General features: G+C 42.6%; 1 protein-coding gene across 5 annotated transcripts; it reads left to right on the top strand.

The window, feature by feature from the left end:
• Window positions 1-13082: 13082 nt before the first annotated feature.
• Window positions 13083-59544, top strand: riox2 (ribosomal oxygenase 2). 5 transcript variants are annotated; one of them, XM_086006609.1, is made up of 10 exons: window positions 13083-13334; window positions 17868-18307; window positions 18406-18525; window positions 19133-19261; window positions 21130-21233; window positions 21987-22089; window positions 23363-23528; window positions 31089-31177; window positions 46827-46931; window positions 58062-59544. In XM_086006609.1, the coding sequence occupies exons 2-10, from the start codon at window positions 17870-17872 to the stop codon at window positions 58218-58220; spliced, it is 1413 nt and encodes a 470-aa protein (XP_085862735.1). In that variant the 5' UTR covers window positions 13083-13334; window positions 17868-17869; the 3' UTR covers window positions 58221-59544. The 5 variants fall into 5 exon arrangements, with proteins under 5 accessions (XP_085862735.1, XP_085862732.1, XP_085862730.1 ...); XM_086006606.1 differs by having other exon boundaries at window positions 13084-13269; window positions 23360-23528; XM_086006604.1 differs by having other exon boundaries at window positions 13085-13334; window positions 23360-23528.
• Window positions 59545-59983: the final 439 nt, after the last annotated feature.

The following is a 59983-nucleotide window of genomic DNA, read 5'->3' as shown; positions in this document are numbered from 1 at the left end:
ATCATGGCTGAACTTCGACCTCATCTCCACTTTCCTGAACTATCCCCATATCCCTTGATTCCCTTAATACTCAAAAATCTATCGATCTCTGTCTTGAATATACTCAATGACTAAGCCTCCACAGCCCTCTGGGGTGGAGAATTCCAAAGATTCACCACCCTCTGAATGAAGAAATTTCTCCTCATCTCAGTCCTAAATGGCCGACCCCTTATTCTGAGACTCTGACCCCTGGTTCTAGACTCCCCAGCCAGGGGAAACATCCTGCATTTACCCTGTCAAGCCCTGTAAGAATTTTGTATGTTTCAATGAGATCACCTCACGTCTCATTCTTCTAAGCTCTAGAGAATATAGGCCAGTCTACTCAATCTCTCCTCGTAGGACAATCCCCCCCATCCCAGGAACCTTCGTTGCACTCCCTCTATAGCAAGTATATCTTTCCTTAGGTAAGGAGACCAAAACTGTACATAATACTCCAGGCGTGGTCTCACCAGGGCCCTATATAATTGCAGTAAGACATCTTTACTCTTATACTCAAATCCTCTTGTAATAAAGGCCAACATACCATTTGCTTTCCTAATTGCCTGCTGTACCTGCATGTTAACTTTCAGTGATTCGTGTACAAGGACACCCAGGTCCCTCTAAACACCAACCAACCACCCAATCTCTCACCATTTATAAAATACTCTGCTTTTCTATTTTTCCTACCAAAGTGGATAACTTCACATTATATATTTTGCCATGTTCTTGCCCACTCACCTAGCCTGTCTATATCCCCTAGAAGCCTCCTTGCATCCTCCTCACAACTTACATCCCACCCAGGTTTGTATCGTCAGCAAACTTGGATATATTATATTTGGTCCCCTCATCCAAATCATTGATGGAGATTGTGAACAGCTGAGGCCCAAGCACTGATCCTTGCGGTACCCTACTAGTTATAACCTGCCAACCCGAATATGACCCGTTTATTCCTATTCTCTGTTTTCTGTCCGCTAACCAATCCTCAATCCATGCTAGTATATTACCCCCAATCCCACAAGCCCTAATTTTGTTTAATAACCTGTTGTGTGGCACCTTATTGAATGCCTTCTGAAAATCCAAATACACCACATCCACTGGTTCCCCCTAGTTACAACCTCAAAAAAACTCCAACAGATTTGTCCTTTTCATAAATCTGTGTTGACTCTGCCCAATCCTATTATTATTTTCTAAGTGCCCTGTTACCACGTCCTTAATAATAGATTCTAGCATTTTCCCTACAACTGATGTCAGGCTAACTGGTCTGTAGTTCACTGTTTTCTCTCTCCCTCCTTTCTTAAATAGTGGGGTTACAATTTGCTACCTTCCACTCCACGGGAACCGTTCCAGAACCTATGGAATTTTGGAAAATGACAATGCATCCACTATCTCTATAGCCGCCTCTTTCAAAACCCTAGGATGTTAGGCCATCAGGTCCTGGGGATTTATCGGCTTTCAGTCCAATTAATTTCTCCAGTACTATTTTTTTTTACTAATACCAATTTCTTTCAGTTCCTCATTCTCGCTAGACCCTTGGTTCTCCACTATTTCTGGGAAGTTTTTTGCGTCTTCTTCCGTGAAGACAGACACAAAGTATTTGATTAATTTCTCTGCCATTTCTTTATTCCCATTATAATTTCTCCTGTCTCAGCCTGTAAGGGACCCACATTTACTTTGCTAATCTTTTCCTTTTTACATGCCTATAGAATCTTTTACAGTCTGTTTTTATGTCTCTCCCTACTTTAACATACTCTATTTTCCCTTTAGTTATCAATTTCTTGGTCCTCCTTTGCTGAATTCTAAAATCCTCCCAATCCTCAAGCTTACTACTCTTTTTGGCAACTTTATAAGCCTCTTCCTTTGATCTAATACTATCTTTAACTTCTCTTGTTAGCCACAGTTGGACCACTTTTCCTGTGGGGTTTTTGTGCCTTAAAGGAATGCATATTTGTTGTAAATTATGTATTCTTTAAATGCTAGCCATTGCTTGTTTACCGTCATACCTTTATAATGTAGTTTTCCAATCTACCTTAGCCAACTCGCCCCTCATACCTATGTAGTTTGCTTTGTTTAGATTTAACACCCTAGTTTTGGATTTAACTAAATCACTTTCAAACTCAATATAAAATTCTATCATTATTATGGTCACTCTTCCCTAAAGGCCACTTTACTACAAGGTTATTAATGAACCCTTTCTCATTGCACAATACTAGATCTAAAATAGCCTGTTCCCTCGTTGGTTCCTCAACATACTGATCTAGAAAACTATCTTGCATACATTACATGAATTCGTCCTCCACACTATTACTGCAAATTCGGTTTGCCCAGTCTATATGTAGATTAAAGTCCCCCATGATCACTGTTTGCAGACGACACAAAGCTGGGTGGGTGTGTGTGCTGTGAGGAGGATGCAGAGAAACTCCAGTATGATTTGGACAGGTTGGGTGATTGGGCAGATGCATGGCAAATGCAGTATAATGTGGATAAATGCGAGGTTATCCACTTCGGTGGCAAAAACAGGAAGACAGATTATTACCTGAAAGGCAATAGATTGGGAGAAGGGGAAGTGCAACGAGACCTGGGTGTCCTTGTGCACCAGTCGCTGAAGATAAGCATGCAGGTGCAGCAGGCGGTTAAGAAGGCAAATGGTATGTTGGCCTTCATAGCGAGAGGATTCGAGTACAGGAGCAAGTATGTCTTGCTGCAATTGTACGGGGCTTTGGTGAGACCATACCTTGAGTATTATGTGCAGTTTTGGTCACCTTATCTGAGGAAGGATGTTCTTGCCATGGAGCGAGTGCAGCAAAGATTCACCAGACTGATACCTGGGATGACAGGAATGACGTATGAGGAGAGATTGGGTCGATTAGGCTTATATTCGCTAGAGTTTAGAAGAATGAGGGGATCTCATCGAAACTTATAAAATTCTAACAGGACTAGACAGACTAGATGCAGGAAGGATGTTCCCGATGGCGGGGGAGTCCAGAACCAGGGGTCACAGTCTAAGGATAATGGGCAAGCCATTTAGGACTGAGATGAGGAATTTCTTCATCCAGAGAGTGGTGAACCTGTGGAATTCTCTACCACACAAGGCAGTTGAGGCCAATTCATTAAATATATTCAAGAAGGAGTTAGATATATTTCTTAAGGCTAAATGGATCAAGGGATATGGGGAGAAAGCAGGGACAGGGTAATGAATTTGGATGATCAGCCATGATCTCATTAAATGGTGGAGCAGGCTCGAGGGGCCGAATGGCCTACTCCTGCTCCTATCTTCTATGTTTCTATTACCCTTGTTACATGTGCCTCTAATTTCCTGATTTATACTCTGCCCTTCATTACAGCTACTGTTTGGGGGCCTATAAACAACTCCCACCAATGTTTTATGCCCCTTGCTGTTTCTTAGCTCCACCCAAACTGATTCTACTGCTTGATTTTTGGAGCTAAGATCCTTTCTCTCTACTGTCTTTATCCCATCCTTTATTATAGGAGCCGGAATAGGCCACTTGGCTCCTCGAGCCTGCTTCGCCATTCAATAAGATCATGGGCTCAAAGCCACTTCCCTGCCCGCTCCCCATAACCCTTCACGCTCTTTTCTTGCAAAAATCTGTCTATCTCCACCTTAAATGTATTTAATGACCCAGCCTCCACGGCTCTCTGGGGCAGAGAATTCCACAGATTTACGACCCTCTGAGAAGAAATTCCTCATCTCAGTTCTAAAAGGGCGACCCTTTAGTCTGAAACTATGCCCCCGAGTTCTAAATTTCCCCACGAGGGGAAACATCCTCTCTGCATCTACCTTGTCGAGCCCCCTCAGTATCTTATATGTTTCAATAAGATCACCTCTCATTCTTCTAAATTCCAATGAGTATAGGCCCAACCTTTCTTCATAAGATAACCCCCTCATCTCTGGAATTAACCTAGTGAATCATCTCTGAACTGCCTCCAATGCAAGTATATCCTTCCTTAAATAAGGAGACCAAAACTGTATGCCGTACTCAAGATGTGGTCTCACCAATACTCTGTACAGTTGTAGCAGGACTTCCCTGCTTTTATACTCCAACCCCCTTGCAATAATTTTGATTACTAACTGTACCTACATGCTAACTTTTTGTGTTTCATGCACAAGGACCCCCAGGTCCCTCTGTACTGTAGCATTTTGTAATCTTCATTTAAATAATAATTTGCTTTTTTATTTTTCCTGCCAAAGTGGATAACCTCGCACTTTCCCACATTATACTCCATCTGCCAAATGTTTGCCCACTCACTTAGCCTGGCTATATCTCTTTGCAGATTCTTTGAGTCCTCTGCAAAACCTGCTTTCCCACCCATCTTTGTATCATCTGCAGACTTGGCTACATTACACTCGGTCTCTTCATCCAAGTCATTAATATAGATTGTAAATAGTTGAGGCCCCAGCACCGATCCCTGTGGCACCCCACTAGTTACCGTTTGCCAACCGGAAAATGACCCATTTATCCCGACTCTCTGCTTTCTGTTAGCCAATTCTCTATCCATGCTAATATATTACCCCCAACTCCGTGAGCTCTTATCTTATGCAGTAACCTTTTATGTGGCACCTTATCGAATGCCTTCTGGAAATCCAAATACACCACATCCACTGGCTCACCTTTGTCCACCCTGCTTGTTACATCCTCAAAGAACTCCAGCAAATTTGTTAAACATGATTTCCCTTTCATAAAACCATGCTGACTCTGCTTGACTGCATTATGATTTTCCAAATGCCCTGCTAATGCTTCCTTAATGAAGGACTCCAGCATTTTCCCAACGACAGATGTTAGGCTAACTGGTCTATAGTTTCCTGCTTTCTGTCTCCCTGCTTTCTTAAATAGGGGTGTTACATTTGCGGTTTTGCAATCTGCTGGGACCTCTCCAGAGTCCAGGGAATTTTGGTATATTGCAACCAATGCATCCACTATCTCTGCAGCCACTTTGAAGACCCTGGGATGCAGGCCATCTGGTCCAGGGGACTTGTCATCTTTTAGTCCCATTATTTTACCAAGTAGTTTTTTCTTAGCGATAGTGATTGTCTTTAGTTTCCCCCTCCCTGTGGCCCCTTGATTATCCATTGTTGGGATGTTGTTAGTGTCTTCTACCATGAAGACAGATACAAAATATTTGTTCAGAATCTCTGCCATTTCCCCGTTCCCCATTATTAATTCCCCAGTCTCATCCTCTAAGGGACCAACGTTTACTTTAGCTACTCTTTTTATAAACCTGTAGATCCTCTTACTATCTGTTTTCATATTTCTTGCCAGTTTACTCATAATTCATCTCTCTCTTTTTTTAGTCATCCTTTGCTGGTTTTTAAAAAATTCCCAATCCTCTGGCCTCCCACCAATCTTGGCAACATTGTATGCCTTCGTTTTCAATTTGATACCATCTTTTACTTCCTTAGTTAGCCACGGATGATGCTCCCTTCTCTTAAAATCTTTCTCACTGGAATATAATTTTGTTGAGTTATGAAATATCTCTTTAAATGTTCACACTGCATTTCAACTGTCTTACCCTTTAATTTATTTTTCCAGTCCACTTTAGCCAGTTTTGCCCTCATGCCATTGTAATTGCCTTTGTTTAAGATCAGGACACTGGTTTGAGATACAACTTTCTCACCCTCCAACTGAATTTGAAATTGAACCATGCTATGATCACTCTTTCCTAGAGGATCCTTTACTATGAGATCATTTATTAATTCTGTCTCATTACCCAGTACCAGATCCAAGATAGCCTGCTCCCTGGTTGGTTCCATTACATTCTGTTCTAGGAAACCATCCTGGATACACTTTATGAACTCCTCCTGAAGGCTACCATGGCCAATTTGATTTGTCCAATCAATATGGAGATTAAAATAATTATTATTACCGTACCTTTTTTACAGGCCTCCATTATTTGTTGATTTGTACTCTGTCCAACAGTATTGCTACTGTAGACTACACCCACCAGAGACTTTTTCCCCATATTATTTTTTATCTCCACCCAAACGGATTCTACATCTTGATCTTCTGAGCCAATATCACTTCTCACCACTGCACTGATCCCATCCTTTACCAACAAAGCCACCCCACCTCCCTTTCCTTTCTGTCTATCCTTCCGAAATGTCAAATACCCTGGAATATTCAGTTCCCAGCCCTGGTCACCTTGCAACCACGTGTCTGTAATGGCGATCAGATCATACCTATTTGTGCCGTCAACTCATCTATCTTGTTACGAGTGTTGCGTGCATGCAGATATAGAGCTTTTAACTTTGTCTTTTTACCATTTCTCCTTGTTTTGGCCCCATTTTCTGTTGCACTCTTATTTTTAAACATTCTGACCCTTCCTGTCACACTCTGGTTATTATTTCTCCCATCTCGATCCTGCTCTATTGGTTTCTCATTTCTCATTGACTTTTTAAATTCCCGCTCACCTGGACCTTCCCCCCCCCCCCCAAACTATTTAGTTTAAAGCCCTCTCTACAGCCCTAGTTATTCGATTTCCCCAGCATGGTTCAAGTGAAGTCCGTCCAAACGGAACAGTTCCCTCTTATCCCAGTACCGGTGCCAGTGCCCCACAAATCGAAACCCATTTCTCCCACACCAGTCTTTGAGCCACTCGTTCATTTCTCTGATTTTATTTACCCTATGCAAATTCGCTCAGGGTGAAATATCAGGGCTACCCCACCTCCTTTTCCATTTTGCCTATCATAAAAGTTAAGTATCTGGAATATTTAGTCCCCAACCGTGACCACTTTGTAACCATGTCTCCGTTATGGCTATTAGCTCAAACCTGTTAATTTCTATCTGCGCTATTAATTAATCTATTTTGTTGCGAATGCTTCGCACATTCAGATAGTGCCTTTAGCTTTGACATTTCTATTTTTCCCTGATGTCATCTTAGTCACTGATGCCTTATTACCTTTGTTACACTCTCTGTCCCTTCCTGACCCACTCTGCTTATTTTTACTCAAAACTGTGCTCTAGAGCCTTGACATTTCTCTTGCTGCTTTTAACTTTACTCGTTCCTGAATGCTCCCACCCACCCCACCCCCCCTCATTAGTTTAAAGCCCTGTCTACTGCCCTAGTTATTCGGTTTGCCAGGACACTGGTCCCAGCCCGGTTTAAGTGGAGCCCGTCTCAACGGAACAGCTCCCTCTTTCCCCAGTACTGGTGCCAGTGCCCCATGAACTGAAACCCCTTCCTCCCACACCACTCTTTGAGCCACGCATTTAAACCTCTAATCTGTTTGTCCCTATGCCAATTTGCGCGTGGCTCAGGTAACAATTCAGAGATTATTACCTTTGAGGTTCTGCTTTTTAATTTGGATCCTAGCTCCTCATACTCCCTCAGCAGAACCTCATTCCTAGTTCTACCTATGTTGTTGGTTCCTACGTGGACCACGACAACTGGATCCTCCCCCTCCCACTCTAAGTTCTTCTCCAGCCGCGAGGAGATGTCTTTAACCCTGGCACTGGGCAGGCAACACAACCTTCGGAACTCTTGGTCGTGGCTGCAGAGAACAGTATCTATCCCCCTGACTATACTGTCCCCTACCACAACTACATTCCCTTTCACTCCCCCGACTTGAATGGCCTCCTGTACCATGGTGCCATGATCGGCTTGCTCATCCATCCTGCAGGTTTTTCCCTCATACACACAGGCAGCAAGAACCTCATACCTATTGGACGAGGGAAAAGGCTGACGCTCCTCTAGCACGGCACCTGGGGCCCCCTTACCTGCCTGAGTTGCAGTTACACCCTCCTGTCTCTGACCATTAACCAGACCTGTACCACTACCTAACCTAAGGGGTGTGACTGCCTCCTGGATCAAAGTGTCCAGGTAACTCTCCCCATTCCTAATGCCCCGCAATGTCTGCACCTCAGACTCCAGCTCAAAAACTCTTGAGCTGAAGTTCCTCAAGATGCAGGCACTTACTGCAAACGTGGTTATTCGGGATCACAATGTTCTCCACAAACTCCCACATGCTGCAGTTGCGGCACACCACCTGCACTACCATCCCTATATTGAAGGGATAATTACTAGGCCTAGCCCCTTTAGGGCTACCCCAGATCAGGCGTATTCCTCAGATGTTCACTTTCAATTAAAGTTTGAGGTAGCCGAATCCTAAAGACGCTTAATTGGGTCTAAAGGTCTGGACCATCTCTCCCTAAAGGAAAGGAACAACCTGAAAATGTTACCGTCCTCCAGATAGCACTTTTAATAAGTTTAGCTAGACTGTAATGTTCCGGATATTATGAGGGTCCGGAAAACTCCCCCAGAATTCTGCAACTCCTCACCAGAGAGTGTACGGAGATTGAGTTTGCGAGTTTGATACAGAAATATTATGAGATAATTCTAAAAATATATATTTATTAAAGAACCGACATGTAATTTACAGTTGGTGAGTCAATTGCAACATTAACAGTTCCAAAAAGAGAAAGCTTACAATTCTATTATCAGAGAACCTTACTCTCAAATCTTAACTTCGCTACAGTTTTACAGTTCTTAGTTTTCTACAGGATATCCACCAAAATCAAATACCTTTGATCCTTGAGGTACAAAGAGTTGGAGACTTACAGAGCTGCCTCTGAAGCTGAGAATCGCTTTGCCCCTTTAAAGCGAGTCTACTATCCCATTTGAGAGTTCAATATTTATACCCTTTTCCAATGGTATTTCCTTTTAAGGTTTTCTGCTGATGTAAGCTAATTATCTCGTCATTTTTCTGCTGACCCTTGCAATTCTTACAGTCACCTCAGCTGGTAGCATTACAGAATTATGTCTCTCCTCTAGGTGTTCTAAGTTTACCATAAAAACGGTGTAACGGCAGGTGCGTTTTACTTGATGTCATTTTTACGAAGACAGATGTTTGTTACTTTTATGTGCTTCTTTATGAGGTGTATAAATGAGAACACTTAACCAGGGTGAACCATTGTCTTGTTCCCAAAGGTTCAGACTGTCGGAGACTTTAACATTCTTTTTCAATAAGGTTATTGATTCAGTGTCCACAACTATCTTATCTCTATAGCCAGAATGCTTTCACAGCTTTTTCATAGTTAGGTTTCTAGATTTCCAGACCCAGTTTGTCATGTTTTAATAAGGTCAAAATTCTTTAATAGAATGGTGCATTTTTCTGAATAGGTTATATGCCTTATTCCTTCACAATATGACCTTGTTCTATTTAATTAAATTTGTAATTAAGTAACTTAGTTTACAGTGTAGTTTATTGACTACTTACTTGATCTAGATTAAGTTAAGGGTACTGCAATTAAATATCTACTTGTAACACAAAGCACTACAAGTGGTGTAGGCAAAAAGCAACAACTCCTTCTCCCTCCTCTCCGAATTCCCACTCTTTCCAAATTCCCAAATAAAACACGTTGTTCAAGTCCACTCCGTTTAATCTGGCGCGGTGCCTAAGTGTAAAATTTATGAATCAATCCTTAATTAAAAAAGTGCTGAAATTATACTGTAGGTTCATCAGAATGGAAAAAAGGATCTGAAGACATGTTAACATTTTGAATAGAGGTCTTAAAGTTGTGAAGTTTCTGAATTCTGAGAAAGTGCCCTCCCACAAAGTATAAACCTGCATTCTCTTAGAGGATTACTGATCTGTTGTGCATTTCCAGTATTTGCAAGTTTTTTTTTTACATCTACTGGTAAGATTTTTGTATACCTAATATTGGGATACCTTATTTTGGGGTAAGGTGGAGGGAGAAAGCAGAACATTTTTCATATAAATCAAACAGATTTTTGGTAAATGAGTTAACTTTTTGCTTAGTTTGTGGAATTGAAGAGCAATATCATCTAGAAATCCCTTACAAACCTGGGACAGTATCTTGCAAAGGAAAATGGTGTGCAACATCTTGATTACTGACAAATTTTGGAGCTCTTAATTAAAACAAATCACATTGCAGAATTTCATGATCCAGTCTGCAGCAACATACTCCATCCACCATGGTGCTGCTTTGAACTCTTTTGTTCAAAGGAGACGGAGGAAAATTTTCCAGGAAGATAGTCTTATAAACTTCCCAGTGCAGTGATGATGTAACATTGTCATACAAGAGACCTTTTTAAATGTGTTCCACAAATCCTTATGGTATCTTTTCAAAATTGTTTCATCTGACAGTTGCTGCCTTCTACAGTATATAGAATTACAACATGGAAATTGGCCATTTAGTCCTACCAGTTTGTGTTGGTATTTATCCTTCATATGAGCAGTACTCCTAATCACTTGTGCCTGCCATGTTGCCATATTTATTCCCTTTTCATTCAATCACCTATGTAATCTATTATTAAATGTCTCTGCTTCAGTCACTAATGCATTCCACAGCCTCACAATCAAGTGTAAAAATAGTTCTCCTGCTCCTAAATCTCTTACATTTACTCTTGTATCTATATCCACTTATTCTAGATCTCTCATTCTGTTTTAGCTACTTTGTCACATTATTTCATAATTTTAAACACCTCCATGAAATCATCCTTTAGAGTTATACAGCATAGAAAGAGGCCCTTCGGCCCATTGTGTCCGCGTCGGCCATCAAGCCCTGTCTATTCTAATCCCATTTTCCAGCACTTGGTCCGTAGCCTTGTATGCTATGGCATTTCAAGTGCTCATCTAAATGCTTCTTGAATGTTGTGAGGGTTCCTGCCTCTACCACCCTTTCAGGCAGTGAGTTCCAGATTCCAACCACCCTCTGGGTGAAAAAGTTTTTCCTCAAATCCCCTCTAAACCTCCTGCCCTTTACCTTGAAACTATGCCCCCTGTTTATTGACCCCTCTACTAAGGGGAAAAGTTCCTTTCTATCTACCCTATCTATGCCCCTCATAATTTTGTACACCTCAATCAGGTCCCCCCCTCAGCCTTCTATGCTCTAAGGAAAACAACCCCAGCCTGTCCAGTCTCTCTTCATAGCTGAAGCGCTCCAGCCCAGGTAACATCCTGGTGAATCTCCTCTGCACCCTCTCCAATGCAATCGCATCCTTCCTATAGTGTGGCAACCAGAACTGCACACAGTATTCCAGCTGTGGCCTAACTAGCGTTTTGTACAGCTCCATCATAACCTCCCTGCTCTTATATTCTATGCCTCGGCTAATGAAGCCAAGTATCCCATATGCCTTTTTAACCACCTTATCTACCTGTCCTGCCTTCAGGCATCTATGTACATGCACACCAAGGTCCCTCTGTCCTTCCTTGGGTCCTACCATTCATTGTGAATTCCCTTGCCTTGTTGGTCCTCCCAAAATGCATCACCTCACACTTTTCAGGGTTAAATTCCATCTTGTGATAGTTATGTTTTCTAAATATTAAAGGAAACATGTGCCTTAATTTGGTATTAATGGTGGTGGGAAACTCATACTGTAATCTTATCACTAAACTTTCAAAATTATTTTTTTTACAAAATGGAGTAACCCTGCCCAAGCTACTGTTTTGCAGGTGGATAAGAAACCTTTGCATCCGAGAGCTTATCCGAGGGTGAAGACTGCCAAGCAAGAGTGATACCAAATTTGTTGGGGAGTCAGAACAAAAAAGAAAAACTGCAAATAATGAAAATCTGAAATAAAAACAGCGCTGCAAATATGCAGCAACTCTGTCACTGCCTATAAAGAGAAAAGATTGGATAACGTTTTGGGTGCAGTCCCTTTATCAACTCACACCGGGTCTACATCTGAAATGTTGGCCAAAAATTCACTGCAATGGTGATAGTAGCCAGAAGGTCCCCACAGCCTACCACGCAGATTGGGTGACCGCTTTGCGGAACACCTCCGTTCAGTCTGTAAGGGTGACCCCGAGCTTCCGGTCGCCTGTCATTTCAATTCACCGCTCCATTCCCACTCGGACCTCACCGTCCTTGGCCTCTTGTACTGTTCCACGGAAGCTCAACGTAAACTCGAGGAACAGCACCTCATCTTCCGATTAGGCACTCTGCAGCCTTCCGGTCTCAATATCGAGTTCAACAATTTCAGATCATAACCTCGGCCCCTATTTCATTTTCACTTATATTTTTCCACTCCTTTCCTTCCCCCCCCCCCCCCCTTTCCTTTTGTTTCTCTCTCACACCTGGCAGCTATCTTTTGCCCTGCCAGTACACTTTACACCTAATCACAGCCTATTACCATCTCGTCTAGCTTCTAATCTCTTTTACTTCTTTTGGTTCTTTTATTCTTTTGTCCGATCGCAGCCCTGCCTTCGATCTAGTTCCTTTTCTCTCCAGTTTTGAAGAAGGGTCAAACCCGAAACGTCAACTCAAATTTCTCTCCACGGATGTTGCCTGACTTGCTGAGTTTTTCCAGCATTTTCTGTTATTTCGGATTTCCAACATCTGCAGTATTTTGCTATCCAACTATTTAATTGATTGTTGCTCTGTAGTAAACAGGTTGGCCTAGAAATTCGTCTCGGACGGTGGCGCAAAACGGGCGGTATCCGATCGGTTGCCCGTTATACGCAACGCCTGATGCTCAGTTCCATTGACTGTAATGTAACTGAATATCAGGCGCGGAGTATAACGGATGGCCGATCCGATACCACCTGTTTTGTGCCACCGCCCGAGACGAATTTCTAGGCTGTCGAGATTATTGAAACCCCTAGTTTTCTTTCTTGATGATTTTGTCGCTACAGATGCTTACCAACTGGTTGTATACGAGCATCATCTCTTTTTGTTGGGGAGGCGCGAGTGGCTTTTGGCTCCAAGAAACCTTTGGTTCTCACAAACCCTTCATTTATTCAGCTTTGCGCACAACATAACCTGTAAACTCAGTGCGTGCAATAAAAACAGAAAAGGTTGAAAAACACAGCAGCCAGGCAGCATCTGTGGAGAAACAGACATTTCAGGTCGATGACCTTTCATCAGAACTGGAAGATGTTCGAGATGAAGAGTTTTTCATTAAGTATTTGTTTCAGTGAGTGTATTTATGGTGCTGAGGTGGAAGGTTTGATGAGGACACTCGAGACATCACAGGCTCAGCAACCAATCAGCGGCTCTGGATCCTGGAGTTGAATTTATTCCCTTAATAATAAATTACATTTAAACACCAAACCGAAGTCTGGTCACCCTTACGTTTTAATTCTTGAAATGGCACCGCTTCCATTACTTTTTAACATCCTGGTGGCCGCTGTTTTATGGTATCAAATATTGAAAAAGACACTACGAACCGGATCTAATTACAGGCCGATTTTAGCACATTTCTGGCTGCGGCAGCGGGCGGAACTTATCTCCAGGGCTGGTTTCTGTCGGAAGATACAGAGGGTGACGCTGGCCTGTGAGTCCGTTTGGAAAATTGAAATCCGTTCGGCACGCGGCGGCCCGAGCGCGGAGCGTCTCCAGGTAACGGCGGCCCGAGCGCGGAGCGTCTCCGGGTAACGGCGGCCCGAGCGCGGAGCGTCTCCGGGTAACGGCGGCCCGAGCGCGGAGCGTCTCCAGGTAACGGCGGCCTGAGCGCACGGAGAATATTGCGCTTCCCCGGTCAGCAGCCGTCCAGGGAGAGTCTCGAGGATCCGGTCACCTTCGCAACTTCAACCCCCTACTGTGGTTGGAGCCGGACAGAGTGATGTGGTCTCCGCTCCCGCTGGAGTCCTCGCGCTGACCGACACCGCTACCGCCACTGACTCCTGTACATCTCTCAACAGCCCCAGCCCCAGCCCCCGCTGATCACCTGCCTCTCCCTCTCCTCCTTGTCCCTCTCACTCTAATCCCTTACTTCTCTCCTCTTTCAAACTCCATCCCACCTTTATTCCACAGTTCTTCCCCACCTTCCCCAAACTCACCTACTTCAGGAAGTCTAGTTCATCTGTTCACTTGACCCCCTTCCCTTCAAGTTCAAGAACTACCAAACTTGCTCTCCTTAGCTCCCTGCTTGCTGATATTAAGAGTCCAGGGAGTGAGTACACGCGACACTAAGCATGTTCAATTAGCGCGGAGTGACCACCAACATAAGCAACTAGATTGTTGCATTATATAGCCAAAACAGTAAAATATAAGTTACATGGGCCGAATGGCCGCCTTTTGTGCCGTAAACATCTTTGATTCTATGAAGTCCTGCTCAAGCTGCACAGTGCTCCGTGTCAGCCCAGACCTTGAGTACTGCATCTGTTTCTCGTCACTGAAACACAAGGGAGACATTCAAGCACTGAAGGCAGTGTAGAAGAGAGCCACAGGGCTGTTCTCTAGTCCAATATTGTCTAGTACAGGCACTAATTTTAGTAGAAAATGTTTTACATACACTAGATACAGGTAAATGTACTTGACATGTATATTTACTGAATGGTGGTAGATGTTTTTAAGTAACCCAGTAAGAAACAACGATGATCAAAAAAAGGTGAGAGTGACAGCCCTTGACATCAAGGCAGCATTTGATCGAGTGGCATCAAGGAGCCCCTGTAACATTGAAGTCAATGGGAATCGAGGAAAACACTCCACTGTTTGGAGTCGTACCTAGTACAAAAGAAGATGGTTGTGGTTATTGGAGGGCAATTATCTCAGCCCCAGGACATCGCTGCAGGAGTTCTTCAGGGCAGCGTCCTAGGTTCAACCATCTTCAGCTGCTTCATCAATGACCTTCACTCCATCATAAGATCAGAGTGGGGATGTTCGCTGATGATTGCACAGTGTTCAGTTCCATTCACAACTCCTCAAATAATGAAGCAGTCTGTGCCCACATGCAGCAAGATCTGGACAACATTCAGGGTTGGGCTGATAAGTGGCGAGTAACATTTGCGCTACACAAGTAGCCAGGCAATGACCAGCTCCAACAAGAGAGAGTCTGGCCAACTCCCCTTGACATTCAACGGCATTACCATCGCCAAATCCCCCAACATCAACATCCTGGTGGTTACCATTGATCAGAAACTTAACTGGACCAGCGACATAAATACTATGGCTCCAAGAGCAAGTCAGAGGCTGGGTATTGTGTGGCGAGTGACTAACCTGCTGACTCCCCAAAACCTTTCCACTTTCTACAAAGCACAAGTCAGGAGTGTGATGGAATACTCTCCGCTTGCCTGGATGAGAGCAGCTCCAACAACACTCGAAGCTCGACACCATCCAGTACAAAGCAGCCCGCTTGATTGGCACCCCATCCACCACCTTAAACATTCACTCCCTCCACCACCGGCACACCATGGCTGCAATGTGTACCATCTACAAGATGCACTGCAGCAACTCGCCAAGGCTTCATCAACAGCACCTCCCAAACCTGCAACCTCTACCACCTAGAAGGACAAGGGCAGCAGGCGCATGGGAACACCACCACCTCCAAGTTCCCCACTAGTCACACACCATCCTGACTTGGAAATCTATTACCGTTCCTTCATCGTCGCTGGGTCAAAATCCTAGAACTCCCTCCGTAACAGCACTGTGAGAGTACCTTCACCTCACGGACTGCAGCAGTTCAAGAAGGCGGCTCACCACCACCTTGTCAAGGGTAGTTAGGGGTGGGCAATAAATGCTGGCCTTGCCAGTGACGCCCACATCCCATAAATGAATAAAACACTCACACACTCTGTTTTTCCTCTTACCATTTTACCAACAAAGGCATATCTCTCTTACTGATCTCTCTGTTCCTTCCGATCGTTCTCTCCCTTTCTCCCTACCTGTGTCTCTTTCTTCCTCCTGATCGAGCACGTGCTCTCTCCTGATCTCTCTTTCCTCCCAGCTTGCTCCCTCTTCCCCTGATTCATTCTTCCCCAATCTCCTGCCTATATCTCTTTCGCCTTGATCATTCTCTCTCTCTCCCTGATCTTTCTTTCAGCCCCATATCTTTTTCATTCTCCCACTCTATTTCTCATGTTGAAGATAAAATTTGCTGCTCTGGTACAAGCCACTGGGCTGTTATTGGTGCTGCAGGGTTTTTTTATATCCCCTTTATAATTTTATTCTTTCTATGTGGCTATTGAGTACATTAAAAGTGACGTGGGTTAAGAGCATGCCTGCTGTGGGCACTTAATAATAGACAATAGTGTATTTTCCCTATCCAGCCCAAGAGCCCAAGGTTTCCCTACTTGGGGACTATGAATGGATCAGACATATACCATTGATAACAGCTGCCTTGGATATGGTCCAGAGAACTCAGGATTGTCAGTAGGAAGCAGACTGAAGTAACCTTTTCTATCAATATTATATATTGCTTAAACACATGGTAATTTGTCAGAATGCATTTTCTTTTTCTGGCTTTTCAGCTTTGGCCACACCTGGTTTAGAGTTTAAAACCCCTCCCTTCTTGATCTTGGAGTTAGTTTGGGCTGTGAAGCAGAAGACTTTTGTTATGCTAATATAAATGAGTGATACAAGTTTCCAAGGGAAAATAAAACAGTGCTTGTTTGATGACTGTTAATTGAATATGCCCCAGTGCTGAATTAATGGAATCTGGGATAACATTTGTATAAGGTTGGCCCGAGGTCACTATTCCAACCAGTGACTTGCTTGAGTTATTCTTGGAAACACACCACAATGTGACGGCGACAGCTGCATTAGGACTGATGCTGAGGCTTTTGCTACATCCAGTGGCGGACTGGGGTTCAGGCTTCGGAATTATGCTAATATACAATATTCATATGTTTTACACCACTTTGTTTATTCTCCCCCAACAATGTGCCCCAGCCCCAGTTTCAGAAAAGCACCAATGTGACACCTTCCCATTTCCCACAACAGCCATTTTGTGGCCTTGCCGAGCGAGATTGCCCCTAATTAGCATAAAATGATCAGTTTTGTGCAGTGGGCCCATGCTGTAGTAACTAGATTGAGACTGCCCAAACTTAATTAATGTAGGACCTTCACAGAACCTCACAGACAGATGAGACTTTAATTCCATCAATGTGGGCTAGATTTGAATCAGGTCCTAGAGCTGAAGGGCCAATGTCGAACACACAGGAACAACGTCTTTACCTGATGGTGCTTATATTGATAACCCTCTTTCTTATTCTGCTGGCAATGCTTGCATAATATCCACAATTTAAAATGTAGATTTATACTGGAAAAGTTTGAGGTATTATCCCATTGTAACATGAAACCTGCTTTTATTAAGTTGCATTCTCTATCTTTGATCAATATGGCAGTTTATGAATTTGGTAACAGTGGTGGAAAACTTCAGTTCCCAGAGGTTAAAAACCCTGAGAATGTGAACCTAATCACTGTTGGTTAAGTAAAAAGGAGAATGCAGATTAGGTGATTGCTTTGCTGAACACCACTGTTCTGTCTGCAAGAGTGACCTCCAGCTACTCGTGGCTTGCCACTTGTACTGCCCTTCCAATTCCAACCCTGACCTCCCTGTCAATGAACTTGTACAACGGAGATAAACGCAAGCTTCAAGAACAGTATCTCATCTTTCACCTAGGTGCCTTGCAACTGTCTGGCCTGAACATTGACTTTAGCTATATCCTATTTTCAAACCTGCTTTATTTTCATACTTGACTCACAGGAGTTCTAGCTATCCAATTTTCTTGCATCTCCGATCCCACTTCCTTAGCTATTTACCACACACGCTTTGTTTCTTTAAAGTCATGATGTTTCTGTCCATTAGTTGACTGAAATGATCTGTTGCATCATTCCACATAAGACCCCTCTCTGGTTTTGTGTTTTTTATGTATCCTCCTTTTTCTGATTGTATTAATATGCCTCTCTTCCTCTTAATTTTCAGTTCTGAATGAGATTCTGCACCCAAAATGTAAACTTGTCTGTTTTCTCCACAGATGCTGATTAGTCTGTGGTGTGTTTCCAGCATTTTCTGCTTTTTGTTACTTTTACATAAATTGATTGGCACCCAATGAGAGCTAAGAACACAAAAGTACTCAGTAAGACTTTCACAACATGGTTACTATTAACTTCAATATGTGTAGTAAGACATTTTTTTTCTTTCCCACAAAGAAATGCTGAAGAAGGTTGGCAGAAAACCAGAATCTGAGTCTGAGAGAGAGGACCCTGACGTCTGCAAGAGAGTCAGATTAGATCCAGATGTCACCAGCACAGTTCTCAACTTCAAAAGCCCAGCCAGCCTGTTTGAGAGTCTGATTTCTCCCATTGGAAGTAAAAAGTTCTTCAGTGAATATTGGGAGCAGAAGCCCCTGTTAATTCAGAAGAATGACCCTTCAGTAGCTGTTTACTACCAATCATTATTTAAGTTTGATGATTTAAAGGAAATCTGCAGGGATGATGTGTTCTACGGTAGAGACGTTAATTTTTGTCGATGTGTAAGTGGGAAGAAGAAGGTTTTAAATAAAGATGGGAAGGTTAACTACACGCAATTAAAGAAAGACTTTGAACAGAAGAAAGCTACAATACAATTTCACCAGCCACAGCGGTTTAAGGTATTGTTTGAGTGTTATCTGTTTTCATGTGTGATTTGTAGTATAAATATCTTTTTGATTTTCATTCTCAGTGCAAAGCACACATTTTTTTTTTAAAGGATGAATTGTGGAAGATCCAGGAAAAATTGGAATGTTTCTTTGGCTCATTAGTTGGATCTAATGTTTACATCACCCCTCAGGGTTCTCAGGGTCTACCACCCCATTATGATGATGTTGAGGTATGATTTAAAAACTTCCTTTGCTGCTCTCATTTCAGGATTTTGAGTAGATAAAAAGGCATGGTATGTTTTGTTTGATGAAAAAATCTTCTTTGATTATGCAGGTTTATATTACTGTATATGGCAAAAATTAGGATACTTGTGTTCTATAATTTTCTAATTTACCTGGTAAATGAGTTTTAAAAATCTGTACAATGCATTAACAGAGTATATGGTCATATGCTTTTATTTTGATTTTCTTGTATTTTGTTAGTAGATCATCATTTTGGTGACTGTTTGTTACTTCCTGCAACTAATATCAACCTATGCCAAGAACCTATGTTCATTTTATTCATGTATTCATACTGTAGGGTGAGCAAAGTATGTGTGTGTGTGTATAATATATACATTCGTTGTATACGTTTCTCTTTTTCCTTCTCACATATTTTACAATAAAATATTTATGCATGTGTAGTACAGCAACAATTCAGTTCTGAGCCTGGGAAAGAAAAATGAAAGAGAAATATTTCTACTCCTTTTCATGGATTGCTTATTTGAGTACAGTAGTCAGAACAATTACAAAAATCCAACTAGTTTAATTTCTTGTGATATTTCTTTGCATTGACAGGTGTTTATTCTGCAGCTGGAGGGAGAGAAGCACTGGCGACTCTACAAACCCACTAAACCTTTAGCCCGTGAATACAGCACAGAACCTGAAGACCGGATTGGAAGTCCAACCCATGAATTTACATTAAAAGTAAAGAATTAATAGTATCAGTGTGTACTCAATTGGATTTGCCAATTTTTCTATTTTCTTTTTATTTTTTTACTCACCTGTGACAAATGACTATGGAACACTTTTTTTTTTTCAATTTGTATTCTGTAACATTCTCTTATTTTCTGGTATGGCAGGGGCCAATAAGGTTACCTCTAAATAATTAGCTTTATTCTTGTGGCTTTGTTAACAGAAAACTGTAGCACTCATACATGGGTTTACTCAGTACTGCCCTGTGACACTGAACGTTCAAGAAGCATTTAATCTACAGCTGTAGCGTCCGTACAAAGCATTTTTACTTTGCTTAGATGCTGTGATTATAATGTAAACGCAGGCTGAATCAAGTGTCAGGGCCTGACCAGATACCAGAAGGATCCCTTTAGAAGGCAGCCTTGGTTGAGGGTTAGTTCAGGCTTTCATATTCGATTTATACTCTCAATTTAGTATCAGTGCAAAGCGGTTTCAGGTTCACACTGATGTTAAACTATTGGTGTGTGACTACATCTTACACTAAAACAGAATGTTTCAAACGCACCCAAATGTACGTTATGTGCCTGTCCAATTAACATTTTCAGTGGATCCTTCAGAAATATTGATTTAAAAAAAAAAAAAAAAAAAAATTGTTCTGAGCATGGGGGCGACACTGGCAAGGCAGTGTGTACTGCCTAGACCTAGTTATTCTGAGCCCATTGAAAGCCAACCATGTAGTGTGGGACTGGAGTCACATGTAGGCCAGACTGGTTAGGGGTGGCAGGCTCCTTTCCCTGAAGGACTTTAGTGAGCCATTGAGTTTTTACAACAATCTGTTAGCTTTCATGGTCATTTTCTAGTCTATAAATTGCCTGATATTTTGAGTTCAGTTTCACAACTTGCCATGGTGGGATGTGAACTCATGACCTCTGGGTTGCTAGTCCGGTACCATAACCACTGTTTATTTACATGCTTAGCTCTTGTAAAACTACACAAACCGCTACTTAATAATTATAATTTATTGTCTTACTTTCTCTGAAGCTGAGGTTGCAACATTTAATAGGGGAATGTAAAGCTAGGGGAAGTACTTTCTCTACCACAGTGTATGCAACCGTTAATGATTTGTGTGGCTTGGGGATCTTCCAGATCAGTTAGCAGATCACCTTGAACCACCAGCTCATTAAAATTAATTAAACTGCTTTGGAGTGTATGCCTCTTTAACTTATGGAGCAGTGTTCACAGTTGTCCTCCAATTAGACGTAAGACGGTGTTGTGGGTGGGGGAGGTAAGAGCACTGGATGTAGCATGCCTTTTGGAATAAATAACGCTGTCACTTAATGCTAGTGGAGAATGTTCAATTCTGCAGGATGTTCACCTTTCACTTTGACTATCTCAAATAAACAAGATATACAGTTGATTGACATTTCTACATTTAAAGTACGTGAATTTGAGTTTTAGTAACCATTTGAGTGAACTTTAAAATAGGAATAGGAAATCAGAAAAATTGTTCGATAATACAACATTGAAGAACTAGTCTTGACGTTCAATAGCTGATCAAGTTGTTATGCATGTGGCAACATTTTCCATATTTCTGTACTTGTGATGGAACAATCAAGTAGTTTTAATTATAACCGTGGGATGTTTTACTACATTAAAGGCGCTATATAGATGCAAATTGTTGTTAGAAATTTCATAGAACACAATAAATAGTGGGCGTGAAAAGAAAATAGAAAATAAACATCATTGCTATAACAAGAAATAAGCAATATAAACAATACTGCATGGGCAAAATATGGAAAAGTTACCCTACTGAATCCATTTACTTGCACAGCATGATTAAAATGCAATAAACTAATGCTGGAAATGTCCTTTTTTTCTAGCCAGGTGATCTGTTATATTTTCCCAGAGGAACAATCCACCAAGCAGATACCCCAGCTGGCGGCTCACATTCTACCCACATTACCATAAGCACCTACCAGAACAAGTAAGAGCATTTTATTCTGGCTTATGCTTTGTAGGGATTTTGCACATGAAATGAATAACTTTTCGTAGCAATTAATTCTTGCTCTGAATATCCTTATTCTCTGACCAGTTTGTACTTTAGCAGTTCAATGACTAACCAAAATGCAAACTGAAGTCCACAAACATTCTTACTCTCAGTCTGTTTATTAATGAGGTTGATATATGGGGTAAGATTGCAGATGGTGTGATTGTATTGTCACTATCCACCTAGCCATTCTGCATCAAATATGATGGGCATAAAAAAAAATGTTTGTTATCAATTCAAACTTCTAGGTGCAGTGGGCTTCACCTAGTCTTACTATTAAAAGTCCGACCAAAATAGTACCCATTTCTTGTAAATGCCTTAATTCACCTCATATTTATCCCAAAGTAATGATCTAAAGCGAAGACAGAGGAAATAAACAACTATTACGGATTTTTTTTAAAGGTAAGCGGGACACGATAAAATAATTGTACTTGTATAGGAAAGTGGATGGAAATAGCTTTTTTTCCCAAAAAATGCTACGAGAACCAGCAGTAGAAAGCGCAAAAATGACAGAAAATGAGGGTGAATATTTTAAGAAACTAAAAATACAAAAGAAATAATTTGAACTGTTTTCACTAGTGTTCTCTACAGAAGGTATTGTCAGTATTGGATCTCATTAGTGCAACAGGCAATATCACTTTTCTAGTACTGTATTTACTGTTTTTAAAAAAGGATGTTTTTTAATTGCAGTACCTGGGGAGATTATCTACTAGATGTGATTCCTTGGCTTGTATATGATACAATGAAAGAAGATATTGAACTCTCCAGAGGTCTACCTAGGCAATATCTTATGGTAAGGATCTTCTGCCGTGGTGTCTCACTCTCAGAACATCTTGCCTCTCCTGCTCCTCTTCCTCTTCCATTGTTATGCATAACAGGAATATGCCCATTGAGAGGGGCATTTCAGCTGCATAGTCCTTCTGAACATGGGGGTCCAAAACATTTCAGGTGCACTGAGACTGATAGCACTTTGATTAAGTATAGTGCAGATCTCAGTAAGAAAAATTCAAAAAGGAAATCGCGATTAAACATCCAGATATCTTAGTTACGCTGATATCAGGTGACTTCTGGCTCTGCTGTGTTTGAATATTGGGCATAAATCTACAGTGCGTTTGCGTAAATCCAGGAAACTCGTGTGAGCTGGTCATTTGCATGGAGCATGTAGCTATGTAAATGAGTGGCAGAGGGTTTTGGGAATGTATCTTGGAAGTGGCGCAAACGATCGAGGAAATTCGTGCGTAGCGATGTTTCAGCATAAGAGGCGTAAATCCGTTAACGCGCGAGATTCCTCAGGAAAAACTGATTCAATACTGCTCTAACGAACATAACAAAAACAGATTATCTGGTCATTATTATATTGTTGTTTGTGGGAGCTTGCTGTGCGCAAATTGGCTGCCACGTTTCCCACATTACAACAGTGACTCTACTTCAAAAAAAAAAAAAAGTACTTCATTGGCTGTAAAGCTCTTTGAGACGTTCGGTGGTCGTGAAAGGCGCTATATAAATCTAAGTCTTTCTTTTTCTTTGTGCTGAAACTGTCCAGGCCAATTGTAATTGTGATAACATTGAGCTGAATATTGTCAGTTTGGCCCAGTAGAAACATTCACACCTCTGCATTAGATGGTTCTGGGTTCAAGCTTCACTCCAAGACTTGAGCACGTAATCTAGGCTGATCTCGATTAGCTATTCTAGGCAGCTAGTACCTCAGTGCTGAGGTAGTACTGTGTTGTTGGAAGAGCTGCCTTTCAGAGGAGTTATTAAACTGAGGCCCCATCTGCCTGTTCAGGTAGATGTAAAAGATCCCACAGCAATATTTAAGGATGAGCAAGGAGTTCTCCCAGCGTCCTGCCAATATTCATCCCTCAAGCAATCTAACCGATTGACGACTCAATTATCTAATTTGCTGTTTGTGGGACTTTTTTAATGTGCTACCGCTCTTGTAATAATAATGTTTTCTCTTCTAAAGTTATGAATTGGCTGTTAAGTGCTTTGGGACGTCCTAAGGATGCGAAAGGAGCGAGATAAATTTAAGTTTGTTCTTTTCTTCTATATGTGTTTTATAGCAGATGAGTTCGTCAACTGATTCAGCAAGAAAACTGAGTGAATTCCTACGAGGGTTGGCAGATCAGGTAGAGAATGGAAAAGAAACTAGATCATCCGAAATGAAAAAAGATTTTATTTTAAACAGATTACCTCCATACGTGAGCAACACTTCAGATTGTTTAACACAAGGTGAGGTTGAGCTCCCATGTGTGAGTGGCTTTCTCTCTAAAACTGGATTCATTTATTTGTAAATGCTCGTGAACACCACAACAACTAAATCCAGCCTTTTTTTCCTCATTAAATTCGATGCGCTCTAAATGTACTTCAGAACTTTGAATATTGAGACAATAAATGTCATCAATCATGCCTATTGCACCATTGTAATAAAAGACAAACTTTATGACATACATTTTAATGTGAAAATATATACAGTTATTCACATTGGAATAGGAAACGTGTTAAGCTGTTCATAACGAAGGATTATTCTTAACAAACACTATCTGTAAATCTATAGACACTATGGCCCAGTAATTCCTCTCTGAACGCGTGAGTACGGTCGGGGTACTCACGTGTCTGGCCGGAGGAAATGCCCGTGTTCAGCATGCACAGCGCATGCGGGGAAAACCGGCATTTCCAGTCCTCTGAACGAAGGGGTTCAGAGGCACAGCGCGTGCGACTGCACAGGCAGCGCTTGCGCAGTGAACTTCGTCGATTTCATTCATGGATTCAGTGAGGGTAAGTCCTTACAAGTTACACTTGAAAAAAGCATGTGTAGAGTTGCTCCAAGGCTGCGGAGGAAGATATATTTTATTGTGGAGCTTCTGAAAGGCAATATTTTTGTTTGGGAAAGGGAGGAAAGTTATTTTAAGAAATGCTGAGGTAAGTTTTAAAGTTTAAATTTTTTTTTTAAAACGGGTTTTCAGTACGGTAGGTAGAAGGAGCAATTGTGGCTGTGTGAATTGAATGTGAGAATGAGTGTTCTAAAATGAGTAATGTAACATTTCCAACACTTTTAAGAAAGAAACTTTTCATCAGTAATAAGTAATTATGTATGTATGTCCGCATATATTCCTTTACGTATATGTATGTATGTTTTATATTCCTTTACTTATGTGTATGAATGTATGTTTTTAATTATGATTTTCCAGTAAGTTACTTTCTCTGAAAGTCATAATTAAATACATACATTCATACACATAAGTAAAGGAATATATACATACACGCAAAGGAATATATACAGACATACATACATAATTACTTAAAAGAATATATTACTGATGAAAAGTTTCTTTCTTAAAAATGTTGGAGTCATTTTCACATTTAATAAACACAGCAAATTCAATTCACATAGCCACAATTGATCCTTCTACCTACAGTACTGAAAACCCGTTTTAAAAAAACAAAAATAAACTTTAAAACTTACCTCAGCATTTCTTAAAATAACTTTCCTCCCTTTCCCAAACAAAAATATTGCCTTTCAGAAGCTCCACGATAAGAAATATCTTCCTCCGCAGCCTCTGGAGCAACTGTACGTATGCTTTTTTCATGTGTAAGTTGTAAGGATTTGACCTCACTGAAAGCATGAATGAAAGTGGCGAATTTTACTGCGCACGCGCTGCCTGTACAGTCGCACGCGTTCTGCCTCTGAACCCCTTCGTTCAGAGGACAGGAAATGCCGGTTTTCCCCGCATGCGCTGTGCATGCTGAACACCGGCATTTCCTCCGGCCAGACGCGTGAGTACCCCGACCGTACTCGCGCGTTTGGAAGGGAATTACTGGGCCAACATTTTACATGTCAATAAAATGAAAAATTTAACAATTGCACGATTTGCCCCCTCGCATCTGCGACTGAGGGTCCAAGGAGGTGCATTGCGCAAGAGGTCATCGTCGTACGTATCCTCACACTGTTCCCTTTCGGGAACTGTATGAAATGGTGGAAGGATTTCTGGCCACGTTAACACTCCTTCCGTGACCATAACCATCTTCATACCAGCCATTAGGGTGGTTAGTCCTATGGCGTGAGGGTTTTACGGGCTCCCACAACCCATCTGAGGGGGGGGGGGGCCACCCACACCCGCGGACGCAAGTATCCCACTGGATGTCCACCCAGAATTTATAGTTGGAGCTCCGACTCCACTTGCCGGGACTGTCTGGAGCGGGGTTCGAAACCCTACTCCTGGCCCAGCGGCGGGGATGCTTACCGCTACGCAAAAGGCCCACTCCGCGCAAAAGGTGACACCCATACGTTTCCTGCGCCTTTTCCCTCCCCGTGACTGGAGCCCTATGCTGCCACTTGAAAGACCAAGCTATCATCTGTCCTTTTTGCGGCGCCTTTGACTTCTCATTACCAATGATGAGCAGGCGCTGCGCCTCCACCTCGTTGAGGAGATTGCTGAGGTCATCATCAGTTCAATTGTGAGTTCTTTTAATGCCGTGAATTGTGCTCATTCCAGCCATTTCACGTTGCTAATCGGATTGGGCCTTTGGCATAGCGGTAGGATCCCTGCCGCTGGGCCAGACGGGGTAGGGCTTCGAACCCCGCTCCAGACAGTCCCGGCAAGTGGAGTCGGAGCTCCGGCTCTAAATTCTGGGTTGACATCCAGTGGGATATTTGCGTCCGTGTGTGTGGGTGGCCCCCCTCCTTGTATAGCTTGTGGGAGCCCGTAAAACCCTCCCGCCATAGGACTAACCACCCTAATGGCTGGTTCAAAGATGGTTACGGTCACGGAATGAGCGTTAATCACGGCCATAAATCCTTCCACCACTTCATACAGTTCCCCAAAGGGAACAGTGTGAAGACACGTATGACGACGACATTGCTAAATAAATAAATGGAATAAAAAAAAAATCTTTTAGGGCTTTTAAAAGTCTTTAAGTTGCTTTAATTCTGTTTAAAACTACTTCAGATTCTTCAAAATAATGTAAACGTTTTTAAAAGTTTATAAAAGTTACCAAAAGCTTCATAAAAATACCAAAAACCTATTTAAAATGCTGCTTTGCATGTAAAAATGCTTAGCAGCTTGTGAGAAGCATTGGGGGCGTGTCCTATTAAACTGAGACATCAAGGGGCGTGTCTCAGTTGCACAGCGCGCTACAGGCTTCGCGCTGGCTGCACTCCTGGGCGGCGTGATGTCAGACGCTGCCCGGGAGTCAACATTTTAAAACAGCAATTCCAGGCATCCCTGAAGCTCAACGGCCGGCGCGTCGCGTAAGTGCAGATCGGGGGCTTGCATGCGCGGCAAGCCCCCGACCCGAATTTCTGGGCCTATAGTTCCATTCCTGTATTAAACTCATAAAAAATGATGCTTTTAACAAATCTGTGCTGACTGTCCTTAATTAACCCATGCATTTCAAAATATTCAGTAATTTTATTTTGATTACGGAATTTGCTCACAACTCCAGTTTGTGTTTAAACCAATTGGTCTGTAATTAATTGGACTTATCCATCTCTCCCTTTTGGAACAAAGGTATTACATTGGCTGCTCTCTAGTCCAGTGTTGTCCTATACATTAGCCACTAGCCATATGTGGCTAATTGGGAAACCAGATGTGGCTATTTGAATTTTAGATTAGTAAATAAAAAAAATGAGTAATAGACACCATCTATTTACATTTACACCTCTTCTAGACCCATCTTTTGTTTCCATTACCATCTCCTTTTGCTGTGTACAATCATACCTTTTGCCATTTAATCTCTCCTGCCTTCCATCCTATCACAGACCTTCCCTTTTGTTCTTTCCTCTCCTCCCCCCTTTCCCTGTGTCTGCACTTGCTTAAAATCTGTTGCATTTCTAACTTTTTCCAGTTCCGACGTAAGGTCATCGACCTGAAACGTTAAAACCTCTGTTTCTCTCTCTACAGATGCTGCCTGACCTGCTGAGTATTTCCAGCATTTTCTGTTTTTATTTCAGATTTCCAGCATCTGCAGAATTTTGCTTTTGTAATAGACACCATCGTTGGGCATGTGATCTCTAATAGTTAACCTTTTTGTGCATTTGTTGGTAAAATGGTAAGACAAAAAGCAGAGTGTGCAATTGTTTTTTGATCATTGTGTTTACTTTCTTTGTTACTGCTGATTGGTTATCTGCTAAAATGGTGTGTAACACGGGTGAAAACATCAGACTTCAGCACCATGGAAACACATTGGCCCAGAAATTCGGGTCAGGGGCTTCCCACGGGTGCAAGCCCCCGACCTGCACTTACCTTGCGCGCCGGCAGTTGAGCTGTAGGGCCCTGTGGAATTCCGATCCGGGGCCTGGCCCAGCTGCCGGCGCGCAGTGCTTGTGTATCCCAGGGGCGCAGTTAGTACGATGCATCCCCTGGGATCACGTGGGCCATGGGCAGCCAATCGGAGCAGGGAAATGCCCATTCATAAGTCTTGACAGGAAGAGCTGTCAAGACTTATAAATACTACGGCCCCAAAATAGCAGTAAACCTTCAAATAAATTTTTTTTTTAAATCACATTTTTAAAATAAACTATAAATTACATTAAATAACTATTTTAAACAATTATTTAAATTTTTGAAAAAAATAATTTTATATTCTAATGGGGCTAAAAATAAACTTACCTTACTTTAAAGTATTTAAAAATAATAAACCTGTGGAAAAATGTTTTAATTTTAATTAATTGACCACTTACCTTGTAAAAAGCAGGCCTTACGCCTGCTTTTTAAATTTCTAAATTCTAAAGACTTACCCTCACGGAGAAACCTGTAAAAAAGAAAAAGAAAAAAAAACACGTAAGTTCAAAGCGCACGCGCAGACTCCCCTGCGCACGCGTTCGACCTCTGAACCCCTTCGTTCAGAGGAACGGAAGTGCCGGTTTCCCGCGCATGCGCAGTGCATGCACGAAACCGGCACTTCCATCGGGCTTACGGGTGAGTACCCAGCGCGTACTCACCCGTGGAGACCCAAATTTCTGGGCCATTATATGGAGAGGGGAGCTGTGATTGTGGCAGCTCGATCAATCGGAATAACCACTCCAGGGCAGCCTGAAGAAAGCACATCCAACCAATAATGAACAGCTTCAACAGGGCTTGTCATGGCAAAGAGAATGCAGCATCCAACCAGGTTCTAGATGAGGAGCAGGGGCAGGTCTGGTGGGTAATATTATGCGAGACAATGTTCTCCGCAATCGCTGAAGTCAAAGTACTGTTCGCAACGACGTTTTTCTCGGTCAAAAACCTAGAAGCGGCAATACGATGTGCTGTGCGATAAATTCATGCCAGAATTCCAAACTTTGGTGAAACAGAAAGACTGCAAACTTTTGCACTGAATGGTAATAGATGTTAAGTAAATATACACATTAAGTACATTTACCTGTATTGTGTGTAAGGCTAAAATGGTATCACCGTGGCCACACCTGTGGCTAGTCAGCGATTTCTATCGGACATCACTGCTCTAGTCCAACGGTATAATTTCTCATTTTACTGCGGATTGAGAAATTGTGGGCTGAACCTCTGCTATCTTTTCTAATTTCTTTAAACAGTCTAGGACCAATACTGTCAGTGCCCAGTAACTTACTCACTTTTAATTCTGTTTTTTTTCAGAAGCAATTCCATTTCTACAATTTTTAACAATTGTTCCATGTCCTTCTCCAATACACCTCACTTCCATCATCATTTGTAAAAACTGATGCAAAATATTAATTTAATATCTCTGCCATGCTTTTAATCCTCCATAGTTAGACTCTCTTTATCTCTGAATGGTCCTATCCTCTCTAAATATTATTTTATATACCCAGCCTCTGACTTGCTCTAGTAGCCACGGCATTTATATGGCTGGTCCAGTTGAATTTCTGCTCCATAGTGACCCCCCAGGATGTTGATGGTGGGGGATTCAGCGATGATAATGCCATTGAATATCAATGGGAGGTGGTTAGGTTCACTCTTGTTGGAGATGGTCTTTACCTGGCATTTGTGTGGTGTGAATATTACTTGCCACTTAACAGCCCAAGCCTGGATGGGTTCAGGTCTTGCTACATGCAGGTATGGGCGGCTTCAAAATCTGAGGAATTGTGAATGGAGCTGAACTCACCAACGAACAGCCCCACCTCTGTCCTTATGATGGAGGGAAGACATTAATGAAGCAGCTGAAAATGATTAGGCCTAGGATGCTGCCCTGAGGAACTCCTGCAAAGATGTCCTTGGGTGAGATGATTGGCTTCCAACAACCACAGCCATTTTCCTTTGTGCCAGTTATGACTCTAGCCACTGGAGAGTTTTCCCCCTGATACCATTGACTTAATTTTTACTAGGGCTTCTTGGTGCCACATTTGGTCAAATGATGGCTTGATCATACTTTATCATATGCCTCCCTTTAAAATTTGAGTTTTGTTTTAATCTCTATTTATCCATGGAACTCAGATCTTGAAGCCCACCTTTTCACCACAAGGTATTTGATAAAATTCCTCACAAAAGGCTATTGCTTAAGCTCAAACCTGTAAGAAATCAGGGTAAATCTTGGGTATGGATAAGAAATTGGCTGAAGGTTTGAAAACTATGGTTATGTTGGGGTGGGGTGGAGTTCTGAGTGGGGTACCCTATGGATTGTTGTTGGGACCACTATTGTTTCTATTTTAGGTCAGTAACTTGTACTCCAAAAGCCAAAGCAAATCATTAAAATTTGCAGTGTTGCTAAACTAATAGAGGCAGTGGAATCAGAGGAGGGAGCTCAGAAATTACAGAATGAGCAGGTCAAATTATGTAAGTGAGCAGAACTTCAATACAGACAAGTATAAAGTACCACACATGGCAAGGAAAAATGGGAAAATAATGGTGTTGAAATAGCTACGGATGAATTTGGAAAAGACCTAGAAGTCATAGTAGAATTTATGCTCAGCATGTCTTATCAATGCATAGCAGCAACCAGCAAAGCCTATAGAATGTTGGACTACATATCTAAAACTGTAGAATTTAAGTCAGATATTATCAACCTGCATAGTGTTCTGGTCAGAGCACATCTTGGATACTGTGTCCAGTTCTGGTCACCAAGACACAGGAGCCAGGCATTGGAGCCAGTACAGAGAAAAGCGATGAGGCTGATCCCTAGTGTTAGAGGTCAGAGTTATAGGAGATACTGGAGGAATGTGGGTTTTTCAAGCCTTGAAAGGTTATCTTAGAGGTATATGAAATAGTAAACAATATGGAAAAGGTAAATTCAGAAAATTACTTTAAATCTCAAAAGTAGGACAAGGTTCAAATTCATAAAAGGGAAATTTAGAACTGATGCCAGCAAATTCTTCAGAGTCGTGAATGCAAAAGCCCTGGGATCATGCAAGAGACAATTGGATGCTGTAACGAGGAGGCTTTAGATGAATGAATAAATGGCCTTCCTCATCCTTAATTATCTTATAGTTTTGAGAAAAACAATTAAACCTACTGTCATAAAATAAAATTCCAACCTGTAATTATAGAGTTTCAGTGTGGTGCTTGCCTACATTTTTGAGTTCATTAAGCTTCCTCTTCCAATGGAACAAACTCCAGTTGTGTTGCCCTGTCCTGAAACATAAAAGCAGAAACTGTAAAATTAAGTATATCTTGAAAGCTGTAAAGAACATGGTGTTCAAATTGTTAAATTATACTTTTGTGCTGTAATAAAATATATGATGTGCAAAATATTTCAACTCGTTATCAGATTTTTATATCTCATGCTGCTTCAGTGACCTTGACTGTGCCATCAGTTTGCTGATTCTTTGAGTTCAGATATTTACCGTATGTGCATGCTAACTGGTTTTACTTTCTTCTCCAGCTGGAAAACTGCCCAAACTCGATGATCAGATCAAATTAAGATTTAAAGACCATACCATGATTTTGGTAGAACATGATCAAGAAAGGACGGTTAGTATAGACAATAACCAAGAAATCTAATTGTTTAAGCAGTCTGCTTTTTAGATTGAGTTTGAATACTGACAAATTATTCCAGATCTCCAGGTGTACATTCTAGTACAAAGAGGAAATACCAGTAGGACTCTTAATATTACCCAGAAGCCAGTGAAGTTAGTTGGCTAATATTTTATCTTTGCAAATGAATTTTATAAAGTGCAACATGTTCTATTCCAGTAGAGGTGAAAAACTGTTGCTTATTTATAACTAATATAAAATGAATGTAGAGGATACAATAATGTGCTTTGGTGGATATTGATTATGGGATTTGTTATGCCTGTTTAAAAATACCTCACTTATTTGTGTGTCATATAATTCTGTTATAAACTCATTCAGTATCTGCTCTTGTCATAGACTGAATTAAAGCTAATGGCCCAGAAATTCGGGTCGGGGGATTCCCGCGGGTGTAAGCCTCCGACCTGCACTTGCCTTGCGCGCCGGCCGTTGAGCTGTGGGCCCCCGTGGAATTCCGATCCTGGGCCTGCTCCAACTGCCGGCGCGCAGTGCTTGCGTATCCCAGGGGCACAGTTAGTTCGATGCGTCCCCTGGGATCACGTGGGCCATGGAGAGCCAATCGGAGCAGGGAATGCTTCATTCATAAGTTTGACAAGAAGAGCTGCCAAAACTTATAAATACTACGGGCCCCAAAACATCACTAAAGCTTCAAATAATTTTTTTTTTTAAATTACATTTTTTTAAAGAAACTATATATTACATGAAATAACTTTAAACAATAATTTAAATTTTTGAAAAAAATAATGTTATTTTCTAACGGGGCTAAAAATAAACTTACCTTGCTTTAACGTATTTAAAAATAATAAACCTGTGGAAAAAATGTTTTAATTTTAATTAATTCACCACTTACCTTGTAAAAAGCAGGCCTTGCGCCTGCTTTTTATATGTGTAACTTCTGGAGACTTACCCTCCCGGGAAAACCTGCAAAAAAAACTTAAGTTCGATGCGCGCGCGCAGCCTCTCCTGCGCACGTGTTCGAACACTGAACCCTTTCGTTCAGGGGAACGGAAGTGCCGGTTTCCCACGCATGTGCAGTGCATGCAGGAAACCGGCACTTCCATTGGGCCTACGGGTGAGTACCCCGTGCGTACTCACCCGTGGAGACCCGAAGTTCTGGGCCATTGTTTTGTGAGCGTTATCAAATGGTATCTTAAATTAAAAATGGTTTTCTGTGGAGTTTTAATTTAAAAAATGCCTAGACAAAACTATTTGGATGTATTTCTATAATAACTTAAAAATGTATGCTCACAGCTTGATTAATTTATTAGTTTTTTTTTATTCATTCCTGAAATCGTCGCTGGCAATGCCAGCATTTATTGCCCATCCCTAATTGCCCTTGAGAAGGTGGTGGTGAGCCGCCTTCTTGAACCTTGCAGTCCTTGTGGTGAAGCTACTCCCACAGTGCTGTTAGGGAGGGAGTTCCAGTATTTTGACCCAGCAACGATGAAGGAACAGCAATATATTTCCAAGTCATGATGGTGTGTAACTTGGAGGTGAACTTGCAGTTGGTGGTGTTCTCAATCACCTGCTGCCCTTGTCCTTCTAGGTGGTAGAGGTCGCGGGTTTGGGTGGTTCTGTTGAAGAAGCCTTGGCGAGTTTCTGCAGTGCATCTTGTAAATGGTACACACTGCAGCCACGGTGCGCCGGCAGTGCAGGGAGTGAATGTTTAAGGTGGTGGATGGGGTGCCAATCAAGCGGGCTGCTTTGTCCTGGATGGTGTTGAGCTTCTTGAGTGTTGTTGGAGCTGCACTCACCCAGGCAAGTGGAGAGTATTCCTTCACTCCTGACTTGTGCCTTGTAGATGGTGGAAAGGCTTTGGGGAGTCAGAGAGTGAGACACTCGCCGCACAATACCCGGCCTCTGACCTGCTCTTGTTAGCCACAGTATTTATGTGGCTGGTCCAGTTAAGTTTCTGGTCAATGGTGACCTCCAGGATTTTGATGGTGGGGGACTCGGCGATGGTAATGCCATTGAATGTCAAGGGGAGGTGGTTAGACTCTCGCTTGTTGGAGATAGTCATTGCCTGGCACTTGTGTGGCGCGAATGTTACTTGCCACTTATCGACCCAAGCCTGAATGTCATCCAGATCTTGTGCATTCGTTCATGGACTGCTTCATTATCTAAGGTGATGCGAATGGAACTGAACCCTGTGCAGTCATAAGCGAACATCCCCACTTCTGACCTTATGATGGAGGGAAGGTCATTGATGAAGCAGCTGAAGATGGTTGGGCCTGGGACACTGCCCTGAGGAACTTCTGCAGTGATGTCCTGAGGCTGAGATGTTTGACCTCCAACAACCACAACCAACTTCCTTTATGCTAGGTATGACTCCAGCCAGTGGAGAGTTTTCCCCCTGATACCCATTGACTTCAATTTTACTAGGGCTCCTTGATGCCACACTCAGTCAAATGCTGCCTTGATGTCAAGGGCAATCACTCTCGCCTCGACTCTGGAAGTCAGCTCTTTTGTCAATGTTTGGACCAAGGCTGTAATGAGGTCTGGAGCCAAGTGGTCCTGGCGGAACCCAAACTGAGCATCGGTGAGTAGGTTATTGGTGAGTAAGTGCCGCTTGATAGCACTGTTGACGACACCTTCCATCACTTTGCTGATGATTGAGAGTAGACTGATAGGGTGGCAATTGGCCGGATTGGATTTTTAAAAATTCTTCATGGGATGTGGGCATTGCTGGCAAGGCCAGCATTTATTGCCCGTCCCTAATTGCCCTTGAGAAGGTGGTGGTGAGCCGCCTTCTCGACCCGCTGCAGTTTGTGTGGTGAAGGTATTCCCACAGTACTGTTAGGGAGGCAGTTCCAGGATTTTGACGCAGCGACGATGAAGGAACGGTGATCTATTTCCAAGTCATGGTGGTGTGTAACTTGGAGGGGAACTTGCAGGTGATGGTGTTCTCAATCACCTGCTGCCCTTGTCCTTCTAGGTGATAGAGGTCGTGGGTTTGGGAGTGCTGCCGAAGAAGCCTTGCCGAGTTGCTGCAGTGCATCTTGTAGATGGTACACACTGCAGCCACGGTGCGCCGGTGGTGGAGGGAGTGAATGTTAACGTGTTGGATGAGGTGCCAATCAAGCGGGCTGCTTTGTCCTGGGTGGCGTCGAGCTTCTTGAATGTTGTGGGAGCTGCACTCGCCCAGGCAAGTGGAGAGTGTTCCATCGCACTCCTGACTTGTGCCTTGTAGATGGTGGAGTCCTAGTCTGGCAGCTATGTCCTTCAGGGCTCGGTCAGTAGTGGTGCTACCGAGCCACTCTTGGTGATGGACATTGAAGTCCCCCACCCAGAGTACATTCTGTGCCCTTGCTACCCTCAGTGCTTCTTCCAAGTGCTGCTCAACATGGAGGAGTAGTGATTTATCAGCTGAGGGAGGGCGGTGGGTGGTAATCAGCAGGAGTCTTCCTTGCCCATGCTTGACCTGAAACCATGAAGCGTCATAGGGTTTGGAGTTGATGTTGAGGACTCCCAGAGCCACTCCCTCCTGACTGTGTACCACGGTGCCACCATCTCTGGTGGGTCTGTCCTGCTGGTTGGACAGGACATACCATGGGACGGTGATGGGGGAATCTGCGACATTGGCTGAAATAATGGTGTAATAATGTTCTATGCCATGGAGTGCTTGAACACTTCTGAATCAAATCATAATGATGTGGTCATCGGGAAAATGTTTCAGTTACTGTATTTGTAAAAATAGTGAGAATTATGGTCCCTTCATTATCAGCAGCCAAATACCTCTGTTGTTAAATGTGAGGTTGAATCAGGAGATGAGGGAATCAAGGGATCTGGGGATCTGGCAGGAAGGTGGAGTTGAGGTAGAAGATCAGTCATGATCTTATTGAATGGCAGAGCAGGCTCGAGGGGCTGAAAGGCCTACTCCGGTTCCTATTTCTTATGTTCTTATGGATAGTGAGTTAGTAGCAGATAAATGGAAATTGGCAGGGATACTTAACAAGTACTTTGCTTCAATGTTTACAAAATAGAAAGATAGTGGGGATTGGCTAAGAGCGAGATGAGAAATATAATAAATAAAATATAATAACCTAAGAAGGACAAAGTGACACAACTTAATAAGGTTTAAGATAAAGATTGAGAAGGACTTAAGTAAGACTAAGACCAAAGTAATAAATTGGGGGAAAAAAGCTGATTTTAATGGGATGAGAATGGAACTAGGGAAAATAAACTTGAAAATTTTACCGACAAGAAATAGAACAGCAGTGGGAAACATTTAAAACGGTGATCAAGAGAGCCCAGGAGAAATATATCCCACTAAAAAGCAAGAACTAACTAGCCAGTAATGACACACCATGGATGAATAAGGGAAAATTTTAAACTAAAAAAAAAAGGCATACACCAAGTACATAGACAACAAAGGAGAGGATGACAAAGGGGAATACGAAAAGGTTAGGAAGGGAGTCAATAAAACAGTTAGGAAGGCAAAGAGAAACTGCGAAATTAAATTATCAAGGAATATAAAAATAAATAGTATTCTACAGACACCTAAATAGCAAAAGAAAAGTCAGGATAGGGATAGGGCCACTAAGGGATGCACATCATAATCTCACAGGTAATGACAGCAAAATGGCGGAAATATTAAATGATTACTTTGCCTCGGTATTTACCAGGGAGAATAACATGGTGAACATGACATTAGAAAAGAGATCAAAAAATATATAAAGACATTTAAGATAGAAAGGGGATAATTGATAAACTAATCAAACTTAAGAGAGGATAAACCCCTCATCCGGATGGATTACATCTGCGCATATTAAAAGAAGTTGGGGAAGAGATAGCAGAGGCACTATTACAGATATATAAAAATTAACTAGTAAAAGGAATAGTGCCAGAGGACTGGTGGACAGTGATTCCTATATTAAAAAAGGGAGATGGAATAGGTCCAGGGAACTATAGACCAATTAGTGGTAGGAAAATAATGGAATACTTACTCAAAAATGTGGTGTATGTGCCTTTAAGAGCCCCCTGTGTACTGCAATGCCGGTAATGGCCACTCGGGCTATATAAGCCTGTATAGTGTCTTGTATCTGTTAGTTCACCTCCAGACTTTGTTCAGTAAACACCTGTGAACCCAACTCCTGCATTCCGTGTCTCCATTAACACACGGATACAACAGTGGTGACGAATTGGAAACATACTTATCTGTAATTCAGCAGCACCTCAAGGAGACCGATTCCTCAGACGAAAGTCGAAGAAAAACAAGAAAAAAAAACTGTGGTTTCACCAGCTAGCCGAGCTGGTGGCAGGTACTGCAATAATCCTTCCTGGGCGGCGGGCTGGGGCTCGATCGGCTGGCTCTGCAGCAGGGCTGAGCAGCGAGTCGGAAGGCGGAGGCAAACAGAAACAGAGGGGGGGAGCACTCGGGAGACGACCGGCGCCGCAAAGCAGGTCCGCGTTCGGACCAAGCAGAGGGAGGGAAAAGTCCCAGAGAGTCCGGCGGGAACGAGTCTCCACCTATTGAGAAAAAAAAACCTATGTAAATAAAAACCGCGGAGAACACCGTTGTCAGCAGCGCGGGAAGCGCCATTTTTTCTTCTGCAGGGAAGAAAGGAAAGCGCGGGAGACGCCATTTTTTTTCAGGATGCCTAAGGCTGGCAATATTAATGCTTTCGATAGCGATATAGAGGATTGGACCACATGTGGAAAGAGTGGAGGTATATTGCACAGCAAATGAAATAGAAGATGATAAAAAGGCATCAGTACTTCTAAATCTAATGGGCGCAAGGACATACGGGCTGTTACGAAACTTAATCACTCCAGCCAAACCGATGGACAAGAATTTTAAGGAGATTGTTGATACCCTACAGGAGCACTTAAACCCAACACCGCTGCTGATAACGGAATGATTCAAATTCTTCAAGAGGAATCAGCACAAGAATGAAAGTAATGCTGATTACCTCACCGAATTAAGGAAGCTGTCAAAGCACTGCCAATTCGGGGCAGGACTGGCAGATTCTCTTCGCGACAAATTCGTCTGCGGTCTCCTAAGTGAAGGAACACAGAAAAGGCTACTTTCTGAGAAAGATTTGACACTGGACAAGGCTTTCAGTATGGCTGTATCATACGAAGCAGCCGCAAGAGGAGCTGCAGAGATACAGCAAAAGCCACAGGACTTCGGCACCCATGAAATGACACAGGGTTTCGAGAGATGTTATCGCAGCAGCAGATCCACCCATGACCAGAGGGACTGCTGGTTCAAGGACAAAGCATGCAGGCAATGTGGAAAGATTGGACACATTGCACGTGTATGCCGATCTGGACACAAAAAATCCACGGACAGGAAAAAAATCAATAAGGAAAAGTACAGAAAGGTACAAATGATGACGGACAGTAGCTCCGAAGACCAGAAGAGCGATAGCGACTCCGGAAACAAGAGATTAAGCTCTCTCAAATTACATAATGTAATTGCCAAAGAAGATTACCAGACCATTTGGGTTACCCTCACGATAGCGGGGTCCCCAGTTAAAATGGAGCTAGATACAGGATCAGCTCTGACCGTCATAAGTCGACGGGATTACGAGCGGCTATTTCCGCATATACCTTTGAAAGACACATCCATTATCTTGAAAACATATACGGGGCAGAAAGTATACCCCAAAGGGAAAATAAAGGTGCCTGTTGTATACAATGGCAAGGAAATACAGAAGTTGCATTTATACGTTCTGCAAGATGGTGGTCCACCGCTGTTGGGACGTGAATGGATCAGGAAGATACGTTTAGACTGGCACTCCATTCAGGCACTAACGGTGACCAGTAAGAAAAAAAATGATGATGACGTCATACCTGAACGATTAAAAGACATCTTGGCCAACGCCAAAGAAGTGTTTCAACAGGAACTAGGAACCTTGAAAGGCGTCACCGCCTCAATAAAAGTGGAAGATGCGGCAATTCCCAAGTTTTTTAAGGCAAGGCCGGTGCCATACGCAATTCGTGCAGCAGTCGAGGCAGAGCTGGAGAATTTGGAAAAGGCAGGTGTATTATCCAAGATAGATTGGAGCGAGTGGGCAACACCCATCGTCCCGGTCATGAAGAAAACGTTGAAAAATAACTGAGGAACAGAAAAAAAATTCAGTATCCTCTTCCGAGGATAGAAGATATTTTCGCCTCACTATCCGGAGGGACACGTTTCACCAAAATTGACTTGGCACACGCATATCTACAGATGGAGGTTGAAGAGGCCTCTAAAAAGTATCTCACGATAAATACACACAAAGGCCTGTACCAGTACAATCGACTGGTTTTCGGAGTAGCATCAGCTCCAGCTATCTGGCAAAGAGCTATGGAGCAAGTCCTCCAAGGGATTCCGGGGACTCAATGCTACCTAGACGACATCCTTGTAACAGGAGAAAACGACAACGAGCACCGTGCCAATTTGGAGCAGGTGCTCACTAGGCTGAGAGAACGGGGCCTACGAGCAAATCGCCCCAAGTGCGAATTTTTCCAGAAACAAATATATTGTGGCCACATAATTAACGAGGAAGGGTTGCATAAGTCACCTGAAAAAATTGAAGCGGTCATAAAAGCCCCAGCACCTGAAAACGTCTCACAATTAAGGTCGTTCCTGGGATTGATAAATTACTATCATAAATTTTTACAGAACTTGTCAACTCTTCTGCACCCTCTTAACGAACTGCTACAAACGGGAGTAATTTGGAAATGGAGCGAAGACTGTAAACGTGCCTTCCATAAATGCAAAGGCTTGATCACGTCCAAGGAAGTTTTGGCTCATTACAACCCATCACTGCCAATCAGACTGGCGTGCGATGCATCCCCTTACGGTGTAGGAGCGGTATTATCGCATAGATTCCCCGATGGCTCGGAGCGGCCGATAGCTTTTGCGTCACGCTCATTGAACTCAGCTGAGCGTAACTATGTCCAGATCGACAGGGAAGCACTCAGCCTGGTATGGGGAGTGAAAAAATTCAACCATTACCTACACGGACAAAAATTTACCTTGTTGACTGACCATCAACCCCTCGTCTCCATATTCAACCCTAAAAAGGGTGTTCCCATTATGACAGCGCAAAGGCTACAGAGGTGGTCCCTTTTTCTAGGGGCACACCAATATGACATAGAATACAAAGGATCAAAACAGCATGGGAATGCTGACGGTTTATCGCGCCTACCGTTGCCAACGGTAGAAGAGGCACCTACAGTGGACCCAGTGGAGATGTTCCACTCAACCATAGTAGAATGTCTACCAGTAACAAATTCTGCCATTGAAAAGGAAACGAGAAATGACCCGACTCTCTCTCGAGTCTACGATTTAACGGTGAAGGGATGGCCAGCACATGGCGAACCACTGTTGCCAGCATTCTCGCAAAGAAGAGAACAGCTGTCAGTGTGCCGAGGAACCTTGATGTGTGGATCCAGAGTGGTGATTCCACCCAAACTCCAGGATAAAGTGCTAAAGGAGCTTCACGAGGGGCATCTGGGTGGAGTGAAAATGAAGAACCTAGCCAGAGCGTTTGTGTGGTGGCCAGGTATCGATGGAGACATCGAAGAACTGACCAAGAGCTGCCTAGGATGCCAGAAGGTCCAAAACGCCCCACCACAAGCCCCTCTACATCCATGGGAGTGGCCCTCATCTCCATGGCAAAGGGTACACATCGACTTTGCTGGTCCATTTATGGACTCAATGTTCTTAATCGCGGTTGATGCACACTCCAAGTGGCCGGAGGTAATAAAGATGTCCTCCACCACCACGGAAAAAACCATCACAGTATTAAGGACCATATTTGCCAGGAATGGGCTGCCTGAACAGATCTGTTCTGATAATGGACCGCAATTTGTGTCCGAAGAATTCAGGAAGTTCTTAAAAAAACAATGGGGTTAAGCACTACACGTCCGCCCCATACCATCCCGCCACCAATGGATTGGCTGAAAGGTTTGTCCAGACCTTCAAGAAGGCCATAAAGGCCATGGGTAATGAAGACATAAATCTTCAGCATAAGGTAGATAACTTCTTGTTTGCATACAGGAATGCAACACATGTGGTTACAAACCAAACTCCCGCCATGATGTTCTTCAATAGAAGCCTAAGATGCCGGCTGGATTTGATCAAGCCAAACATCAGAAGGGACGTGGAGAACCGGCAATTTCAAGGCATGAATGAAAGGCCAACTAGAACCTTCCAGATAGGTCAACAAGTTTTGGCCCGGGACTACCGTACCGAGAAATGGCAGCCTGGAACTATTTGCACACAACTAGGACCGCTGATGTATACTGTGGACATTGGAGAAAGCATAATAAGGCGCCATGCTGACCAGATCATAGTCATCTGAAAAGGGACAACCTACAACACAACTCTATACGCCTAATGATGAAGCAGAGATACCCATAGTATCTACCTCCGATCCGGTGATACTGGAACCAGATGAACCCGACACTGGCATTCAAGCCGAATCGACCTTGCCAAAAGAACCTACTACACCACCAAAAACTACTACACCACCGAGGCGTTATCCGGACCGAGTCAGGAAGCCTCCAGAGAGACTGACTTATAATTGATTAACTACAGCAAATGTGTAGATTATTGTTCTTGTAACATGTTAATTAATGATTACTTAAAATGTTATGTACTGGTTGTCTAAAAGGGGAAGAATTGTGGTGTATGTGCCTTTAAGAGCCCCCTGTGTACTGTAATGCCGGTAATGGCCACTCGGGCTATATAAGCCTGTATAGTGTCTTGTATCTGTTAGTTCACCTCCAGACTTTGTTCAGTAAACACCTGTGAACCCAACTCCTGCATTCCGTGTCTCCATTAACACACGGATACAACAAAAAATGTAATAGAAAAACATCTAGAAACTGAAAATATAATGAAGAGTACTCAGCACGGATTCCAAAAGGGAAGGTTATGCTTGACCAACCTTATTGAATTCTTTGAAGAAGTAATAGATGGGTAGATCAGAGTAATGCAGTAGATGTAATATATTTGGATTTCCAAAAGGCCTTTGATATGGTACTGTGTAGTAGACTCATGACTAAGGTAAGAACATGTGGATTCAGGAGACAAGTAGCAGAATGGATAGCAAGCTGGCTACAAAACAAAAAACAGAGATTAGGGGTTAAAGGTAGTTACAGGAAACTTTGATTTATCCGGAGGTTATATGTCCGGAATACTCGATCTAACGGCAAAAATCAGGAGCCGTTTTCTATAAGATTTTTTTAGTTCTCGTTGCTTTTTTCCCCCCCCAGTCAGGCACTGCAAGGTCTGTAGCTATAGCAACAGCTTCAGCTAGAGACGCTTGCAGCTGCAGCCGACTGTTTAGAAGCTGTTGCTAAGCAACAGTATTTGTTGTCGGCTACGGAGATGAAAACCTCCGTATGCTTCTACATTAACTTTGTATGTCCGGCAGTTTTGATAGATCGGCAACAGCTCGGTCCCGTCGGTGCCGGATATCACAAAGTTTCCTGTACTCAGACTGGCAAAAGATGGGAAGTGGTGTTCCACATGAATTGGTGCTGGGACCACTGTTGTTCACCATTTACATAAACAATTTGGACCCTGGAATCGGAAGTACAATGTCAAAATTTGTGGATGACACCAAATTGGAGGCTATAGTTAATGCAGAGTAGGACTGTGACAAAATACAGGAAGACATAAATAAACTTGCAGAATGGGCTTGTAATTGTCAAATGAACTTCAATATAGATGTGTGATGTGGTACATTTTGGTAGAAAGAATAAGGAGGCTACATACTCTTTGGAATATAAGGCTGGAATTTTGCCGGCGCACAGAGGGCGGGCTTGGAGGCGAGTCCGCTATCAAAATAGCAAAGATTGATAGCGGATAGGAAACCCGCTGTCAACCTGCCTCCACGCGAGTCTCCCAGGTGTCGGGTTTGTCAGTGGGGAACTGACCCGACACCAAGCGACGGGGGAGACATTTGAGCTCATTAAATGGCTTGTTAAGAGTCAATTTAATGCTATTTTGAGGCTTCCTTCCAATTTTACGTGCTCTCCCACGGGTTAACCGCTGCTCGGGGAACACGCCAGCTCACCCTGGCATGAGTTGAGTCTGCTCTGATGTATCTGATAAGCTGACAGCTGCAGAAGTGGTGTAAAGGATGCCAGTTGCAGATGGTCAGTTTCAGAGCGCAGAAACTGTTGGTTAATGCATTTGTAAGACATATAGGGCTAAAAATTCAGTTTGGGGCGCCAAGCTCGCCTGGGCGCTGGAATTACCGCTGCGTGTGGAGCCACTTGCGCCATCCGGATATTCAGTTTCTGCGCCCCAAATGGAAGCGGGCCGCTGAACGAGGCTTCCCGTGCCCCGCTTGGGGCGCTGAAACTGAATATCGGCGCGCTAAGGGCCGCAGCGCCACACGCTGCGGCACGGCACGCTGCGGTACTGCAGGCCTTCCTCCCACTGTTAAGGGGGAGATGCCTGCAACAGCGCGATCCCCGCTCGCGAGTGCCGGCAAATGAGCCCGGCACCAAGGAGAAGTGCCGGGCTCTCGGGGAAACAGCCGGCAATGCCGCAGGGGGTTGGTGTAGGAGGCCGGGGACGGAGGTGCGGGCAGGTGGGCGCTGAAAAAGCGGCCGGCCGCACCTCCACCTTAACTAGCGCCACTACCGCCACAGGTAGGCCCCTGTGTACCGGTCGCTATTTGCAGCCGGCGCTGAGGAGGCGGGCGCGACCAAATATGGCCATCGGGGCGATAGCGGGGCGCTGCGCACACCGATGACGTCATCGGTGGCGGCGCAACGCTACAGGCTAACGCCGCCATTAGCGCCCCGCTAAATATCGCGGTAGGTGTGGCCAGTGGCGCAAAAGCCTCTGAGTGCCCTCTTTGGGCGCAACCTGATGGCGCAGGCCACTGAATTTCTAGGCCATAGAGATTTCTTTAGCTTGTCAGTGTTTAGAGGCAACTGTATGTCCAGTGCCACCTCATTGGAACAACCTCTCTCACCATTGACTGATCGCTTCTATCATCCCACCTGCCGCTACCATCTATTGCAGCAACATCAGTGCCCTCAAAAAAAAAAAAAAAAAAAAAAAAAAAAAAAAAAAAAAAAAAATCAGACCTTGGTCCTCTGAATCCTTCCACGATCAGCCCCAACACCAGGCACACCAACATCACCAGCCTTCTCCGCCATCACCTGATGCTGCACAGGACACAGGGCATCAGCCCCTGAAAACCTTGCTGCCTGGGAGGCCAGCAATGGCATCACCATGGCCAGATTAACTTCACTTGACGCTGTAAAACCTGGCTGCCACATGATGCGCCAGATTGACACCATCCCACACCAGCACCATAAAGCATCCCTTTAATGTCCAAGCCATTCCATGCACACTCATCACTGTAGCGCGGGGGTGTTGGGTTGGTGGGGCGGGGGGGTGGAAAAGTTATGTCTCAACATTCACTGGAACTCAGTAAGACACTTCTCAAGGTGCGCACAGATCTGTCCAATAAGCGGCTGTGTTGAAAATATAGATTTACAGTAATTGTATGACAACACATTACCAGAAACTTCACATGGACATTGGTTAAACCTCTCAAGTGCCTACTCTTGTGTGTTGTTAGTTGGTATGCTTGCAGTAGGATGAGGGTGAGTGGGAGGGGTGGCTAGTGAGATGGGGAAGTAATAATGTAGATAAGATAGGGTTGGGTGGAGGTGCAAAGTAAGTTGGTGTAAGTAAGGATGTGCAGGAGAAGGGTATGGAAGGCAGAGTGATGGGGATGTGCTGAGTGGCGCAGCAGGGTGAGTTTGAGTGTGGCTTTGCAGTAACATTTCATGATCCATTGAGATCATTGAAAGGTTGGGGCCACTGCAGCCAGGGACCCCTGACGACATCCCTGCTTTTGCGCTCCTGTGCAATGTGCAACCAGGTTGCGTTGTTGTCCTAAGGAGGTCTCTTCCGCCCTTGGAAGGGAAGAGAACCTCCCTGCGTGCTGTGACTCCCTCCATAACCATATGAAGGGAGTCATTGGAGAGCCTGGATGCAAGCGTCCACCTTTGTGCGGTGCGTGTCAGTTTTTGCAGCACCTCAATGCTGTAGAACACTGACAGAACTGTCAAACTCAATGTGGCCGTGGTCCCTTTAAAGAGACCGGCTGATGACGCGTCATCAAATGGCGTCAACAGACCCGCTTCCTGTTAATTGGCTGGGAAGCCGCAGGGCGGGCTTAACAAGGCCAATCAAGGGAAAATTCCTTTGACAGAGCAGCTGCAGCTGGGAGCAGGACCGGAACCCGGAAACCAGCTCTCCCGCCACCATCCCGACACCGCTGAGAAAATCCAGCCTTAAGTGTCTAAATGGAGTAGAGGAAAAGGGGGATACACAAATCACTAAAAATGGCGATGCAGGTTGACAAGACCGTAACAAAAAGCAAACAAAGCACTGGGGTTTATTTCTGGAGGGATAGAATTGAAAACGGAGAAGTTATGTTAAACTTGTATAGAACCTTGGTTAGAACACACTTGAATACTGTGAACAGTTCTGGTCTCCATATTATGAAAAGGATATAGAGGCACTGGAGAAGGTACAAAAATGATTTTCTAGAATGATACCAGAACTGAGAGGTTATACCGATCAGGAAAGATTGAACAGGCTGGGGCTCTTTTTTCTAGATAAGAGAAGTCTAAGGGGTGACCTGTTAGAAATCTTTAAGCTTATGAAAAGGTTTGATAGGGCAGAGAAGATGGTTTCACTGGTGGGCGAGACCAGAATTAGGGTCCATAAATATCAGATAGTAACTAATAAATCCAATAGGGAATTCAGGAGAATCCTCTTTACCCAGAGAATGGTTAGAATGTGGAACTCGCTACCATAAGGAGTAGTTGAGGCGAATAGCGTAAATGCATTTAAGGGGAAGCTAGATGAACACATGAGGGGGAAAGGAATAGAAGGATATGGTGATTGGGTTAGATGAGGAAGGGCTGTAGGAGGCTCGTGTGGAGCATGGACCCGATGGGCTGAATTGCCTGTTTCTGTGCTGTAAATACAATGAAACTATGCTACGTAATACATTGGAGAATCCTGAAGGAAATGGGATAAAATATAGCGGAGGCCCTCAAAATTATATTTCAGGGTTCTATTGAGAATGGCTGTGTACTGGAGGACTGGAGAGTAGCTAATACTCATTTTTAAAAAGGGAGACAGGTATCTTGTGTAATTACAGACTAGTTAACATCTGTGGTAGAGAAGCTTTCAAATATTTAATTAAAGACAAAATTACTAAACATCTGGATGAAGGAAAAAAAATTAGAAGCATCTAACATGGATTTCAGAATGGAAGATAATACGTGACAAGCCCGAATGAATACTATGAGAAGGTGACGGGTATGTTGGATGGGGAAATGCAATGGATATGGTGTATATGGACTTTCAGAAAGCATTTTACAAAGTATCTCACAAAAGAGATGTTTATGAGGTATGAAATTAGGAGCAGGGTAGCAAATTGGATTTCAAAACTCAGAAGGAAGGAAACAGAGGAGGAGTTAACGCCAGTTTCTCAGTGGATGGAAGTGGGTAGCGGTGTCCCACGTGGTTCTGAGACCGCATCTGTTCACTGTATAGCAATGATTTGGATATAGGCCTAGAGGGAATTGCATCTAAATTTGAAGATGATACTAAAATAGGATTTATAGTAATTAATTATGAGGAACAAAGGAAGCTACGAAAGGATATTGACAAAATGATGGAATGGGCAATAAAGATGCCAGATGGAAGTCACTGTCGGTAAACATGAGGTGGTACATTTTTGTCAAAAATGAAAGTAATAATTATACTTTGAATGGGGGAAAGTTGAGTGATGTGAAGGAGCAGAGTGATTTGGAGGTTCAACTTCATAGACATTAAAAACTGCACCCAAAGAAGCTATTGGAATACTGAGATTTTATGACAAGATGTATAGAATATAAAAATCGAGATGTAATAGTGAATCTACTTTAAACCTTAGTAAGATCACAGTTTGAGTACTGAGTGCAAATATGAAGAACGGCTTTAAAATTTGGGACTGTTTTTACTGGAAGAGGTGACTAAGCAGTGATTTGATAGAGGTGTTTTAAAAGGGTTAGAACAGAGTACTGTAGATGGAAAGAATCTGTTTCCAGTGATTGAGGCGTCTAGAACAAGGAGACATAGAGGTTAGATTAAATGTAAGATATTTAGGACAGAGAGCCGGAGAAACTTTTTTACATAATGGGTTGTATAATGTACAGTACTACCAGAATTAGTAATTGAAGCAAAGGCCATGTCAACATTTAATAATAAGTTCGATAGATGATAGAAGGAAAGGGGGATGAAGGGATAGGGGAACAGGGTAGGCACATGGGATGAGGACTACTGCTAATGTGGAGGATAAAAACCAACACTGACTGAAATAAAAGCAGAAAATGCTGGAAATACTCAGCAGGTCAGGCAGCATCTGTGAAGAGAGAAACAGAGTTAACGTTTCAGGTTGATAACCTTTTGTCAGAACTGGTGAAAGGTCATCGACCAGAAACGTTAACGCTGTTTTTCTGTTTTTATTTCAGATTTCCAGCATCCGCAGTATTTTGCTTTTGTACCAACACTGACTGGTTTCTTTATAATTCTATGGTTCCTGTAACGTTTTTTCAGGATGAATCTCGAGAAATGATGGTGTATGTATATCATTCTCTGAAAAACAGCAGAGAAAACCACATGATGGGGGCTGAGGACAATGAAGAAGAAGAAAGTTTTCAGGTAAGAATACTTTTATTTTCTTGACAGTTCTATTAATGTGGTAATATTTACTTGCATTTCAACTTAGGAAGGAGGAAAGGCCAGGATAATTTTAAAATATTCAATCCAACAACAGAAATATAAGAACAGGAATAGGCAATTTAGCCCCTCGAGCCTGTTCTGCCATTCAATGAGATCATGGCTGATCTCTGACCTAACTCCATATACCCACCTTTGACCCATATCCCTTAATACCTTTGGTTAACAGAAATCTATTAATCTCAGATTTAACATTAACAATTGACCCAGCATCAACTGCCGTTTGCGGAAGAGAGTTCCAAACTTCTACCACCCTTTGCGTGTAGAAATATTTCCTAATTTCACTCCTGAAAATCCTGGCTCTAATTTTTAAGCTATGGCCCCTAGTCCTAGATTCCTCAACCAGTAGAAATAGTTTCTTTCTATCTACCCTATCAGTTCCCCTTAATATCTTGAAAACTTCAATCAAATCACTGCTTAATCTTCTAAATTCCAGGGAATACAACCCTGGTTTGTGTATTCTCTTGTAATTTAACCCTTGGAGTCCAGGTATCATTCTAGTAAATCTACGCTGCACTCCCTCCAAGGATAATATATCCTTCCTAAGGTGTGGTTCCCAGAACTGAACACAGTACTCCAGGTGTGGTCTAACCAGGGTTTTGTACAGCTGCAGCATAATTTCTACCCCTTTGTATTCTAATCCTCTAGATATAAAGGCCAGCATTCTATTAGCCTTTTTGATTATTTTTTGAACCTTTCCATGGTATTTTAATGATCTATGTACATGGACCCCTAAGTCTCTATGGACCTCCACTGCTTCTAACTTTTCACCATTTAGAAAGTACTCTGATCTATCCTTTTTAGGTCAAAAGTGGATGACCTCACACATGCCTATATTGAAATCCATTTGCCACAGTTTTGTCCATTCACTTAATCTATTAATATCTCTTTGTAATGTTATGCTCCCATCTACACTGCCTACAATGCTGCCTATCTTTGTTTATCGGCAGACTTGCATATGTGGCTCTCAATCCCATCATCTAAGTCGTTAATAAATACAGTGAATAGTTGAGGCCAATGTTCCCTGAGCGCTGAGCTGGCTTTTCATTATAAAAACCGCGCATGTGCAGTATTTTGAATGGCCCACGCAGCCCCTTAAAGGGTCCACACAGGGCCAAATAAAATTATAGGGAACATTGGTTGAGGCCCCAGCACAGATCCCTGTGGAACGCCACTAGTCACATCTTGCCATTTAGACCTGCCCATTATCCTGACTCTCTGTCTCCTGCCGCTCAGCCAATCTCCTAACCAGGTTGATTTTCCCTCAATTCCATGAGTTTCAATTTTAGCTAACAGTCTGTCATGAGGGATTTTATCGAATGCCTTCTAGAAGTCCATATAAATAACATCTATAGATATTCCCCTGTCCACTACTTTAGTCACCTCTTCAAAAAATTAATTCAGGTTCGTCAGGCATGATCTACCCTTTATAAATCTATGCTAGCTCTCGATGATCAGTGAAAATTTTCAAGGTTTTCAGTCATTCCATTCTTGATTTATAGACGCCTAGTCATTTCTTGACAACAGATGTTAGGGCTATAATTCCCTGATTGCTCCCTCTCGTCTTTCTTAAATAGCGGAGTGACATGTGCAATTTTTCAATCTAAAGAACGGTTTACATAGCAACATAGAAGATAGGAGCAGGAGTAGGCCATTCGGCCCCTCGAGCCTGCTCCGCCATTCAATGAGATCATGGCTGATCACCCAATTTCAATACCCTGTCCCTGCCTTCTCCCCATATCCCTTGATCCCTTTAGCCTTAAGAAATATATCCAACTCCTTCTTGAATATATTTAATGAATTGACCTCCACTGCCTTCTGTGCTAGAGAATTCCACAGGCTCACCACTCTCTGGGTGAAGAAATTCCTCCTCATCTCTGTCCTAAATGGCTTACCCCTTATCCTTAGGCTGTGACCACTGGTTCTGGACTCCCCGGCCATCGGGAACATCCAGTCTGTCCAGTCCTGTTAGAATTTTATAAGTTTCAATGAGATCCCCTCTCATTCTTCTAAACTCCAGCAAGTATAAGCCCAATCGACCCAATCTCTCCTCATACGTCATTCCTGCCATCCCAGGTATCAGTCTGGTGAATCTTCGCTGCACTCCCTCCATGGCAAGAACATCCTTCCTCAGATAAGGTGACCAAAACTGCACACAATAGTCGAGGTGTGGTCTTACCGAGGCCCTGTACAACTGCAGCAAGACATCCTTGTTCTTGCACTCGATCCCTCTCGCTATGAAGGCCAACATACCATTTGCCTTCTTAACTGCCTGCTGCACCTGCATGCTTGCCTTCAGTGACTGGTGCACAAGGACACCCAGGTCTCGTTGCACTTCCCCTTCTCCCAATCTATTGCCGTTCAGATAATAATCTGCCTTCCTGTTTTTGCCACCAAAGTGGATAACCTCGCATTTATCCACATTATACTGCATCTGCCATGCTTCTGCCCAATCACCCAACCTGTCCAAATCATCCTGGAGTTTCTCGGCATCCTCCTCACAGCACACACGCCCACCCAGCTTTGTGTCGTCTGCAAACTTGGAGATATTACATCTAGTTCCCTCGTCTAGATCATCATTTATATATATTGTGAATAGCTGGGGTCCTAGGACTGATCCCTGCGGTACTCCACTAGTCACTGCCTGCCACTTGGAAAAAGAGCCGTTTATTCCAACTCTTGGCTAAAGAACTGGTTGGCAGACAGGAAGCAAAGTCAGTACCTTGCCCCCAATCCCATGTGCCTTAACTTTAAACGCTAATCTCTTATGCGGGACCTTATCGAAAACCTTCTGAAAGTCCAAATACACCACATCCACTGGTTCTCCCTTATCTATTCTACCAGTTACATCCTCAAAAAATTCCAGTAGATTAGTCAAACACGATTTACCTTTTGTAAATCTATGTTGACTTTGTCCGATCCTGTCACTGTTTTCCAAGTGCTCTGCTATTACATCTTTTATAATGGACTCTAGCATTTTCCCCACTACCGATGTCAGGCTTACAATTCCCCGTTTTCTCTCTACCACCTTTTTTGAATAGTGGGGTAACATTAGCTACCCTCCAATCCATGGGAACTGTTCCAGAGTCTATAGAATTTTGGAAGATGACCAGCAATGCATCTACTATTTCTAGGGCCACTTCCTTAAGTACCCTAGGATGTAGATTATCAAGCCCTGGGGATTTATCGGCCTTCAATCCCGTCAATTTCCCTAACACCATTTCCCTACAAATACTGATTTCTTTCAGTTCCTCCCTCTCATTAGACCCTATGTTCTATGGGAGGTTATTTGTGTCCTCCTTTGTGAAGACAGAACCAAAGTATGTATTTAATTGTTCTGCCATTTCTTTGTTCCCCATTATAAATTCCCCTGATTCTGACTGCAAGGGACCTACGCTTGACTTCACCAATCTTTTTCTCTTCACATATATCTATAGAAGCTTTTACAGTCAGTTTTTATGTTCCCTGAAAGCTTACTCTCATACTCTTTTCCCCCTCTTAATTAATCCCTTTGTCCTCTTTTGCTGAATCCTAAACTGCTCCCAGTCCTCAGGTTTACTGCTTTTTCTGGATAATTTATATGTCTTCTCCTTGGGTCTTATGCTATCCCTAATTTCCCTTGTTAGCCACGGTTGAGTCACCTTTTTTGTTTTATTTTTATGCTAAACAGGGATGAACAAATTCTGTAGTTCATCCATGCGATCTTTGAATGTTTGCCATTGCCTCTCCACAGTTAACCCTTTGAGTAACATTCCCCAATCAATCCTACCCAACTCGCGCCTCATACCATCGTAGTTTCCTTTATCTAAATTCAGGACCCTAGTCTCTGAGTCAACTACTTCACTCTCCATCTTAATGAAGAATTCTATCATATGATCGCTCCGACCCAAGGGGCCTCGCACAACAAGATTGCTAATGAATCCTTTCTCATTACATAATACCCAGTCTAAGATGGCCTGATCTCTGGTTGGTTTCTCGACATATTGGTCCAGGAAACCATCTCGTATACACTCCAGGAATTCCTCCTCCACAGTATTGTTACTAATTTGGTTAGCCCAACCTATATGTAGATTAAAGTCACCCATGATAACTGCTGTCCTTATTGCATGCGTCTCTAATTTCCCGTTTAATGCCATCCCCAACCTCCGCACTACTGTTTGGAGGTCTGTATACCACTCCCACTAATGTTTTCTGCCCCTTGGTATTTCCCAGTTCTACCCATACAGATTCCACATCATCGGAGCTAATATCCTTCCTTTCAATTGTGTTAATCCCCTCTTTAACCAGCAATGCTACCCCACCTCCTTTTCTTTTTTGCCTATCTTTCCTGAATATTGAATACCCCTGGATGTTGAGTTCCCAGCCTTGGTCACCCTGGAGCCATGTTTCCGTAATCCCAATCACATCATATCCGTTTACCTCTATTTCCGCAGCTAATTCATCCACCTTATTACGAATGCTCCTCTGAATCATTGCTCATTATTAAATCTAATATGGCCCGCCCCCTTGTTGGTTCTAGGACCTATTGATGCAGAAAACTATCCTGAACCCACTCAAGAAATTCTTTCTGACATGAGCTTATTTACTTATACCAATCTATATGGAAGTTAAAATCCCCCATTAACACCATTTTCTCTTACTACATGCTTGTCTAATCTCTGCATTAATACATTCTGCCACTTCACAGCTGTTACCAGGGGGCCTATACACAACTCCCACTACAGTCTTAAATCCTTTTCTATTTCTTAATTCTACCCATAAAGTCTCCACTGCCTGCTTACCTCTCGTTATATCATAGAAGCCATTTCACCCTTAATCACAAATGCTACTCCTCTCCCTCTAACAGATTCCCTATCCTTCTTGTAGACCTTATAACCTGGTATATTAAGTTCCCAGTTCTGACTGTCTTGCAGCCATGTCTCAACAATGGCTACCATGTCGTACCTTCTAAATTCAATTTGCGTCTGCAATTATTCAGTTTGTTCCTTATACTCTATTTGTGTAAAAAACACTTATTTGGGCCAGTAGCCCTAACCTGTCTTTTTGCTCTAATGTTTTTCTCATACATTTGTAGGGGAAAATGCTAAAGCTATTAGTTTTTTTTATTGATTCAAAATTTAAAAAAAAGTTACGATGAGAGTTATTCTTTAAAGTAAAAGAATGCTTCTTGTGGTTTAACGGTTAAGTGCCCAGCCCATTATGGTACAAAGTCATACAACCCATAATGAACATAGGAATAGGAGCAGGCTATTCAGTCTCTTGAGCCTGTTCAACCATTGTATTAGATGATGGTTGATCCACACCACCACTCCATTTACTCGCCATTGCGCCAGATCCCTAGATACCCTTACTTAACAAAAATCTGTCGATCTCAGTCTTGAAAATTTCAGTTGTCCCAGCATTCGCAGCCTTTTGGGGAGTGTGTTCTAGATTTCCACTACCTTATGTGTGGAAAAAGTGCTCCCAGATGTCACTCTTGAATGGGTTTACTCTACTTTTAAGATTGTGCATTCTTGTTCTGGATTCCCCCACCAGAGGAAATAGTTTCTCTGTATCTACCCGATCGAACACCTTTATCATTTTAAACACCTCGATTAGATCACTTCTCAACCGTCTAAACTCAAGGGAATACAAGCCAAGTTTAAGCAACTTGTATTCATAGTTTTACCATTTCAGCCCTGATATCATTTGTGCTGTATACCCTCTAATATATCCTATCTGTGGTGCACTGTCTAAAACTGAATGCAGGACTCCAGATGGGGTCTGACCAAAGCTGTGCACAACTGAAGCATAACTTCCTTCCCTTTGCATTCCAGCCCCCTTTAAGATGAAGGCCAACATTCCGTTAGCCTTTCTGATTACTTTTTGTACCTGTCTACTAGATTTCAGTGGTTTGTGTACCTGGTTGCTAATCTCAGCCAGGCAGTGCTACAGTTGGCCTTGGTGCCTGGTGCTAATTAAAGCAGAAATCTGCCAATGTTCCAGATCCTGATTGCTATCCAGTGACTTCTAATGGAAAGTGCATGTAGAAGGCTGTTGCATGTAGACTGTATTACACTTGGGCATGATGCAGCCCACAGTTGAATAGCCTGCTGAAATCTGATGCTTAGGCTCACATACTGCTCTAGCATAATTCACCACCTTTAAAAAGTGGAGAGAAAAGGAGGGGCCAGCACAGTAGAGGATGTTGTCTTTTTCAGTTGTCTCAACATTCCTTTATCACTAGTAATTGAAATCGATCCGATTTTGTTGGTGACAATATCAAAACTGTGCTGTATTACATTGTATATTAACAATAGTCCAGTTACTCGTTGCAATGTTAGATTGCCTTCTGTAGGTGGAATGTCAATGGAATTTGCTTCAGACTCCATGTAAAAACCTCAGTAATTCATCAAAAACATTATGTAGAAAGGGTCAGAAACCAAACAAATTTTAATTTAGAACTGATAAAATGTGATTTCCTTTTTGTTATATGAATATTCACAGTAAAGGCATTTAGATATATACCAACACCAATGGAGAAATAAAAAACATTAAGTTTTTTTTATGCCTAAATCTTTGGGGATTTGAAGTTGCTGACATACTGCCTTGTTGCCACTGGGGGGTGCAAGTGAGCTTTGTTCAATCGAACTGTCTCAGGACAGTTGCAGCGAGTTAGTACTGCATGTGGCTGCTGAAGCTTTAGCAAATGTTATTAATGACTAGTCTGTTCTATGTTGTTAATTAAAGATTATGTGCTCCACTTCAGCACTTTCTAGGCACACATTTTTGTGCAAGATGTTTTCACAAAGGAAAAATAGTTTAAATATAACAACAGAGATTGAATTCCAGCCATGAGAGTTATACAGGCAAGAATTTAACCATGATTTCCATTAAAATTAAATTATTTTCTCGTCTGTACTAGACAAGGGAAAACAAGTTTAAATCTGTTGGATTAGTATTTAAAGAGTTGCCTGGAATTACCCCCGCCTAATTGCATAACGCTGCACCAGTCTATATTGAAAGACACCTGTTACACATGGGCCCATTTCCCCAATCCATGTCGATCTGTTTTTTTCATTCACGGGATGTGGGCGTCTCTGGCAAGCCTAGCATTTAGAGAAGGTGGTGGTGAGCCACCGACTTAAACCTCTGCAGTCCGCGTGGTGAAGGTACGCCCACAGTGCCATTCGGTAGAGATTGCCAGGATTTTGACTCCACAACGATGAAGGATCGGCGATAGATTTTCCAAGTCAGGATGGTGTGTGATTTGGAGGGGAACTTGGAGGTGGTGGTGTTCCCATTCACCTGCTGCCCTTGTCCTTCTAGGTGGAAGAGGTTGCGGGTTTGGGAGGTGCCGAAGAAGCCTTGGCGAGTTGCTGCAGTGCATCTTGTAGATGGTACACACTGCAGCCACGGTACGCCGGTGGTGGAGGGAGTGAATGTTTAAGGTGGTGGATGGGGTGCCAATCAAACGGGTTGCTTTGTCCTGGATGGTGTTGAGCCTCTTGAGTGTTGTTGGAGCTGCACTCATCCAGGCAAGTGGAGAGTATTCCATCACACTCCTGAATTGTGCCTTGTAGATGGTGGAAAGGCTTTGGGGAGTCAGGAGGTGAGACACTCGCCACAGAATACCCAGTCTCTGACCTGATCTTGTACCCACAGATTTATGTGGCTGATCCAGTTAAGTTTCTTGCCAATGGTAACCCCATGAATGTTGATGGTGGGGGATTTGACGATGATAATGCCATTAAATATCAATGGGAGGTGGTTAGACTCTCTCTTGTTGGAAATGGTCATTGCCTGGCACTTGTGTGGCGGGAATGTTACCTGCCACTTATCAACCCAAGTCTGAATGTTGTCCAGGCCTTGCTGCATGTGGGCATGGACTGCTTCATTATCTGAGGAATTGCGAATGGAACTGAACACTGCACTCATCAGCGAACATCCCCACTTCTGACCTTATGATGGAGGGAAGGTAATTGATGAAGCAGCTGAAGATGGTTGGGCCTAGGACACTGCCCTGATGAACTCCTGCAGTGATGTCCTGGGGCTGAGATGATTGGCCTCCAACAACCACAACCATGTTCTTTTGTGCTAGGTATGACTCCAGCCAGTGGAGAGTTTTTCCCCTGATTCCTATTGACTTCAATTTTACAAGGGCTCCTTGATGCCACACTCAGTCAAATGCTGCCTTGATGCCAAGGGCAGTCACTCTCACCTTACCTATTGAAATTCAGCTCTTTTGTCAATGTTTGGACTAAGGCTGTAATGAGGTCTGGAGCCGAGTGGTTCTGGCGAAATCCAAACTGAGCATTGGTGAGCAGATTATTGGTGAGTAAGTGCTGCTGCTTGATAGCACTGTCGACGACATCTTCCATCACTTTGCTGATGATTGAGAGATGGGGCAATAATTGGCCATGTTGGATTTGTCCTGCTTTTTGTGGACAGGACATAGCTGCAATTTTCTACTTTTTCAGGTAGATGCCAGTGTTGTAGCTGTACTGGATCAGCTTGACTAGAGGCACAGCTCGTTCTGGAGCACAAGTCTTCAGCACTACAGCTGGGATGTTGTCGGGGCCCATAGCATTTGCTATATCTAGTACACTCAGCTGTTTCTTGATATCACGTGTAGTGAATCGAATTGGCTGAAGACTGGCATCTGTGATGATGGGGACCTCAGGAGGAGGCTGAGGTGGATCATCCACTCGGCACTTCTGGCTGAAGATGGTTGCAAACGCTTCAGCCCTGTCTTTGCACACATGTGCTGGGTTCCGCCATCGTTGATAGTGAGTGGATGAAATGGTGTGTTTCCATCACCGATGAGACTTGCCAATATATCTCAACAGTTATTCACTTATGGTTTTACTTCAATTCTGCAAGGTTGCATTCCGCTCCCTTTTTTTGGTGATCACGGCTGATCTACATGGGGGCAATTAAGTGGTTTAGAAAGCTGGTAGAAGTGTGGGAATTCTCAAGAAACCATGGCTCCATTTATCACCATTAGCAGTTTTGGTGTTCTAATCTAGTGATGGAATACTGGAACCCATGCTTGTTATGAATGTGTGGATTATGTTTCATTTTTAGGCAGAATTCAAATGATAGTTACTGATGAAGAGCTATTTGATGCTAGATCAGAATGGTTTATGCATTTGAATTTTTAATGACTGCATCAATATAAATTGCAGGAGTTTCTTGGAAGCTGCATGAGCTCCAATGCATAAGTATATATTTGTATTGTTGATGGTGGCACTGTATTTATGAATTCTAATAATGTTAAGTTTCTGGGAAACTGACTAAAAAAGAATTGAGCACCGTCCACATCCCGAGAACAAAAAATAGCCAGGATATTGAGAAAGCACAGTAGTTGCTCTGAAAATCTGGTGACAGGAAACTCATGTGAGATTCCTCACTTGAGGGATAAGGCATGATAAGAGACATTGATACCAAATGAGAATGAGATGATGAAAAGACTTTGTTTATCTCCAGAGCTATTTCTTAGGAAGAATATATATCCCATTATTGCCCATTGTATTTGTGTAATATATTGCACTCTTCAGTACTTGGACGATTTGCGCTTCATGTCTCTGTTTAAATCTACGTGTATTAATTATTGTAGTCTGTAGGAGTTTAATATCTGCCAGTTCAAAGTGTGGTAGCATAAGATTACATTTATTCCAGTAAACAGGTTATTGCAAGTAGGTTAATTGTTAATCCTCAGTTCATCCACCTCTGTGAAGGGTGGTTTCCAGATTCTAGGGGATTAAGTCTCTCGAACTGTATAAATCCATTGAGAGCGAAAACTGTTCTCTGCAAATCCAAAATTACAATACTCTCTGAATCAGTACAGTCCAAACCTATTTAAAGGATGACCTACTGCATGCTAGATTCTATCTGCTACGGTATTAGAGAGATGTGGTCATGGAGATATGGTCCTGTAAAAGATTATGACTTAAGCAGTACCGTAAAATTTGCTAATGCTTAAGCCAGATCTCTGATATTATGCCAAGTACACAAGACCTGGTGAAGCTGCAGCTTGGCATTCAATACCTACTTCGAGTATCAGCAGTAAATCTTTGTACAGGAAACTTTGTGTTATCCGGAGGCTAAATGTCCGGCAAGCTTGAGCCACCGGCAAAAGTCAGGAGCCGTTTTGTTAGGTTTTTTTTCTTCTCGTAGCTTTTTTTTCAACAGTCAGGCTCTGCAAAGTCTCTCTGAAGCTGTTGCTAAGCTACAGAGACGCTTCCAAGGTCCGGCCGACTGTTTAGAAGCTGTTGCTAAACAACAGTGTTTGTTGCCAGATACGGATGCTTCAACATTAACGCTGGTTTGTCCGGCAGTTTTGAGGGAACGGCAACAGCTCGGTCCCGTCGGTGCCAGATAGCACAAAGTTTCCTGTACACTGCTTTTCATTCTGCCTCATTTTTTGAATGACGCCTACTTTTTGTATGTGTTTTAGAATGAGGACACTAATCAGCTGCTGTTCTCTCCTTTCAAAAGAATTTCAAAATCCCAGAAAGAGGCATATACTGTATGTAAAGTGGGATGAGAAAAGATCACTGCCATGCACCCTGTATGGTACCAAACTCTTAAACTGACAGTGTCCCCTTGGTTTTTCCCCCTCATTTTGATGACTGTTTAATTTCTTTCAAAGAATGAAGATGATCAATGTAGCTAATTTAACATTATTATGCTAATACAAATATGTAATCATTCTAATAGAGGAAATTGAATCTTAATAGCAGTCTCCTGCCTCTTTACATGTTAGTTATCTATAAAACAATTTTCCTCATTCTGAAATGGATGCATTTGTCTTGTGTGAAATTTCTTATCTTTTTTAGAAGACTGGAGAGTAATTATAGCATAAACACTGATTATTATGGACAAACAGAAACCCTTTCCTTCAATGGTATAGCTGCCATCTTTGGATTTTCATTGCATTTCATCATTTGCATTTTAGAAAAACTAATATATATTACATTAATAACAATTTATCATTTGTGTGAAGAGGCTGCTTCATTTAGTAAAAAATTATTATTCCAAAATTATTTTTTTCCCTCCTTCTCCATTCAGGCTCATGGCTTGAGATTTCCTTGGTCTCACTTGGAGGCACTGAAACAACTTTGGACAGGTGACACTGTTCCTGTGAGAGATCTCAAGGTAGACTCGGATAAAGCTAAAGAAAATCTTGCATTGTGTTTGTGGACAGAAAATTTAATTGAAGTGAGCTAAGTAAAATGAACTATCATTTGAGTTGGCTCGTTGTAGTTTGAGTGCCTTTTACTGTTCTATATCACAATAAAAACATGGAACTGAAAATGTCTGCTTTTTGGAGTATTCATCTTACTGCAAAGATGTACAGAATTTGCAAAAAGAATTCCCAAAGTTTCATGGCATGTATAGGAAATAAAATGAATATATTACCTTTACATATTCAGAAGTGTTTCAGCTGATGCACAGGTTCAATGTTTTTTCAGTACCATTATTATGCAGTCCATGATGTTGCAATCCATGATGTAATACTGAGAAAATACGATTTTGTAGTGATATCCTCTCCTGTCCTCCATATAGAATATGTTCCGTCATTGTAGAAATCGCTCTGCTTGTATGTCTACCTCCTTTTTAACAAAATGATACATATGTATATGTTTTACCAACATTTTCTATTGATTCCCATTGTTTGGATCAAAAATCTTTTAGGTACCTGTTGGATATGATACTTAACTAATGAGCAGAACTAACCAAAAAGTAATTCGGTAGAATTTTTAATAATGAAATTAAAAATACTAAACTCTAGCTCCAACAAAATTTTCTATATCCCTGCAGACAGATCCACTGTGATAAACTGAATCCTTAATTAGAACACACTAGATGGATCCCATTGAGTTTGTAATTCTGTATTGATACTGCCAAAATGTAGTATGTAGCTGTGAAATTGTTGATACACAGCAGTGCGCACAGCAACCTGTGTTTACCTTTGGTACTGACCTAGATGCTTAATCTAGGTGACTCATACTGCAACAATACTTGTTTGAAACCTAATAATGTTTCATACCTTTGTCATGCTTAGAATATGTGAACTTCCTGAAGATGACTGAATCTTTAGAGAGCCCCATGTTTCTCGGGGTGGACACGCCTAATTTTGTAAGGGAAGAATCCTGAAGCACTTGAGCAAATGATATTTAAAAAAGAAATTAAAACCTGCATTTGCTCAAAGCTTCTTTACATAACGCATCCACTTTGAGTGATCTAATTCAGTAGCGCTCAAAACTTTAAGGTGGATGGCCACTTTTTCAGGCTCTGTTGAAATTTTCTGTCTCTCACCCTTCTAGTTCATTGATTTTTAAACTGGGTTCTGTGGATCCAGGGGTTTCTGCAAAAAGGTTCTTGGGTGGCAGGGGGTGGGTGGTCTGACGTCATCAGCTTTCTTCCATCTGTGGCCAGGCATACCACATGCCGTATCTGGAGAATTCTGTATTCTGTATTTTTTCTGCATTTGTTGACATAGTGTGTTATTTCTGTTGCTGTCTTTTAATAAAAGAAACATTTACTGCAATTACGATAGTGTTTTCCTTGGGTAGCTGATATTTACCGTTGGAAAGTAAGGTAGGTGGTCCATGGAAGTGCATCAATATTTTCAGGGGGGTGCCTAGATTGAAAAGATTGGAAACTGCTGTTCTAATTAAAGGAGAATAGGACTGGTAACTCGGCAGCAAAAAAATAGTTCATACGTATGTTTTCTTTTTGTTTCTCTTCATTTTGGAGTTTCTCTAATCCTCTTCCTTCACTTCGGATTCTCTCCCAACCTCCTTTCATGCAGGTCTCTTTCCTCCGCTTCTCCCTTTCTCTCCACTTCTTTCTCCTCTTCAACTGCTCTGTCCCCCTCCTTTGGCTACTTTTGTGTGTATCTTATCCATCCATTTCTGTTCATTTTCTCTCCCCTCCGGTTTTCCTTTTTTAGCCGCCCGTTTCTTATCCCTCTCCTGTTTGACTCT

Source organism: Somniosus microcephalus, chromosome 14 (genome assembly GCF_052327205.1).
Source record: "Somniosus microcephalus isolate GS21.2 chromosome 14, FLI_Smic_1.0, whole genome shotgun sequence".
NCBI classification, from domain to species: Eukaryota; Metazoa; Chordata; class Chondrichthyes; order Squaliformes; family Somniosidae; genus Somniosus; species Somniosus microcephalus.
Note: the sequence above shows the minus strand (reverse complement) of the source record. Positions and strands in the feature narration are given on the sequence as shown.

Coding starts and splice junctions, on each gene's coding strand:
- riox2 (XM_086006606.1), top strand. CDS start 17,870: ATGCTGAAGAAGGTTGGCAGAAAACCAGAATCTGAGTCTGAGAGAGAG. Junction 19,262..21,129: donor CCCATGAATTTACATTAAAA/GTAAAGAATTAA, acceptor CTTTTTTTCTAG/CCAGGTGATCTGTTATATTT. Junction 46,932..58,061: donor AAGAAGAAGAAAGTTTTCAG/GTAAGAATACTT, acceptor TTCTCCATTCAG/GCTCATGGCTTGAGATTTCC.